This window comes from Aulostomus chinensis, chromosome 2, assembly GCF_037954235.1.
Source record: "Aulostomus chinensis isolate RoL2024-O1b breed Wild chromosome 2, RoL_Achi_v1.0, whole genome shotgun sequence".
Classification (NCBI taxonomy): domain Eukaryota; kingdom Metazoa; phylum Chordata; class Actinopteri; order Syngnathiformes; family Aulostomidae; genus Aulostomus; species Aulostomus chinensis.
In genome coordinates, this window is record NC_141321.1 from 27,572,238 (window position 1) to 27,644,326 (window position 72,089).

The window sequence follows — 72,089 nt, forward strand, 5'->3', positions numbered from 1 at the left end:
CTGCTTTCTTTCAGCGTTTTTTTTTTTTTTTATGTAGCGCAGCTCAGCACTGGTTGATCATAAACAGAAATAAGACCTTGTGCAACTCCTTTTTGAAGCCACAAAAGGTTCTGTAAATGTTTGTATACTGTCTGTCCAACCCAGAGGAATATGCAAACACTGATGAGTAATGTCAGCGGAGTTTGTCTTTAAAATGCCTTTACCTTGTATTGTGATTGGGATTGTCTACTCTAGCCAAGAATCCATTTAACTACTTAACTACTAGGGATAAATTGTTACAGGTCTGGAAAGGACATATGAAACAGTTGTTCATTTAAGTCATTCATTGGATTACAGCTGCATTTCAAAGCTGAGAGAGAGAGCTATGCTGGGATGGTTTTGACATCAGCTACTGACATTGATGGTTAGGGAAAATGAGTTAGATGTAGGTTGCATTCTGAAATGTTAATAAACTAATAAACATGTTCTCAGTTTAAGGAGGAATTTCAGTGTCTTTTTTTAGTTTTTTGAGCAATGAATAGAATCAGGCGTATTGAACACCAAATGAGAGCTAATTAGTGAAGAGGAAAGAGTGATGAATTGCTGGAGGTGGTTTGCTGTGCACTCTTTAAAAGACGGAAGACACATCTACCTGCTGCTAACCGTACCTGCCAATACTTCTGGTTTTCTCCTCCGTTTACCTTTGCCTTGCTATTTCTCTTTTGGAAACTCATCTGCAAATACATCCTGTTTTTAACATATTATAATCTACAGTGTATGAGTAAATGTGTATAATCTTGTTACTGTATAATCTGTATGATATTATTTACCCTCCCCCCCCCCCAACATTTGAAGCCTAAATATTGACAGGTGTAGCTGAAGATGTTACATACATTTTCACAGTGCTAACTTTATGCTCTCATAAAAAAATGCTCCTACTCCTCTATTTTTCATTCCTCAGCGTTGCTAGTCGTCAGGTAGCCAAAATGAAATGTCATGGCAACGTCAAATGCCAATGTTTATTTAACGTGGAATACTGACATCAGCTGACATTTGATATTTTGAGTTTGACGTCAGACCAACACTGGCCTGTAACGTCAACAGTCCAACATTTCTCTGATGTTGAACTGATGGCGAGTGCCAGCTAGGCTTGTTGGATTTCTTCAACATAAGTTTGTCTAAATACTCACCAATATAAAACTTTGTAACCCTAACATGTACCTTCCAAACATCAAATAACAATCCATTCATAAAGATATTTCATTGGTGTAGGATTTCTGAATGAACTATTATGTTAAAACCCTTTAAACCTTAATCTAAAAAAAGCAATCAAATTATCTCTAATGCCCCTGAATTTGATCTCTTCCCGCTTTAAGATAAAATCACAACATGGGATACAGAGCATGATATTTTTTTGTTGTTAAGTTTCTTCCATCATATCAAACAGATGCTACAAATAAGTCGATAGGTTGTTCTGGCTGCCCAATGTCATCAAGTGTGTACATGCTGTGTGAAGACTTAGCTGGTACAGAGCATCTGTGTATTGATTGCTGGCACCCATATCTCTCCACATTATTAAAAAGTAATCCTATGTACATTCTGTATCAGGGGCTGTCAATCCATAAACTGTAGATAAGATAGTAAAAGAGAGCAATAATTTAAAAAAAAAAAAGACCCTTGATCCCTGCTATGTCAAATAAATAGTCGTATGATGGCTTACTTGAAGGTAAACAATACAAATCAAACAAAATCCTCCTGGGCTTTATTCTTACAGCATCAATTTACCAATATGGTCTCCTCTGGATAGGGATGTCTGGCATCATTTTTATTAGTTTTTACTTGATGTGTATTTTTGTGACTTTGTCTATAGTGTATTTAAGCATCATTGCGTTAGAGAGCTTGTGCGCGACTCCCCAAAAAAAAAAAAACAGAAAAAAAAAAACCCCAACATAAAATGCATTCTATAAAATGTCTCCATAAACAGCATGGCACAATAAATCCAAGGTAGAAATATTAAGTGGAACCAATATTTTGCTGGACTCACTCCAGATTCCTAGTAAACTCACGAGTTAGGATGACCTTAGCATTAAAAATATATTTTACTGGGGGAAATAATCCAATTCCCTTCCTATGAAGGCATTACTGACATGGAGCTATCTGTGCTGTGCACCTGGGCCTTTCCACTGGGAGGTCATTTAGTAGTATACACTCTCTTTTAGGGACAGCTCTATTAAATACACCATGGTTATCTAAGCAAAGTATTTTGCAATGTCAAGAGAAAAAGGAAATGATGGTTTAAAACACGTGCTGCAAACTTGTTGCTGTGTTCCAGGAAGTCAGTTGCCAAGAAATCCTGCTCAAGGACAGCTGTCACTGGTATGAGCAGCATCCTGTTTGTGCGACGCTGCAATGGGGGTGTATAAATGCTTGAAAAGGGACATTTTGATGCAGTTGGATAAAGTTCTAAAATGACAGTTATGGATTATGAAGGGGTTTTTTTTGGGACTATCTTTCTCAACTAAAACTTGATCATTTATTTATCAAAGAGAGACAAACAAGAGAATTAGATTTACTGCAAAAATATTCCCTCAATTAACCTTACAGCATCAGCAAAACACTGAGCCTCGGGCAGTTTGGTAGAGTTATCTGCCAAACTCTTAAACTAGCATGCACTGGTTATTATTATGAAATTGCTTTTACATTTTTTCCCCAAAGAAACTATATGTCCTACTATGTTCCCTCTGGTATGATGCAGGGCTGTGTCTGGAAAAAAACTTCCTGAAGACAAGAGCGAGGAAAAAGGCATGCATGGCCCTCCCTTCCCTTTTTCTCTCTTTCAGTCAGATGAGGTCATCAAACACCAACCTGCTTTGTATATTAATGATGTAGCAGCCAGGGATTTTTGGACACCCTGTCCTCTGAGGCTACTTGGCTGGCAGCATAAGAAGACTTCATCTTGATTTAAGAGAGACATCACCCCTGATAAAACTTACACAAAGGCTACATAGGCAGTGTGACAGAAACTAGTGAGGGAGTGTGGATGCCAGCAGTGGAGAAGACAAAAGGGGAGTGAAGTGGAGGAGGGACTGTGCAATACACTGTGCCTTTAAAGCACCAAGCTCCTCCTCCAGAGTGGTACAGAACAGCAGAGTGGGGCTGGCAGGAGCCTGAGCCACATGATAAACTCTGGCATCAGCTTCCCTTCATCCGGCACTCAGTGAGGACACAGTGAGGGTGCAGGGGCAGAGAGACAGGGACGGAGAAAGAGCAAGAGTAAGCGTGACAGAGAGGGGGGGGGTGAGGAATGAAAACAGGCAGACAGACAGAGAGGAGAGGCTGGCGTCACTCAGCTACAGCTCACCCATTCTGTCTGCTGCCTCCTGATGCAGGCAAACGCTGACAGGGATGACGGGTTACTTGTTTTCAGCAGCACAGTTTATCTGAGTGATGCTAGGAGCTGCGGTGTCAGAATCTGAAGCAGGAGCTTTCCTTGCCTCTTTGGCATCCTCAGCTTCCTCTGTCCCTATCAGGGCCATTCATCGTTCCCATCTCATGCCTCCTGCCTCCTCCTCCTCCTCCACAGCTGCAGCCTTCTCTTATATTCCTTCTCTGATGAGCCACAGCCTCAGAGTGAAATAACCCTGCTGATAGAAGCTTCTCTCTCTGTCAAGACAGTAAGTAGGGGAGGGAGGGAACGAGAGAGCAGGCAAGAGAGAGTGTGAGTGTGTGTGTGTGTGTGTGTGTATGTGTGTATGTGCGTGCGCGAGTGTTTGTTTGTGTGTGAGTGAGTGTGCGTGTGTGTATGTGTGAGACAGAGGGAGAAAGAGAGAGGAAGAGAGAACAGAAAGGCGGTGAGAAGATGTTAGTGTGTGCGACAGAAGGACTGAGACAGCTAAAGAACCAGCAGGTTATGTGTAGCTTGAATGATCATGCTAAGCTTGGACAGTGAGGGAGCTTTGGGCATAGCAACAGCAAAGTGATGCACAGAAAAGGTGAGTGGATATTTGTTCTCATGTTTGTGTAGGTGAAGCAAGAAATGCATTTTTAACACCGGCTGAAAATCGTCAACGCAGTTAATCCCTGTATATATCCGTCCCTCCTCGAGTCTCCTTCACTCTATTACTGTTGCATTTAATGCTTCTGGAGAAAGAGCAAGAGCTAGAAAATGAAGCAAGGATGAGACATCAGTGAATAAGTGATTGCTTTCCTTCCCGTCTGTCCAGGTGCCATGTGTGATCGGTCAGCACAACCCATGGCAGTGCCATTGCCTTGGATTTGACGAAAAGCTCTTCCCCTCTGCTTGTTCTCTGGGGCTCCTTTGGGAATCTTTCATGGGATTTATCTCGTCCTGCTGGATGGCACAGAGCTTTCTGCCTTCCTGAGAAGAGTCCTCAGAGAAAACACACACTGCTCGGATAAGAAGTAAAATAATTATCCAATCACAGCACAAGGAGGCAGACCAGGTTCCCTTAGCAACAACTGAAGGAGAGACGAGAATCCTTTTCTCTTTCTGCTCCCTCGGTTTTTGGGCACACCCCTGTGGACTGCTGTGGGTCAGTGTCTGTGTGAAGACTTGGAAAGCTTTTTGTTGCATAAGACAAGCTGCCACCCAAATTCCTGGGGAAGGTGCTCTTTTCCCTTCTAGCTCCTTTATAACTGTGTCTCATTGACACCATGATTTTTTGTTATCCCATGACAAATTCTCATCACAAGTCACGTTCCGCCGGCTTAGAAATCAATTCACTCTGATCCCACGCCACCTGGAATAAGCCGCTGCTCTGGGGGAGATTGGACATTCTCTGAAAAGACCCACACCCGTCCACCTACCTTCTTACTTTTCACAGACAAGAAATGAAGGACATCATGATTAAGTCATCATCTGCAAAGAAAATGGATGTGAAGCAAAGTTTATCTTGATGTGAGTCTGCTAAGAGTCCTTTTTTATTTTTCTTACCGTCCTGTGGGGGAAACGCCACATTGCACAGAGGAATAGCCCGTTTTTCAAACAGGAATTGTTCTTTCTCTCATAAATGATTATAACCTTTTGAGAGGGACTATATTTAGACAACCCTTGTCTCCGCGGGCAGACAATAATGTAGGAGACTATATCATTTTAAAATTTTGCCAATGCTGGGAGTTTTATTTTTCTATCTATACTGGATATTTAATCTGCAGATAGGCTAGTTTGAACCCTTTTTCTTCTTCTCACTTTTGTATATTAGCTTGACACTATGTTACTGTGTTTCACAAGTAAAACTATTGTGCAGCACAAGTGGAAGAGGGAAAAGTTACCTTCCAAATATAGATAGGTGTTTTAAATAGCATCTCCTCTGGAACAATTTCAAATGTACACACTGACACATGAGATGAGTTGGCTGAACATGATTATGTAAGCGTTTCATACCAGCTTTAGAGCGTGCATTTTGCCTCTTTCTTTTCCATGGATTTACCGTGTTTGACTTTTCCTGTGCCCATTTTCACTTTGTTTTTGGACGTGTCAATCAAAAGGCATGGATGTCAGAGTGTGACCCTGTGCCAAGTGTGCGGGCGAGGAAAGGTGTTTTGGCTGCCCGGGTGCTTTTAAGATGTTGAGGTCTCCCTGCGTGGCCGGGGCCCCTGTTCGGATCAGTAGCACTGAGGCTCCTTGTAGCCAAAGACATGGACCCCGACTCGGCTCCCCCACGCCCTCAGCCTGTTGGCCACTGGCCCCACATCGTCTTGTAAAGGATGTCCCTCAGCAGAGCTCCGGCCCGGGACACCTCTGAGACCCCCAGCCCGAGAGAACGCATCCGCAGCCACATGAAGATGGTGATCGACCAGCTGGAAGGCATTCTCAAAGAGCTCAAGGATGTGGCCAAGGAACTCCGGGAGGTGAGGTTGAAAATTAGCTTCAAGGTATTTAGAAAGGAACTGGGGAAAGACAAGACAGAGGCTGGGAGAGAAAGTGGATGCCAAGTGGGTGTGCTTCCTAAGTAGACTTCATTTAATTAACTGTAAAATTCTTTCACAGTATGGAGATTTTGATTAAGATTTGAATGGGATGAGAGCTAATTTTTATGGTTTTGTTGCAGGAGGATATTATTGATCACAAACACAGTGAGTTTGTTTAACTTTTCCAGTCAAACAACTGGCAATTACAGATATTCTCAGTGTGTTCAGTGGCGTCTAGTGGGAGGTACAATGAATGTAAAGTGCTGCTGAAAAGCAGCAAAGCCAGGCTGAAAGGAAACACAGAAGCAGGCTTAGATAAGATTCAAGACTTAGCACTGCAACAGTTATATAACCATTTTGTTAAGGATCAGCTAGATTCCTACTGTATTTTTCAACTGCCATGGTAACTCTGGTAGATTTACGTGTGTGTGTGTGTGTGTGTGTGTGTGTGTGTTTGTGTGTGTGTGTGTGTGCGCCCGCAATATATTTGCACAAGAATTAGGGGGGAAAAAATATTTATTTTGTACCTGAGTTCTAATGTTTAATGATTTTTGGGTGGGGGAAAAATGTGCAATAAGCAATAGTGAGAGGACATTTGTTCATGTGTGAGAGAGAACAAAATGGCCCTCATCATCTCTCAGGGATCTTCCCTTCGCAGTGTCCTCAAAGCTAGGGACTTCTCTTGCTCAGCCTCCTTCAAAGACAGAGATGAAGGCAGATAGAGAGACAAATGAAACTCAAGCAAACTGTTGTGTCTGACCCATCCCGTAATCCTCCGTGTGCATCCAGTGACTCGCCTCCAACCTGCCTCTGATCAGGGATGAAGAGGGAGTGCATGTGTGTTTTAGGTTGAATAAATGAAATGGTGGATGTTGGTGCAGGGTTTTTAACAGATGTGGCGAAGCAGAGCCCCCCCCCCCCCCCCGATTCCCAGCTTTGTGTGACCACGTTCTACTTTATGTACTTGCACAGTTAGAGGCGCAAGGGCACAGCTCAGTGTACCTCCTCTCCAGTGAGACGGAGAAGCCATGATTATGGGACAACAGCAAATGAAATGCTTGCTGGAGACATTTACAAACAAAAACACATCCTCTGCCTGCTCCAACACATATTACAATTCTTATCTCAGGTCCCATTTGGAAAAGGCAATGCACAGTTATTCAAAAGTTGTTGTTTTTTTTATTAATATTGGGAAAGCAATGTCACACAAGCTGAAATGGTTAGGAATCGTATTAGCTGAAGTGGCAGTCATGATGCTGGTATCAATATCCTGCAATTAAGTGACCGTGAGATTGCAGACTGTATGAAAGAGAGATGGAAAAACAGAATTAGTGTAGCACCATCAGATGCATGGAAGCCTAATGTTCCATAAAATCTCTCATTCTTGGCCACATGAAAGGAGCAACATAACAGATAACAACTGTCACATAAATAAATGATGAATTGCTTTATGAATGTTGGGGGAAGAAGAAATAATTGGAGGAGGAGCTGTAATGACTGATTATCACCCACAAAGTCTTTGCGGAACTGGTGAAACTGCTGTGCTCCCAGGAATTAAAGCTGATATTCCGAATCACATAGCTGCTTGGGAAATAAAAGGCCTGTTTGTGTGCTTCACTAATTGTACTACTTTAAAAACTATGAGTGTGTGTGTGTGTGTGTGTGTGTGTGTGTGTGTGGTCTTGTGATCCCGTCTCGGGCAAAAATCTGAATTCCAAAGAAATTGAAACCCCTTATTTCCAGTAATTACGAGTCACACTGTAATAGAATCTACCTGCATTCATTTATGTAACTGTCAAATTAATTACAATGTGCGTAATGCGGTGTTCATTAACTTTACATCAAATAGCTGCAATAGCCGCAAGCATCAACCTTTAAATATTTTTTTTCCCCTTTTCTGTGTTATTAAGCATGCACAGAAGTTTGACTTTATTAATTTTCAAATGAAGCTCCACAAAATCGAAGCCAGCTTTTTTCCATGTTTTCGTCTTCCATTCAAATGTAACACACTGAAAACAGCTGAAACATTTTAAGGTTTGATTTCCCAACAATTGTTTGGCTTTTAAGAGGTCAATGCTGTTAAATAGTGGGATGTCCAGTTAACAACTGTGCACTTGTAAGCATGATCATTTCCAAATGAGTAGGTCTTTCTGCACAATGTGACATTTTATCATTTATATTAACAAACATATTTAGCCTTAGTTAATGGTATAAATGAGAACAGTGAGGTGGCGGCTTTGTCCTTTTACACCGACTTTAACTTCAAGCCCTTCTGCCCCGGTGGATTTCTCTCCTCATAATGGCCCAGAAAGAGGTCACCGTGAGTCTTGCTTTTTTATGTGCCAGAATCCATCATCCTCATTGCAAACAACCCTTTCCTGCAGGATACCTGTCCAACTCTATTTCTAAATTATACCAAAAATATAATTCAACCACAGAGGTTGAATCTCTACATGCGGCACTCAGTGCAGTCTAAGCGGACCCTGTGGTGAACCTACTGAGATGTCTGCCGTTAAACTTTAATCACTGGCGTTCCCCAGTAGCCTGCTGGTTAAGATGTATGCCACATTCCCACAACGTCCTTGGCTTGATTCCAGCAACAGCCCTACTGTATATTAAGTGTCATTCTGTGTGCTGTTGCAACCTAATAAGCACATAAGATACCTGAAAGAAGTGGATATATACTACATATATAAAGTAAAATGTGATGGCAGTGGTATAGAGACAATTTTCTTGAATAATCGGAGTATTCTGTATTCTGCGCATCATAAATACATATACTGTATACATTCCGTATTTCTATATTCTGATTTAATACTGTGGCCCAAGAGCACATTACGACTAGTTTTCTACATTTTACGCCATCCTTCTTCATTCCATAGATGCAGTGTAGCTACCAATTATGTCATGTTGTCGCTGCTTGAATAGAACTAAATAGCCGCTCTCACAAAGATCAATTTGAAACCCAGTGACTTGCAGAGTAATGGAAAGTCTCTGCAGTTTCACCTCTGTGGTTAGCAGTATGTTGATAACTTATAAAATCATTCTTCATGTAAAATTACATTCCAACATCAGCAGACTCTTGGCAAGGGTATCCACTACACTGTGAGAAAATACCAAGTCAAAGAAAAGTTTTTAAAAACTGCTCCATTCAAAAGTTTCAAACAGTCAAATGCAGACACTTGTGAATTCCATCACAGGCCTTGTGACAGGTAAAATGAGAAGGATATAAAGGAGGGACATTGGATGGTAATGCACTGATAAACAACTCCATTTGTAATGATAATACTGACAGGAGTGGCAACTCTAAAGGTAATAATTTATTTTGGTACTATATCAACCTTGGATTTACAAGTCTGATGTCATGTCATGTTAGGCACCTTCTCAAATGTTCCCTTTAAGATTCTACTTACAAGGGAGCAACTAAGTAAGAGAGATACATTCATTAGTTGTTGGGGTTGTAGACAAATGCAGGTAGACAGAGCTGTGGGTATGGAAGGGCTTGGTCATGTGTTCTGCATCTTTATATGAACCCAAGCATAAATGCTGGGCTGCTATGGGGATGTATGCGGAATCCTACCTGGAGCACACAGTGCTGCACATCTGTGCTCAGCTACAGACAAATGAACATGGGAAAGCAATCAGAGTGCTCAAAATAGCACCGTAAATGAGAGATGATATTAAATTGACAAAGAGCAATTATCAATTGCAGAGAAACAGTGCACTGGCCTTTATCGGTGAACTTGAACATGCTCATCATTATACAGGAGACTGACCTACTGTTTCAGGGTGGGAGGCAGCAAGACAGCACTGTTGCCAGGTGCCAACTATGCCCTCCAAATGTCAGCTTTTTTAGCAATGAAGAACCGAGTACTAGCTTTACTAATGAGACTGTCCATGATGCAGTTTTAGGATTATATAATGGATTTTTCAAAGTGTGTCATGAATGCTTTGATCTACACAAACTCATAGTCATCAAGTTGTGAGCAGCAGCGAGAATATTAACCATCACTTTCAGGGTTTTTTCTTTGTGTCTGGTTCAAAAATTCAGCTCCATATCTGACAAGCTTTATAGGCGATATGCAGGAACAATTTAAAGTTACTATCAACCTAAGGCACTATGGCACAAATTGGGTGCAAATACCAGCCGTATGATCTAATTGGCTTTGCTGTTACTGTAAATCAGGACATTTCTGCTAAAATTGAGTTTGTCAAAGAAAACTGCTGTGTAAATGATCTGATCAAAAGGGCTACCAGCGGTGTTCTTTCATGTCTGAGGCATGCTTAATTTCTGCATTGTTAAAAACCCCGTGTGGAGGGTGAGGTATTCAAACAGCTGGCCCAGGATCAGTCAGCCTGTTAGCCAGCCAGCAATCCCAGCCTGCAAGCCAGTGGTGACTCCTGATCGAGACTGAAACCAGTTATGACACATCCATGTCGTGGGGGAACCACAGTCGCTCTGTGCTGAAGATACCACGCTCAGCACTGAACCAAATTTGTTCCAAACCCACAGGCAGCCCAAGGGAGACCAAAATCAAAGGGCCACTTTTTTCTGCAGAGGCCATATCCCCCCATCGCTCTGTGCTCCCCCTGCTGATGTTGCTGCTGAGAGGGGCAGAGAGCAGAAAACAAGAACACTTCAATGTTTAACCGTGAAGGTTTATTCCTTTCACTCAGGGAAAATAACAATGGCAAACTACAAAGAGATGAACACTTCCATGACACAGTTGACCCTAAACTATATAGAATATTCCAGTCAATTATTAACAATACTGTAATTGGAGACTCTAAATCGCCCGTAGGCGAGAATGTGTGTGTGAAAGATTGTCCGTCTCTATGTGTTGCCCTGTGAAGGATTGGTGATCTGTCCAGCGTGCACCCCACCTCTCGCCCCATGACAGATGGGTTTGGTCCAGCCCCCCCCCCCCCCCCTTCATAACCCTTAACAGGATAAGCGCTACAACAGACAATGGATGGATGGATTCCTAATAATGTAGCCAAGCTATTAGCAAGTTATGTGAATCTTTTTGGGGTAAATGGGTCACTGCAGAAAAATGTCAAAAAATAAATACGGGAATATATTTTGAAATACATAAAAACATGTAATTGAGACAAACAATTTTAGATGGACACAGACTTGATAGGTGACAGGTCATCTCTGTCCAAATGAACGCCTACAACCAGTGGAATAGTATCCAAAACTTTGTTTCCTGTGTTATTTTTACCAAATGTTCTGTTGTCTATTTGTTGTGTTTAATGAGGTGTATTTTTTTCTTAAATGTTTTCTAATTAGTTAGATTTATATTATTGTGTTTTGCATCTTAAGGCTGCTGTACTGATGAACTTACACTGCAAACCAACAGCACGTAATGCTTAACAAAGCTCTCCACAGATGAAAGTCTTCAGTCAGACATCAAACTGGGCCAAAGGGTTCCTTCTCATTAAAAGCCATTTGGAGGAAATGACCAGTACCTCTCTGCTGTGTCTGTCAATTTGTTCCTCTTTGCCTGACCTCTTTTGTGTGTGGAAATTACATTCCTGAATCAAACTTGGTGCCGCACCTCCAGCAGAGTTCTCTTTGCTCAGGAAAACAACAAGAATAAGGTTCCTGAGGCCTAATCTATTCTTCGCTGAATACAAAACAGCCTGCCATATCCACACCTGAATGACTGCCCTGAGCTCACATAAATTTGTCACTTCTTAGAATAATTGAGCATTATTAATTCTGAGGACTGATGAAATACTAATTTGGGATTTAAGTTAGACTGTCTGATCAACTCATGATGGTTGATCTCATTTGAAATGGATTCTGACCTGGCCACAGCCATGCTTATATTGTCTAATATAAATCCATCATGGTGACCTGATTTGACAGATAAGCTGATATAAACATAACCCCTAGCTGCTCTACTGAAAAGAAGGGATATTTAGACATCTTGTGCATTTAGCTGATGCTTGTACAGCGATTAGCTTGCAATCATGTTAATATTAGAATAATCTCCGTAGATCCCTATATTAATCACTTTTTAAGAGTGTAAGAGTTTGAGAGAACTAAAAGAAGAGCAGTAAACACAAGGTTAAGACTGTGGGGGCATCTAATCTTGAGAACCGTGGTGAGAATAAAACCGCACCATGCAGAGCATTCCCCAGAGCCGCTTTCACGTCGCTGCGGTGAGGAGCAGCCCTAGAATATTGACGAGCCCATCATGCCTGGGAACCCACTGGATTAGGTGGCTCCTTTGAGCCTTACCTCTAAGAAGCGAACCCTGCACTCAGTATAGACTGTAATGAGTGTTGTAGCCCTCTGCTGAGGTAAACACTAAAAAAAAAAAAAAAAAAAAAAAAAGTGCTCTCCGCGCTTATCGATTTTTATAAACTCAAACGCCTACTGTGGGCTAGTTACGAATAAAACTGTGAATATTTTAGCTTACATGTCCACACTATGATTCAACCATAAAACCCTTTGCTTATCCCTATAGGCAAGGATAGACCTCAATAGGATGAAATAGAGAGTTACAGGCAAAGTACAAGAAAGACACCAGATGTGCAAATGTGTGCAAAAGAGAAAGAGACAGAGAAAGATGAAGAATGGAGTATAATGGTTTCTCCCGCTGCACAGAATTGCACCAGACTGGGTGGAACAGCTTAGATCAATTGTTGCAATTGTGCTCATTCGTGGGCGTGTTTAGGATTGTTTTGGCCTATCTTTGTGCTGTGAATAAAACTGGTAGGCTGTAGTTAATGGTGTGAAAAATGGCACCCATCGAAGTGCACAAGCAGCCTCCGAGAATAGCTACATCATCCCATTGTGTCAAAGCATACTGTACGCAAAGGGGCCGCTTGCTCTCCATTAGGCTGTCAGACTCTTTCACCAGTAGTATACACTTTTCATTGCAGTACAAATACATTAAAGGCACAATTAGAATTTCAAATTAGTGATATGCGATATGATGTTTAAGAGCAGCTATATTTTCTTCTTTCCCATCAAAGTGCAGGGCAAAGCGGGCCAAACCACTCAGCAGTGTAGCAGCTTAATCCAGCTACAATCTTTGGAACTGTGTTATACTGAGGGATCATCAGGGAGCTTTTTTTTGTCCTTTTTTATTTTTAGCCGTAGTCTGTGATGCATCATAAATCAACCCAGTTTCAAATGAGATTGTTCATTTTTACCAGCAGAAATAGCTGAACTGAAATTCTGCACATTCAATGGATCTTATTCTATTAGGCTTTTAAAGAGGTTTCAAGTTTACCTGAGTAGTATCTCCTCTGAGAGGTACCGTCGAGCAGGTGTAAGGCTGGTGGTCTGAGAGCGATGAACATGGAGCAACTATGATGTCTGAGCAAGGTTAAACACAGTACTGCATCTGGTAGTTTGTTCTCCCTGGTGAGAAAAGTTGCTTGAAACAGAATGTGACAATTTTGAACATGATGACTCACTTTGGAGGCTCTAATTCATCCATGGCATCTGAAATGCTCAATAGTGTGTGTGTGTGTGTGTGTGTGTGTGTGTGTGTGTGTGGGGGGGGGGGTTGGTGATGAAATAACCAAGAAGAAGTAGGAAATTGTAATGTCTTCTGTCTCAAATGAATATACAATGGTGTCTTTGAAAGTACAAATATGAACAGCTATGGAACACATTTGTTACAAAGATGTGAAAAGATAATTTGTCAGTTTTTGTTTTTGAATCATTGTTAGATAATTGATTTCCGTGCTGATTTGATCTCCTCTGAGAATAAATGTCTATGCTTCTCAAACTTGCTTTGCCTAAATTTCTAGATGATTTAATGTAGTGTAAAGACATCAATCAATACTTTAAGTTCCATAAAATACTAGAGAAGGTGACATATAGACATATATGTGTATATAGAATAGTAACTGTCCACAGCAAATGTGATGCAACAGAGCACACAGCGGCACTGTATTATTCTGTATTCAAGTCACTAAAAATAGTTTATTTATGTTTAGAGGACAAAGCTTGAAAGATTTCATGGTGTTATGAATTATGAAAACATTGCCTACTGTTGCCTTCAGAGTACCGATCATATATCTCAAACCAGAAATGTCCTCTCAAAGGAAGAGTTGCTTTAGTATAACCTCTGGTAAGTCGTACTAAGCCCATTCCAACAAATACAATTTCTTTGTGTTGTGGTTAAAAAAAAAAAAAAAAAAAAAAATCACACAGAGGACAAAATCAGGACATCCTGCCACGGAAAGCTCATTTTTTAAGGAACAATAAATGTTGGCACATCTGCTAGGTTGTGTTGACTCACTGTTTCAGTTTCATGATCCCAGTGAAGTTCAGGAAGCAAAACTTGTAAATAAAACGGTTTTATATGTAAACTGCCTCGGATGAGTGTTTGTACATGCGGAGAATATTTGGATTATTTAAATGTTAGCATTTTGGGGAATACTTTCAGACTTTGATTTTTAAGTATAAACCCCAGAAATTGCTCGAAATTGCATTTGACCAATCATTGTGACTGCAATTATTATTTTTCTATGTCGGGGGTAATAGGCTAATACTGAGGTGACACGATTTCCCATGACTTGTCAAGACTCAAGAAATGCCAAAACATTATATTCTCTTTCTGGGATTTATTTCTAATCCACCTAATTAATGCCAGCTAGACAAAGATCTATTTAACATTTAAATGTCATTAATTACTTCACCAAGGAGCCTTTCCATCTGAATATGTAAGCAGGGTGTCTGTGTTGGCTCAGGGTGTCACAGCCCAACATCATGGACGTGAGTTGGTCTTTATAAATCAATCAGTTATTGATACAGTTATTACAAAAGTTAACATTTGATTTTTACAGGCGGTTTGGCAAGTGTCCATTACAAATTCAAAAAAAATGTATCCTGAATTGGATTCTTACTCTGAGTGAAGGGGTTTGTATTAACATATAAATTTGTGTCGGCGTTTGAATAGGATGGTTTTCATATGGAATATGCTTGAATTTATTTTTATTTTCCGGTTTAGAAAGGTGAGGTTATGAGAAGATATGGGCCAAAATATTGGTTCCAAAGTTATTTATTGTTCAATGTTATGCATGGTTTCGTCCTGGTTGTCCAATTCTGTGTAACTGTTCAGTGGATAAATTCACAATGCCAAATTTTAGTCATTTTAGTTGTATCTATTTTTTTATCATTGGTATTTGAGTGGGTAACTATATGAACAATGGGGTGCAAGACACAGAGTCTTCGCTGTCTACCGTGCAGCCTCTCCTCCCAGAAGCACAAGCAGAGAGGTAGTAAAGTGGTGAAAGTAAGTAGTGTTGTATAAATGATTGATCTACGGGCCTTAGAAATTATGACCACAAGAATGTGGGCAGTGGAAATCATACGATGTCAATAAATGTGGAGCAGAATCCGTATACAGCGGTGGAGGGAGCACTGTTTGGATTGTCAGAAAAGCAGACTCATGTTCAAGTGGAAAAAGCTGTTTTGATGGGCTTCAACATGGTTTTTCAGCTGGATATCGGGTCCACATGTGAGTGGATACCACGCATTTTTGGCAGAAACCAGTTGTTGACTTTGCCATGCTACCACGTGTAGAGGTCGTAGTAAAAACCATGCTGCATTAAACATCATGAAAAAAGCAGAAGATTGAGATTACAAGGGATTACATCAATCAGTCAGTGAAATTAAAGTTAAATTGCAATGTAGATGTTTGAGAGTCAGAAAACCAAATATGTTAAAGTGAATTTTTCACAGTAAGCAAAAGCCTGCACTGATTAAGCCACCTTAACATTGCAGAACTAGTAACAGTGAATTCTGCAAAATGGTATCATAGATAGCTGCTCTCATCCCATGAATAATGAAAATGTTACATTCAGACTGAAAACACACAGAACAGAGTAACACAGAATGACATCAAGGTACAACACCTGTTCACTCAGGAGCTCCTTTGTCTTTACATATGGGGATTTGGTTGCATAATTTTATCCCCGTTATATTCTTTGGTTTGGTGTGTTTTTGTCCTTCAAGTTTCTTTCTTTTTTTCAGTTGTTTTGTGTCTAGTTGTTGGCTTACAAATCTCCCTGGTACTGACAGATTCTGTTGGGGATGGTATCACAGGGAAGCAACATGGAGAAAGGTTTGTGCAAGCTATGTGTGGCCAGGTGTTGAGGCTGCAGGTGAATACGTTTTGCATGATAATGGCTGTTATCTCTTTGAGACAAAATATGTTTTGCTCCGCTGATTCTAAATGACATTTGTCTTAACTATGTGTTTGTATATCTCCTCACAATCACTGTGAGTCCTTGTAAATGGCAAAACCTTTAAAACCTCTGAGGCAGATGCACTAAGACATTAACACACATTTAAGGTGTCATTTTATTTCCGATGTGCTACTAAAAATATGACATGTTATATACCAACAGACTGCTCAAATTTAAATTACATACTTCCTCCCACTATGGGTCAGAATGGCCAATTGCATACCCTAACTTACGCTTATATATTCATAAGAAGAGATGTGACATTTTTCTTCCTCCTCTAGACTGAGCTTTCAGTTTATAAATAGGTTGAACTTCCATAATCAATTAATGGCAGCAGTGTTTCAAGCACCAGTTTTGCTTTAGATTATGATAAAAACCAGCTTTATGCCTTCTCCACTTCATTCATGCACCTATGAGCTGAACACAATTGGTGAAAGCTTAGTAAACTGAGTTGGTGCGACTCTGTCACACAGTTGTTATATAGACTCAGAATTAGCATGCTAAAACTCAACTCCGTAAAATACTGATGACCAACAAATGAGGAAAAGCCATATTATGTGACACTATTGAGATGTGTAACCCTTCAGAGAGGCTTCAGCTACAGTGTATTTGTTTGTTAAATAACAAATCCCAACCTCAAACAGTAGGTCCATCATTTTTTATTAGGTTTTACGAGGTTAGTACAGCTTATATGACTGAATTGGATTTTTACTAAATCAATTATTTCTTTAAGGTTAATTGGCAGTTAAATGAATCCATTCAGATGTGCCTGTGATTGGATAACTTAATTAAGATGTGGGCACCACAAATAATGGTTAAAAGGTGGCCATGTGTGATGATCAGCTGAGGGGTTTACATTCAGTGAACAATGAAAACACTCAGCCTTCTTTGGACTGGATACCTTTCTGTGCTTCGTGCTACAGCTGACCCTGTGAGTCTTAGTTGTAAATGTATAAAATGCAACACAGTTTAACATGATCTTGAAATTCCTCCTCTCTTTTTCTCTTGTCGCCTTGAACTGTCGGTTTGCACTCTGCCAATGGTGCGAGAGCAGCTCTCACTTCTGATGCTGGCAACATGCACACTAATATGTGAAGAAGAATACCAGAAAGGACGGAGTAATTATTCATGCGCACAGTTTAAAGCAGAAAAGGACCGAACATGTCAACAAACTGTTGGGTGATTAATACTTTTTTGTCATCTGCACAATCAGATGTGCAGATGGCAGTTTATGGCCTGAAGGATTACACCCAAGATCTCTGGATTTTATGCAAAATAGACAACACAGCAAGGTCTATGAGGGTGAAAAATGTAATTAGACTTTTTTTGGTCTGCTGTTATTCTCAAAGATATTAACTCAGGATGGGATGTGGGTTGGGGCAAATTATGTGCTGCAGGTTCTGATTAGAGAAAAATCTCAATGATAATTATGCAAAAAGCAGATTGAAAAAGAAGAATTTACTAATGAATTTACTGATGAGCATGCATTAGCAAATTCCCAAGTTAATAACCTTGTGGACTGCCTTCTTCAATGTGCTCTCATACATATAAATTATTTTAGGACATAAACGACCCTGATGAATCATACATACAGTATTCCTATCTTAATGCATGTCATAGTTCTCTGTGTTCTGTAATCCCTGCTATCATGTGTAGGGGTCTCTTGGTTCCCATTTATTCTGATGTAAAATACTGTCCGTAAATCATTGTGACACATGGGCACCCTGATTAGTGGCTACATGCATATTTTTTAGTTGTAGTGCACACACACACACATTCTCGCACACACTGACAGAAGTGACTGCATGTGGGAGGGCTGCGGGAGCAGGTTCTGTAGTCAGATGGCCGAATGAGTATTAAAAAATGATTTGATCAAGGGCCTGAATCTGCTAACGGCCCAGGAATTACCACTGGCCTCTTAAGCTAGTTTTATGTGTATTTTATTTTATGACCTTGCAGCTGTCTGACAACAGTAACATAAAGATGTGTCAGAGACATCCACAGCAAGAAGATATATTAACACGAAAGCAGATTTCAAGTGATATAGCACGGGCTTTTATGGAAACCAGCAGAGAAGACAATAGATTTGGATGCCTCTGCATTATTCAGGACAATTTTTATGCATTAAATAGGAATAAGATGTATTAAGGATTCCCCAACTTCATTTTTCTGTTTGCTTGACATACAATTTATGCAGGACTGTGAAATAATTAAATGACTTAAGAGTTAATCTAATCTTTGTTCATAGTTAACAGCAGTAATATCAAATTCATCACACTTTTTATCTGTACAAAATCTGCCTTAAAGGGATGTTTTTATGTGTTCAATCCTCTTTATTTATATGGAAGTGGATAAATGTGCTTATTTAATACAAATGATAGTTGATTAAATCAATGATCAAAGGTAAAAAATGACAAATATACAATATATTTTATGTCCAGAAAGGCTAATTTGATTCACATTAAAAATATATGACGAAACCAAGTAGGTTTTAAATAACAAAGGATTCAATACGATATGATTCTGCTGTATACTGATGCAATACAATATAATGAAATGCAATAGTGTGAAATTTTATGTTGTATATGGTTCCATTAAAGCTATGTGATTCAGTCATTTTTTGTGAGGACAAATAATGATAGCTTTATTAAATCTAGTTACTAGACAGAGAGAGAGAGAGAGAGAGAGAGAGAGAGAGAGAGATGGATGACCGTGCGGAGGACATTGGATGTGGGAGGAACATTTTGATGTTTATGGTTGAAGCTGCAGGTGTTGTCACTCGCTCCACGGCGTCTCTGGATGTGGGTCTGGACATAAGTGAATCCATAGCTCACTGATGTTTGCTGCATTTTGCTCAAACATCCCCTATTTGTTTTGTGCAAAACAAAACAAGTGAAACTACCACTTGCATTTATAAACCTTTGATGGTGACTCCTACAGTTTAACCTTTGAGGAAAGGTGGATAAAGTAATTATTTCCCAAGGATTAGAAAACCAACATTATCATAATAATAACAATAATTCTTATAGAACATTGTGCTATGCTGGGTAATGATCTTGGTCGTAGTCTTAAAACATTATGACCTTGTCCCTACATGGACTTTGTCACCATATATTGGCGTCATCTGATTTCCTCCTCTCATTTGCTACAGGTCAGTATGTCAATATACAGCTGGTCATTTTGGGGCACTTATACAACTAATCCCTTTTTCTGGAGAGAACACTGAATGATGACTTAACACTTTTTGGCTCTGATTGAGTGAGCGAGCCACTGGGATTATTCAGTGGAAATGGTTGATATCTGAAAGCAACATCACCAATCGCCACGTGTACAGGATGAGACATGGACTCTTCCTTTAACTTATTTTGCAGAGACTGCTGAATGACTTTCAAGTCAAATTTTAAATCAATTGTATATTTTGGAGACTCTGGACAGTAAATTTAGTGCTGCAAAGCTGAATATGTGAAGATCAATGCTTTGTGTGATCCAGTGTAAAGAAAGCCAAATGTTGCAATTTTGTGTTTGACCAAGAACTTAAGGTTAATCATGGCTGCAGTGACCCACACAGAGTGATATTTTCTAGCTGGACTACATAAATCATAGTGCCTGATGTGCAGCTTGAGGTTTATTACCAATTCTGTGTGCATCTGTGACTTGCCAAAAGGCAAACTACGTGACTAATTACCTAATGTTTAGTGCATGTCCTTGTTTGGCTTTAGATGCACTGACATGGGTGAGATGAGGGAAAGAAGCAGCTGAGAGTAGCCGCAATGATGACCTCTATCAAGGTCATAGCTGGAAGTACATCTCCTTGAATCAGCTGTTCGCGTTGGCAAAGAGGGCATCTTGATGGAGTGATGCTGTCATGACTTCTAGAGTAAGTTGAGGGTGAAGACTCACAGGTCACCCATTGTTGGGTTTGAGTTGGAACACTTTTGTCAGCATAAAAGCAAATAGGAAAAGGGTATGAAACTGTAGGGTAATGTAATGTGCTTCACTGTCTCAGTACAAGTTTAATTTGATCCTATGGAACTTTAATTATTCCACTAAGGCAATCTGTAAAAATATTCGGACACTGATAACTAAGAAAAAGGGTGGAAAAGGGAAAAGAGATGCAGGGTTCAAGAAGAAAGAAGAGACAGTATTGTTATGGTACTTGCCGTTATGAGCCATCTATCTGATACCATTTTGTGGCTGCAGTAATGAGCAGAGGAAAGTAGCAAATCTGATGACATCACTGTAAAGGGAAGGAGTCCATGTAAGCAGACAGGTGGGGTTGGTGGATGAGTAAAACAAACATTGTTTGGTGCAGGAGATTGCTTTTCGATCCCAGTTGCCATCCATGAGTCACAGGAGAACGCTGTTTGAGGCAAATTACACTTTGCATTAAAATGCAGTTCAGTATCCAGATCTGGAAACAATTTAACCTGATTACATACCTGGTATTACCATGTCTCCAGTGGCTGCACCGGGATCTGACTGAGCTCTGATCATCAACATGCTCACTCACTCACTCACTCACTCAGTGTGCTCTGCAACTACAGCACCTCTCTCTCTCTCTCTCTCTCTCTCTCTCTCTCTCTCTCGTTCTCTCGTTCTGAATCGGGACACTACACATATGGTAAATTCTTACTAAATGAGTTTAAATGTTACTCTTACAACACTAGTGATGGGGTCCATTACATATGGAAGCTGTCAACCCTATGAATGCACCAACAAGCTTGACATTGTTAACAGCCAGAGGTGGTATTTTTCTGCCTTAAACTAACTGTCCTGAGCAGCATAGTGGTGCGGTGGTGAGCACTGTCGGCTCACAGCAAGAAGGCTCAGGAACCCCGCTTCTCGCCCAAAGTCAGCCCCTTCGACCCTTAACAGATAAGTGAAAGAGAAAACAGACAGATGGAACTAACTATACCTTTAGTTCATTGTTAAAATGAGCTAAAATTCATTATTTGTCACCACTGATTTGTAATGGGCCACAAAGTTAACATAAAGTTTGTATCAGAATGTCAGAAAAAAACTGCTTGAGCTGTTGAGAAAGAGAGACAGGCAGGGAGAGGGCTCATCTCCTACCTCTTGGCCTACAGACAACAGTTCTTTTCAGATCTGAGGCCACATGCCCAGGGCCCGGGGGAAGTATGCTGCTCTGCAGGGTGTGTGAGCCAGAGGGTCAGCAGTTCATTCCATAATTCTATGGCAGCAAGTCAGTCACAGATGTGTGACAATAAAAAAAAAAAAAAAAACTGTCTAGCTATTTACCACCTGTCATTCCTGCATCTGTAGTGGGAGCTGACAAGCATGGCTGTAAGCCATAACATATTTGCATGGGTTCTAAACAGAGCACCAAGTTTTCTCATCATCCATCTGTGTGCTTGTATTTCTTTAGAAGTTCTTTGCCCAGATGAGGCATCAGATCCGTCTGTCTTGCGTCACCATGGCTTTGCACAAACACTTATAACAAATAAAAAAAAGGGTTGGTCTACATTTAGTCAATGACATCTGCAATGACTTAAATTTGGGCAATAAAGGGGTTGAGCTGCCAAATTTTTGTGGCACACTCAAACTTTTTATGTTTAGATTATGATTAAAGGAAAATCAAGGGCAATTTCTTCATTGAAATACTAAAAATACCTTCAAATACACTCTTGCCTGTTAAGTTGATGAACATTAAAGTGATATAGAGTATTAATTCAAAACAATATGGACGTCACGTTTCAGAAATAAAAATTAATTTAGTATTTTGGGACATGGTCAGCACAGTGGTGCAGTGGTCAGCACTGTTGCCTCACAGCAAGAAGGTTCCGGGTTTGAGCCCTGGCTCCAGCACGGGATCTTTCTGTGTGGAGTCTCCATGTTCTCCCTGTTCCTGCATGGGTTCTCTCTGGTACTTCAGCTTCCTCCCACAGTCCAAAGACATCAAGAGGGGACGAGGCTGATTGATACTCTAAATTGACCGTAGGTGTGACTGTGAGTGTGAATGGTTGTCTGTCATATGTTTTGGTCCTGCAATGTACTAGTGACCTGTCCAGGGTGAACCCCACCTCTCGCCTGAAGGCTGCTGAGATAGGCTCCAGCCCCCCCTTGACCCTGTGTCGAAAATGGATGGATGGATGGATGGATGGATTTTGGAATGTAATGGAGGGAATTCAACTGTTGAGTGCACTGAGCAGTCAGTTTTCCAGAAAGTTCCCACAAATACACATACATATTACAGTATTAATTGTAATCAGATTTTCAATTTAGACTAACATTTAAGTACAGCTTTTAAATGCTGAGAAGTTCACAGCTATATTCATTCAATACATCAGCCTGATGGTGTTCACACAGAGACTTTGGATACTGTGCAAAACATCACCCACCCACAACAACATGAGTTCAACAGACTGCCATGGGAGGTGGAGCATAGCAGCACCTCCAGCAGCTGGAAGCAGGCCCCCTTGCCCTTGATGAGACCTCAAGTGTGATGGGGTTTAGAGAAACCTGGCTACATTAGAACATCCCTGGTTGGGATCGAGGAGACAAGAATATTGTTTTTTGAGTAACGCCTTGTGCAAACAATACACAGTCAGAGAAACAATCTGCTGGCCCGATGTTGAGGTCTTATGTATGAGCTTGAGACTGTTTTACCTCCCCAGGGAGTTTAGTAAGGCTATTGTCTGTACTGTTTATGTCCCTCCCAGCGGGAATGCTGCAAGAGCAACAGCTCGCATTTCAGACTGTGTTCATCTACAGTTACAGCGTACACCAGGTTCCCCTGTTTTTATTCGAGGTGATTCAAGTCTTTGCTTGTATGTATTGTGATGCAGCAGCTTTGTGTCAAAAAGAAATTTCCCTAAGGGATAATAACAGTATACCTTACCTTACCTACCCTTAAAAACGTAACAGCTTTTCAAAATGTATTGTTTCGAGTGTACGTCTATACAGGGACAATTATCCTACAAAATAGCTTGAAATAATGTTACAAAGAACTGCTAGTAACTGTTAGATTCAGAATACCCACAACAGATGATTCTGGATATCAACAGCAAAAGAAATCATATGCACATATTATAGTGCCGCAAACTCCTCAGCAGTCATCAGGGACACGTTGCAATTTTAAACACATGCAAATAAAGTTATCGCACGTCACAAAAGATTTCATAAACTAGGAAATTAAAAATTTTTTTTTTTTTTAACTTATGGTTTTGATAACTTACATGAAAATTGTACTGTTCCCTTGCAGGTAAATGGTGGGACATACATCATATGCTTGTTGCAGGTCACGTCTGTCTCTGTGCTCTTATTTCCTATTTGCCTTGCAATTTTCCAATAAAAGTGAGAATTATTAAAACTAATTAAGATTGGATTTGGGCTGTGAACATGACAACACAATGGGGCATGTGTTTTGAAACTTACAGACATTCTCTGATCAATTAAAGAAAGTCTTAGCAAGCCATCAAAGCCGTATTTCCCCTCGTGTTCTATATCAAAACTTCACTTGGTTGCTTCTTATACAACTTTGCTCAGATCAATATACCCTCTCTTTCTGTCCCACATTTCTTTGCACCACAGCTAAGATGCCGATATGATGGCCCACTTTGATTCTTCCAGAAAAAGGATCTCATCCTCACACAGCTTCATTTCTTAGCCAATTCTGCTCCTAATGATTGTTTTAGAAATTCCCACAAAATGTTGAATAGAGGCTTAACAACAGAGAAAAACCCGCTTTTATCTGTGGTTCTACTTATATCAATGAAGTCCAGAGACACTGTGCTCATCGGGGGTGCAACAGGGTTCTAGATTAATCAAGTGAAATGGTCCGTGGCCCTCTGGTTTTGAAAACTTGCTCCTGGTGCTCCATTTTGACATGAGTAGAGGGCAGCTTGACCTTAACACAGACACAAATGTAGATATCACATAAACCTCTCTACTTTCACTAATAGAAGCCTTTTTGGCACTTTTTCTAAACATCCTCTTCTCTGCTTGAACACACACAGCCCATCCAAACACCTGCAGGGTGACATCATCATCATCTCTTCCCCAGTGTAATTGCCATAACATGGACATAACATCAGCATTTGGAGAACTGTTCTAAAGCCAAAGTTTGCAGGGGAGGTAGTCTGACTGACAGGTTGATAAAGTTTGACTCTCTCTTCGCTACAGGTATAAGTGGGCTGCGTGCTCCACCTCCATCCAGCTCAGCTAAGCTCAGAAAAATATTTAGCGTTGGATCTGAATTTGGCAATGGCTGTTGGTGTTATACAGAATGCATATATACAGTACAAAACATAGCCTCACACTGTTTGCAGCCCACTCCAGCCTTGTCTGCGTCAGAACCATAAATATATGAGCCAAAGCTAAGGAAAGACGAGTAAACCACCCATAAGTCATTGCTATTTTCATTTGAGGTGTCGTGGTGAATAACAATCAGCTGCCCTGACCTGCGTTAAACCAACATACGCTATCATGTCTAATTAATAGTTATTGTTGAAGTTTTACTGGCTGAATAACTTAATCCCTTTTGGTGACAGGTCACTTATTATAGTGTCATGTTATGTGTCCCTTGGTTGTGGTAAACCTGCTTTTGCGTAATGTATTTTGATGAACATCTAGCATATCAAAACAATGTCTGGGGTTTTGCACTCTGAGATCTGAGTATTTGGTTAACCCAAGCCTTACATGTCTAACCAAACACAGTTAATAAAAAATGTTCAAGCACTGCAGTGTCAACAGTTGTGCACTGTACTGAGGTGTGTTGTTATAAATGTTCACAACAACATATTATCTTTGAGTGACTGGCTTCAAATGTACTGAATACTTAAACTGCTGATGCATGAGGATTTCTAAATTTTATTTTGTACTAGTGCACATCTCTCAGTATGCATGACATTTATCTTGGATTGACAAAAGAAAAAAAACAGCAGATAATTTTAGTCTGATCTTTTTAAAAAAAAAAAAAAGAACAAAAAGAAACAAAAACAAAAAGAAAAGTTGCTTCAGGTGTCATTTCTTTGAGGGGCATTGAGCCATTAAAGGCAAAAACAAGCTTCACGGAAGAAAAGGGAAAAAGGAGTGCTGGCACAGCTAACAACATCGTCACTCAGCCCACTCACTAACCCTCCTTTCACACCACATTGTCAACATAACTGTCAGAAGTGCTTCATGCTTCAGAACTGCTGGAGAAATTGTTGGACTTTGTGGGAGTTGCTGTGTTCTCACAATACAGAGGACAATACAGAAAGAAACAATTTGGCATAGCAGTTCAATTTAGATTTCTTTGATGAAAGGTGCTCCAGCAATCTGCCCGGGGCCAAAACACAGCAAGTCACTCTTAACAGTGAGTGTCTATCATGAAGAAGGGGTGAATTTTTGTGATGATGGAACCCACTTTTGTGAGACCAAATGGTTGTAGTCCCCATTTATTTTCCACTGTATTGGACCCTATGTTTATCTGCAATAGTTAGTGGTGTCCTGTGAGCCAAAATAGGCTGTCGGATTCTCTCAATTTACCACTCACACCAGGCCAATGTCATTTCATTAGTAGATGTGAAAAAAGGTGAGTTTTTTTTTAACAGATCATTGCTGGATATCTGGAGGTGATTCATTCAGATGGACTGTAGTGATTGCACGATCATCTGCCTCTCTGCTCTGAGTGCTTAGTGACATGTTCACAGTGGCAACAGAGAGATGATGTACACTCGTCGTGCTCTACATCAGACTCACAACTGCATCTTTTCATCATCGTTCATCACCCTTATTGCACAGAGGCATTTAACATTAACTTTATACATAAGGGTGCATGTTTATTCCTTGTTAATTCATGCCGCTTGAAAGATACACACAACTTGAAACAATATGTACTATTGATGTCACATCCAAGTGTTAGATCCCAGCAAAGTGGTTATGAGATTGTGTTGGTAGAAGTGTGGGCATTAAGTACCTTGCCAGCGGCACTGGGACATGTCATTAGAAGCACCCATTGAGCCCAGACTTTTGCTCAAAATTGTGGCCACAGGCAAAAGAAAAAAACATGAACACTGGTCCCCACGTAGGTAGGACCAGTTTGGTACTGGTCAGCTTTATTCACTCCCGAGTTGAGTCCATGCAGTTCTTTACTTTTGCTGGTTAAATTTAGAGCAGTGTCCTGTGCTGTAAATAGAATACTAATCAGGCCAGTGCAAAGCTAAGGTGGTAGCAGCAAGAGACTGTATTCCTGTATCCCTCCTCCTCCATCTCTACTGCTTTAAAACTGTCAAGCTTTCAGGACAGCGTACACTGAACTTGCCCGAGTCACAAGTTCAGCAGTAGCTCAGAAATGCATTGAATACTCTACATGCTTCTCTCAGGAACGTGACAGGTTTTACATTGAATTTCACGGACAGTCCATGTATCTGGGCCATGTACAGTGTATCGGGGCCGTGACAAAGCATCGCTATTTTACGACCTGGGATGAGAACGGGCTCACACACAATCATGAGTAGCATTTGAAACACTCAAAGCATTTTAGTAACAGACTGAAGTCACTTAAAAGGATGCAGATTGTCACCACTGAGCTAAAGTGTGACCCATTGTATGTATATTGATGCATTTTGAAGGGAACTAGAGAACGCATTGCGTATGATTTAGTGCCCTAATTTCCCTCCCTTTTACATCAGAGAGCAAACACATTTGAGGCTCAGTCAGTCATTTGTTTGACAGTACACTAAATTATTGAGTAGATACAGTATAGTCACATACATAATTGAAGAGTTTGGAATTGTAGATGGAAAATCAGCATTGTATATATCCCATTATATTTCAGGATATTTACATCATAATTTGATGGATAAACACCTTTTAAAACAGACAACAGTTCAGGTTCATAAAGCATTCACATTCTAGATTTTTTTTATCATATCATTTACTATATGAGAATAATTAGTGTTGCCTTAAGTGCATATAAATCTTATATTCCCTCACTACTTGTGAGGGAATATCCCCATGGGACTGTTCTACATTTTTATGACCAATATGGTTATTCAACATTGATAATGAAGAGTACAGGAAAAGCTGCATTAAGATTTGTGGCTGACCGAGCACATCAACCCCCATCCTGCTCTCCCTTTTTCTGGAAATGAGAGCAGATGCCAAATGAAACCAGTTCTGAATTAAGAAATAGCTGTAACCGGGACACACTGGGTGAATATTTAGAGCGATGTACATATTTTAGCATGTCATTACGTGTCATTTCAGGTCAAAGCATATCATGTCTTTGCCTGCACTGATTCATATAAAGAGTATGAAGTACAGTCCGGTGCAGTGCTAGCTAACCCCTGTTGACAATGTGTGTTGGTGTGGGTTATTTTTGTTGTTTTTTTTAAGATATGGCGGATGGGTTATCAAGGGGCATGGTCTGTGGCTTCTGTTGTCTCTCCCTCTCCCTCCTTTTTTCATTTTAACATGCTCTCTTAGTCCTTGAACTCCCCTGAGTCAATAGAGACACTTCACTCTTGGCTCGAAAGTCAGGGGGCCAGGAAGACGCACCCACGAGTCAGTGCGATACTTGTTTTCACCCTGGAGAAAGAGAGGAGGGGTGGGTAAGGTTAGAATAAGGGGGAGATGTGGGAGCTAAAGATGGAGAAGAAGGGAGATTCAAGGTGCTTTATCATCTCTAGTGACAACTGCACACAGAGGGAAGCAAAGTACATGTCCACTTACAATCTGCAACCTTATCCAGCCGGCTGCCAGCTAGCGGTCACCTCACAGACGTCTGGCCAAGCCCATCTATTAACCCGGAACAGCTGGCCACTTTCCAGCCTGAACGACTGCACTTTTAATTGTGTTTGTGTTCTTGGGGGTAAAGGAAGGGGATTTGCTACAATTACATTTTAATCATTACTTGATTGTTGCCTCACAGAATCATTGCTCAAGACACAGGACAACAACAAACCCTGGAGAGCAGGACACATGTGGCTCTTGTTTTTTTTTGTTTTTTTTTACTTTAATAACCTTGACCCATCCAACACACACACCTTAACTGTTGAATCCGTCTATGCTGCAGAAAGCACCCGCATCTACATAATACAACAAAACTAATTTCCCTTTCTCCTGCTACTCTTGAGTCCTAAGAAGATGAAAATATTCATTGCTGTTGTCCCGAACACAGCATAATCTTCCAGGATTTATGTTTCTCGCTTGTATCAAATTAATTGTTCATGGAGTCAGGAGGGTCGATTGAATATCTGATCAAAATGGATCCTTGGGTTCTTTCCTCACAACTGCTGCTTTCACTAGAATACATAGGACAGATGCAGCACGGTATGACATGTTTGCTAATTTCCAGGCTCTTCAAACAGGGGTGATATGCATAACATTTACATTGAATCAGCTGCACCAGCAAACATACGTGATCAGACTGGTGCTTTAGGATTGTTCCATGGCTTTAAAGTTTTCTGTCGGTGTAATGATTATTGAAACTTATGAATCAACATACCTGCTTTCAATAATTGCTAGTGCATTCAAGGAAAGTCCAACATTTAGCGAGGGGTTTTTACTACAGGGGTGTGTACAGTTGAAGTGATCCGTCATATTGCCGGACATATCGCAGGATTATGCATAATGTGTACACAAAATTTGCATAACTTTCCAAGACATCGCACATTTTATCTGATAGTGTCACAGTTCCATGTGCGAACTCTGAATCATCCTCACAATACTGACACGTTATGTGTGACGTTAGGTTTCAGGGGGGCGGTGTTTATTTTTATTTTGCTTTAGCTGATGTCATAATCTATAGCCAGAAAATCCAAATGTGGGCCAAGCCGTTGGGCCTTCGTACTGCTAAGGTTGGTTGAGCTTGTTTGTGGGGTTTTTTTTCCCATTGTTTCCAATGTCATCTAATTTATATTGGAGCAGAGGAATAGAGAAGCTGCATCTCATTGGGTTCAATAGTCAGATAATGGTGCTGGCTGCTTGAGCACCATTATCTGAAACACTACTAAACATTGTTTTGAATTATTACTATCATCATAGATATTCCTTTAACCACACTCGTTGCCATTGCCATATTTGGAAATGTGAGCCAAAAAAACAAAATAAAAACAGCATACTATTGATTTAATAAGCTAGTAAATGTGTAGCCTTGATGATGGCATGAGCGTCACATTGAAGCCACCATGAAGATGTTGTTACCATATTAAATAAATTAGTTCTTTACAGAAGTGACAGAACATACTCTGAATTTGTCAGTGTTTCTTGAATGGGAGGTTATGGTAGATGATTAACTACCCTTCTCAAGCTTACACAAAGAGTTAGCAATTTACCCAAAAGTAAAATGTGTCTTGATTGTATATGGATTTGATGTAAACTGATTACATGAACACATGCAGTTGCATTAGCATGTCTGACAAACTGAATTCTGATTGCTTTTATCGCCTTTATATATACACTCGCCATCTCACTCCACTCCGCTACTCTAACAACACTAGTAATGGGGACCGTGACAAATGAGGACTGGCTGTCAAACCTTGTTGTCAAACTCTGGATTTTACATAAACTGCTACCAGTGTTATCCAGAAGAAATGCACATTTGCACTGGTGCTCAATGTGGTCCCAAAGAGTACCTTACCACCTCCATTGAATTTGCACTGTAGTGAACTAAAACAGTACTACTTGGGCAGAAGTCAAAACTCATTTTAACATCTATGAAAGACTCGCTTTGACAAAGAAAAGCCAGTGCCAGAAGAGTGACCAAGTCATCATGAAGCACAGAGATTTAGATATAGATATGACAAAGTTGAACAAGCACACTCTTCCCTATTCGTGAGTCCAGAAAGAGGGAGGGGTTGACAGTAAACCCTGTAAATCCATTTGTTTTTTCAGACATGGAAAGAGAACAGAACTGACAATAGCTTGAGGGGCCAGTGCTCCATGGAGTAAATACCACAGTGGAGGAGAAGAAAATAAATAAAGAATGTGTCACCTAGTGGGAGGAGGCACCGAGGCAGGATCTGTCAGAACTCTGCTGCTGTCTGCAGATTAGATCTAGGGCTATTTAAAGAGTCGGAGTACACCAAAGCCCCCGATGCTAATGTCCATGCTGCATCTGCCACTACTCGATGGCAGACCATCACGTTGTGACAAAAAACATAAACCACAAATGATCTCTACAAAGGGAGTGGGGGAGAGGGGCCTTTTCATATAATGTGAGTGACCACGTTGGCTGTGCTCTGCATCCACTAATATTGAAGACAAGGACACATGAGTTGGATGTACAAGCTGTCATTAGAATACTACTATTTCCCATCAAGATCAAAGTATCATGAGCCAGCCTGGCAGTCAGACTGCTTTGGCACTTGTTGTATATGTATCCTTTGTGTGTATGACACTAAGGGTTTTTTTATTTTGAGGCAAAAAAAAGAGCTAGTGATTGATGCTTGTGTTTGCGTGGGTGTATGAGTATCTGCCAGAATATTGGCCGTGCGCAGGAGTGTGTGTGTGTGTTTGTAGCTGCTTATTGTGGGTGTGTGTTCTTGTCAGAGTGTATGTTTTTTTTTTGTGCATGTACGTTTTCTGTCCTCCTACAGTAGATTGATTAGATGAGGCCCTGCTGCTGGTTTGTTCACATCACTCTGACTGTTGGCAATGTTTCTTTTCTCAAATAAAGCTATATTAGCCCAGTCATGTTTGACTCCCAAACATGAACCTAGGATGATGAAGCTATGCGCTCTACCAAACTGCAAAGCCTCATTTACTCTGTTATACCCCCCACCTCCTCCCCACTCACTCTTGTGCCCACGTCTTGCTCTCTTCCTCCAGGATGCAGCAGACAGACTCTCTGTTACAGATCGAGTCATCCTCAGCCAGTCAGTTATCTCTCCATCCAGGCCTCAGATTTCAACACTCCTTTTGTCATCAATCAAAAGCAGGATGACCCGAGAGAGAGGTAGAGGTCTCAAAACCGCAGCCAACTAAGGACTTGCAATTATCTGGTTGGCGCCACATTTATGCATGGAAACAGATTCCATGGATTATTAATGCTGCTCCTGTTCAGTTGTTTCCATGAACCTTGTCTGAAAGAAGGGAGCTTGCATCAGAGGGCGACTTGGCAAACACTGGTTATTGCGTCATCCAGATTTGCAAACAGGAACTATAGTACAGTTTGGAGGAGGTGATTTGTTGGCAGGCTGAGCGTATAGGGGAGAGGGTCATAGCGACATGCAGGTGTAGACAAAGAAGCGAGGGAAGCTCAGTTGCAGAAATCCTCACAAACATCCCCAACAGATGGCTGGGCGAAGCATCCATACTATACCTCTACCTACTAATTACATGCTCTGGCTGACTTCACACATTTTCTTCCTTACCAATGCCAGCTTTATTGAAAAGATGACTACGCTTTACATGGAACAATACATCTTCATTCTTCACTCCTTCCAATTTATATCAACAGCCCAGTACAATAGGCCCACTGTTTATGGACTGGCAATTCAAAGCGTGTGAAAAAGAGCTGAAGTAAGAGGAGATAAGGAAGGAAAATTGCTTCTCCTGTCCTTCAAATTCACTGTGCATTGCTGGTTTGTCTGTGGTAATTGGCCCTTTTAGTTTTCCAGCAGAATACAGGTAGAGAGCCCCACTGTGTTTTTCTAACTAGACAGTAGGGCAGAATATGGCAGATGGGTGGAACTTTATGGCTGATGCATGTTGCAGTGAGAAAAAATTCTGGTTCACCACTGGCAAGTTCCCATTTACAATGATTGTATCTGCACCTAACAACACAGATTCAACCACTGTGGAGTGCTTATTTTCTTTTCACTTGGGAGAGATTTGACAGCATCAGATGAAGTGGGCCATTTTGTCATTTTTGACATGAAAGAAGCCCAATAACTAGCGGTTCTCCTTCCCCTGGACAACCCCGCCATCTCCCGCTACTCATTGGAATGAGTAGAGCAAGTTGTAGAAGCATATTAATAGTGCAATAAAATGCTGCCCTAGTTAAATAGTAATTTTTTTTATCCCCTCTCACTTTGGTGAGATTTGTTTACCAGGCTCCTCTTGCCGGAAGGGCTTGTGAGAGTGAGGTAGCGCCTCTCTACGCGCTACCATGTTTCCCTGCCAACTCTGCAACCTAGTGTACTGTAATTATCTGGAGACACATACACAAATCAAGAGAATTGTTTGGAGAAAAATGTTCTATCAATCTTAGAGGGACATGTATGTATTCTCTGTGGATACAAAGCAATCTGCAAGTGATCAATATGTTTATGAACATATGAGTAATATTTCAATATGTAATTAAAAGAGCTGATTCTTGCACATTGACATTGATTGTTCTCTCAATGAGAAAGCTGATTCCATCCATTCAGAGAGGGAGAGAGGGTGTTACAGCTTCTTCTTAATGGGGAGCTGTGCCAGCACATCTGGAATTTGATGACTAATTTTAAAGGCTGTGTTTTTACATTGAAATTTTGTGTAAGTTCAGTCTTGCTTGGAGATGATAAAACCTTGGATTGAGCATACAGTAATGGAAATGCTTTCACACATAATAATTATGGGTAAATTTGTGCTTGGATGGAGACAGCAGTGTTTGATTTTATCAGACTGTTAAATGGCTGTTTTCAATAATTGAGCCAGTATACTTTGGGTATTAGGGCCCTACTGTCTGTAGTTTATACGACTGGATTTCTTGCCATAGAGAAAAAAAAATCTAAAGAAAGTCTGAGCCAGGAGGAAGGTTTAGATAGTTGATGGTCAAACAAAAAGTTCAGTTTATAACAAAAGGTCGGTACCCAATCACTGTTTGTAGCCACATTTCCAAATGTGAGTTTCTCATGATTGTTAACATTTTTGGTGAGCATTTTGTCCTCTCTTGGCGAAAGCTTTGCTGCAACAGCGCAGTTTGTCAGCCTGTCATGTTGGCATCCATGTCGGCATCCTGTCTCATTTTCCCGAGCGTGTTTGTCTTGGAGTTGTAAAACTTAATCGTCCACATAGTCTGTATTGCCCACTTAAAGTCTAAATGGTGGATCTATACAAGGTGTTCTGCTGGTGTTGTATTTATAACCCTGATAACAGATCAGCCCAGAGATTGGCACATACAAACCACCCACCTTTAGCCAAAAAGATCTTCTACAACTGCTGTTTTCTATCTTCTGCTACAAGAAGCCGGCAGTAATCCTCCACCCAGAGATTATATTGAGGAAAAGTGGTGGGCAAGGAGGTGTATGCATCAGATTAGAAGGGCCCTTCAGACCCCCTCATCCGTCATACCGAAAAATGTAACTCCCCTTCAGAGCAAAATGGTCTTACAACACACAAGTCATAGAGGACCTTTAAAAATGCCTCTATCAAAGCAGAGGGCTTTTCAGAGCAATATTACTAATGAAAGTAAACATAAAGACAGGCTGCAGCAGTAATAGGTTGCAGTATATATATATATATATATATATATATATATATATATGTGAACTCAGTGGATATGAAACTGTTCAAGGTCATTTCACAATCTCTAACAAATCACCTTTGCCATCGCTCCTTTTACACAAAGTTTAACAGCCACTATCACCTTCCCCGATCACATGCTCACACACCCACCCATCACAATGGAGGATGTCCAACAGCAGCCGAGCAGATGTAGACCTGGCAAGGCACTTGAACCAGATGGCATGCCGGCTAGGGCACCGGAGAGCTTCCCCCTTCCTCCACTACTTAATTACCTGCATGGGAATCATACAGGACAGCATGGATTCCTGTGCTCACACCTTTGTAATAGTACCAAAGTAACTTTGCTCCTCTAAATCAACTTTGTTCCTCATCACAATAGTGATGAAAAGCCTGGAAAACAAGATCTTGCGCACCATCCTACCAGCTGTCAGATCTTACCTTAGACTCTTACAAGCTTGCATACAGGGTGGTATACCATTACCATTCACTCCATCGGGCAGTTTTGCTTCAGTCCTCCTCATAGACATCAACTCCATCCAATTCCACTGTAATGTCACTGAGATTCAAAGTAAAATCCTCAACTCACAAGGACGATAAATGTCATCCCCAAGATCATCCACTGCTCCACCAACCTCTCAGAAATAAATAACTACAATCAACCCCTCAATCCATATTTTGCATACAGAAGAGCATTTTTTGACAGAAGCTTTTTCCCTTCTGCTATGACCTTTAACCCAAAATAGGCACAGGTAGGTATGTATATGTATATACAGTATGTGCTGGGAAAGTGTTTTAGGTAGAATAGTAGAATACTGTATCTGTCTGATTTATATTTATTCAGTACAGTTGTATTTAATATTGTGAAAATCATATATATATATATATATATATATATATATATATATATATATATATATATATATATATATATATATATATATATATATATATATACACACACACACATACACACATATATATAATGTTAAAGCTACATCATGCAGCATTTGACATCATTCTGAGTGTACTCTGGCACTCTGACTTGTGGGAAGCTCTTTTATTCCTTCACCCTGCTCTGTACATCTATTTCCACATGGCAATTTCCGGTGTGTGTGTGTGTATGTATGTGTGTGTGTGTGTGTGTGTGTGTGTGTGTGTGTGTGTGTGTGTGTGTGTGTGTGTGTGTGTGCATGTGCATGTGTGCGTGTGCAATTGTAAACCAAACCGGCCCTCTATAACTTTTGGTCCACTGGTAGCCGGAGTTTGAAGCAGTGGTAGTGATAATGCAACGAGTGATGGAGAGAACATTGTGTGTTTCCTGCAGTCCTTATATTTCAGCATTGCAGTCAGAGTACAGAGCAGAGTAGTGCACTGCTGCCAAGGGTTCTTATAGCATTCCAAATATAGTCACTGTGGACCTTATCAAAATGTAATAAATTGAAAATTGCAAGTGCTTGTCTGTGTTAGCGCTCTCAATATCATCCCCTCACTGGGGAATGCTTGTTCAATAACATAATACCAATGATCAGAATTCCGCCTGCTCCTCTCTGAGATGAGACACTAATCGCTTTATTGATAACACTGATAGCCCACTGGTGGTTCACAGCTGACATCCCACATCATCACAAATTCTGCTGGTATCCTCGTGGAAAACACAAAGATTAGATCACACCTGGTATCCTCACCATCTGCCACTACCAGCCAATGCAGATAGACTTTTTCTTCCTCATGCTTAGGTGCTTCATTTTGTTTCATTGCTCATCTCGCTACTTACTTGAACACAGCCAAGCCAAAAATAGACAAAGAGCTCAGATAATGACAAAGAAGGTCATTGCCAGCCTCCCTATCTCCACAAGTCCTGGCAAGGGGCCCCTGATTGTTCATTTCTATTGTTAGCGACAGCAGACTGTTAGGAAGATATCCACACATTACAGGAAGATGTGTTGACATCTGTCACCCCCATGATTGATTGCCTGAAGGAGATTATTCAGCTAGTTTTTGGTTGCTGTTTTACAAGATGTTGTGTGTGGGTGGATGGACAGGAGAGCGTCTAAAAATAGAGAAGCCGGTGATCGTGAGGGAGCGATGGAGGGAGGTACGTGTGGCAGCCAGATGGTGCCTTGTGGGGAATGTCTCCCAGTGATTTTGTTTGCAAATAGGTCTCTGTAAAGTCGCCGGCTTCTCTCCTCCGACTTGCCTGCTGTTATAGGCAGAGCTTCAGGAACTGCCATATCTGATAAAGGTGCTGCAGACTCAAAAATGTCCTACCGCTTGCCAGAGAGCAAGAGAGTGAAAGTGACAGGTCTTGTCAGTCACTGAGACAACTGCCCTACAGATTGTCACCGATAGAAATGGCAGAAGCCTGGAAGCAATGAGAAATTGTTTGGAGAAGAAGAAGTAGGAGAGTAAGCCATGCCAATATCAGTGTCCTACTTCACACTGGTGGAGGAGAAGGGAGGGTGATGCTATAGGTGAGGACTTTAGTTTTCGGTTTCCAGGTGTTCGTGGTGTGGCCCTTTAGAATGAGTATAAGTATGTCACTTACACTGCTACTCGATAACTCTCAATAATATATGGAAATTCTCCCCCTGCCTCTCGTGATTTTGTTTTCAAGATAATATTTTTTTCCATAAAATTATCAAAGAGGATGTTTTCTTCCTGATGTAGACCAGGAATATGTATGCACATGCACATATAAAATTCAGTTTGAAACAAAAAGGAATCATCAGAAGAGCAGGCCTTGACCTCAACTGAACAAAATCACTGTGAACAGAATAAGGAAAGTCACCTCAGGTTTGAAAAAATGTTCTCGACTGTGCTTGCCAACATCACACTGCATTTACATGCAAAAGTTCAACAACTATTTTATGACTCCTCAAATTAAATTTTGATTTAAAAGCTTAGGAAAAACAATGGACGTTTATAGTAACAGAATGAGTGTGTCTTTATGAGGTATTATTGTTTTTTGTTTTAATTTATTCCATTTTTTAAAATATTTTTCACTGTTTTCAGTACAACATCCAAGGTCTATAAAGTCTTGAGATGCTGCATCATTGTAAATGGGATCGTATCATACAAAATCTATTACTGTGGTAAGGTGGACTGTCTCTCTTAAAGAGCTCTTTCCTCCAGGTATTGAGTCACTGGCCTGAGGTGAAAATGCTGTGTTGATGAGAGGTCAGAGGAGACCTAAGCTAACAGAGTAGCCACAAGTAAGTGCTTAGTGCAGCAACAATGTAAAAAGAGGCATCGAAGAATAACTGTAGCATCCAGCCTTGGAGCAACAGCAGCAAACCATGCCAGGTTCCCCTCCTGTTACCTCACTACATGATTAGGTCTCTTGAGCTGCATTATCACCGAATCATTAGATATGGGAGTCACAGAATCTCACTGCTGTTATGACACAGATTGCAGGTCAGTATTAGTATCAGTTACAGATGCAGGTGATACGCTGGAATGAAATAATGCCTTGGATCATATTCTATTAGCTACCTTCCCAGCAGCTGAGTTCGAATTTCACAATGCATTATGCAACCTTGCCGCTGACTAGAAGCATCTCTTCATGGCCAATGTCTTTCAGCTAAGTAATGCACCATGTGACTAACTGTGTATCATTTCAAAATTATTCCAGGTGAGCAGGAAGGAATTGAACTGAAATATCTGCCCACATATATCAGCGTCTGGCCAAATAGTCATCCTGCAATGTACAGGCAGCACATCAGCTCCTACTACATGGTTCATGGGGAATAAGTTTCCTGAAAACATGAGATAATCGCCACAAAGAAATGTGTTGAAAGCACAAAGCAAGGAAAAAAGATGGCAGAAATTATATAGCAATAGATATTCCAGGGAAGAGAAGCCTAAAAATATTTTGTTTGGTTTTTGTTTTTCCTCAACCACAATCTCTTCAATTCAGCATGGTAGATCAGGACATGTTTGGTAGGTAATGATAAATGGGTTCACACAATAAAATAAAATGGGAGCACACTCCCATTAAGATAAGCACTGCAGCCCAGGGAAACCCAGAAATGCCAGTGGCATATTGATTGCATTCCCTGTATTAATAGTAAGGTTAGCTGCAGCTCTGCAGCCTGGATGTTTCATCCAAAGCCCAACAACCATGAGCAGCACTGAATATATACACCAGGATTTTTATTTAACTGATATGGTTAGAAAGTGAAATTTGATGATTGGCTATCATTTGATTCACTTGGTGATTTTATGTCTGTTTTACTTTTAGCTTGAATTTTAAGTATCTGATATCGTAGATTGCAAGGATTTTAAAAGGTCAGAGAGATGATTACTTTTGTGTTTATAAGTAATCGCTACCTATACATAAATGTAGAGTATGCTGATAAATGTGTCTGGAAGATATTACAGAAAATGTAATATGGCAAAAAATTGTATATGTATTTTAATGTCTGATGAGAAAGTCCAAAGTCTCAATATTAAAAAGGGTTGCTTTGATACATAGATTCCTTTATTGGCTGTATCATCCTTAAGTATTTATTTAACTAACTGAATTAAAAGTGACAATGTTATGACATGGATTTAATTAATCACTGGAATAATGTGTTGTATAAATAAGATAATAACTCGCAAATATGTCTTTGCATTGACAAAAAAAAATAAAAAATTCAAAACTGCAACAACATCAACACTAATTGAAGTCCTTTTCTTGCTCAAACATGGACATGCATGTTTTTACTGTAAATAACCACGTAAGTAGAGGTGCAGTAATGACTTGTCTAGCATGTTGATAATCAAAATATATCCTGCTTGCCTGGGAAAAGATGAGGACAGGTGCTGTCTTGGTGTCTTTAATGAAGCTTCCCTGCACTGTTGTGATAAGCTATTTCCAATTAGCAGAGCTTACAAAGCAGCCCATCACCAAATCTTCATCATGCACCCACTCTTTAAATGATCGTAGTCGTGGACCCTTATTTCAAAATTATTTTCATATGTTTCAGAGGAAGTACTCAACTCATGATTTCAAAGTCGGCAGCAGACACCTTCAGATCTCCAGGAAAACATCTGGTTTGAAGTCAAATAGATGAGCAGTTGTTGTGACAAGCAGAGAACACGCATGAATTCATTCCTCTTTTCTCGGGACTACTGATCAATAACATATCCCTACATGCCAATTAATCATCATCAGTTCTCACCCAAGGAAGGAGTCTACAACAACAATGGTTTGATGTTTTCGATCAGCTTACATGTAGCAGCGATTGGAAGCACTGCTTAAGCACTTCTACACTACAGAGGTTGCTATGCAGTTAATACAAACAATGGGAGACAACATGTGAAAACAGGACTAATTTGCTGACAGACTGACTACAAAATCTCGAAGAGGGAACCAGAAATTGGTTTGCGTGTAAATGCATTCACGGCCTCATGATTGTAAAATGGAATATGCAGTGCCGTACCTGACTCAGAATATCTGGAGTTGACTTGGATTTTGCAGTTCACTGTGATAGTTTGACTGACATGATGGTTCTACATTCTCGTCTTAAAGATGCACAAAATGTACATATATAGTAGCAGTACAGTGCCAGTGTAACAGTGAAAGAATTCTTTTTGCTCTTTTCCACAAGAGAATACTCTGAACTCAACTTGAAGAATCTCAGTCGACTCTGGGGTTTCCTGACTGATCATTCCAACCATCACGTTTTATAGAGAAACCCTAAAAATATGTTGTTTGTCCATGCACTCCAGACCAATGCATAAAAAAACAACAACACATCTTTATCTTACTCCCATCCGAGCAATGATGCCAGTCGTAGACACACACACTTTACAACCTTTGGGCACATTCATTTTCAGTCATTCCCATCCACTCTCAGCTTGTTATAACGCTGATGTCCTGACCCACGAGAACCCTGTAATCATAGTTAAAAGTTCTCTTGTGCTTATGTTCTATTTCACCATATACATCAATTTGATGTAAAAGATTGCAAGATGGTTTCTTGGTTGTCTTTGGCTTATAAAACTGTTCCTGCTGAAAAATAAATGATGTGATAACACTGTGGCTACAGCAAGGTTAGATTCAATCATCAGTTTGTTTTCGTAGTTTGGGTTCACCTCAGTACGTTGCTGAGGCAAGAGAAACACTGGGGGCTATACTGATGTCTTCCTCAGGGTTAGAAGACCCTTGTTGTTATGGCTACAAAATAATGGTTAAGATTAGGGGACCATCATAGTTTAAATAAACAATATCGACTCAGAGTATGAAAAATAATCTGCTGTATAAAAATCTGTCAGCCAGCCAGCTTGACCTCCTCGCCAACTTAATCATGTGATTTCCCTCTTTGTTCCAGTCATAATTACTGCAGCCGCTGGAGGGCTTTTGTCGCTTGAGCGTAAATATATGTGGTTTTGGGGCACTTGCGATTAACTTCCAGTTCTGTCGTTTTTCTTGTCAAGAGAGTCTTAAAATAACACTCAGAGCTGCCACATGAAAAGTGTCATTTGGCAATATCGTCAGTCCACAGCCCGGGATAGATAGGCGACATAACATGAATCTTGATGGAAAGTAAATCTAGACGTGGATTATTTCTCCCAAAATCATAAATAGAAGTGTCTGTCTTTTTTGTCTGAAAAGGCTGGCTATCGCAAAAATATTCACAGTTTCATCTTCACATTGCTGCCTGTCGCTGTGTGTGACTGTATATGAGTGATAATGTGACAGTATGAGTGAGCTGCAAATCAATTCTGAAGTTGTAAACACACTTGTAGCTGATTTTTTTTCAAAGATAGATAGATAGATAGATATTATTCTGACCTACTTGTGTATATGGCAGCTATGGAGCTGCATGCATTCTCTTTTTTTTTTTAAGACAGTGGACTTGCTGATTATCAGCTTACTGGTCTGGCTTGTTCACAGCCTGGCAGTGTTAAGTGTCAGGATGAAGGATTTACTGCTGGATTTGACTGAGCTGCTTCCTGTAGTGTAATATTCTCCCCTGCCAGAGAGATTCTCCCATTTTTCCCCAGTACAGGTCAAGTACGATTGCCCTCAAACACACCACACATAATCACAAACACATTTCCTGCACTCAAATTGCAATTGCACTGTTTTTCGTTGAAGGGAACTGCACCAACCCATTAAATTTGCTGTGCATACATGCGTACTGATTTCCTTGCATTTGACCTGACAATGTTCAGGTCTAATCCAAAGTTTCTCAGAGAAGCAGACTAGGGAGCCTCATAGCATGGCTTTATGGTTGTTACTGGACCCAGGCTTCTACATATACAGAACAAATAGAGGAGAACCAATAAATGATCAGTCGGCGTGCATGCTGCATCTGCTACTTCCTTGATGGCACCACCTGTAAGTTCCTCATAAAACACTATAAACCTTCCACATTTGCTATAGAGCAGTTATGCCCAGTCTAATGGCTACAGTAGCCCACCTCTTCCTAAACCCCAGAGGGATAAATGAGGCCCATTATGTGGTGAAGTTTGTAATGATGCTTTTGATTAGTGAGTTGTCGGGAGGTATTGGCCCTGCGCTCATCATAGTGTTGTTTAGCAATTTTAGGCCTCCATAAAGATGAGTGTTTTTTGAGAAATGATGAAAAACCAGGAGACATGTGCCTAATGAAGTCTCAGGCTTATAGCCCCTCTCATGACAGGATAATTACAGCAAATGCTTCCAGCCAACACTTCAAAGGACACTTCATCCCCGTGCCAACACCATACAACACATCTCACCAATCAAGATGGCCTGACCTAAATTAGGTCCCCTTGACTTATTTGTAATGTTTCCCACCCACTGAGTCACTGGATTCAACTGCATTAGTACCATAAACACACTCAATGTGATTGACAAAGACACTATGTAGAGGAATGAGATTGTCAACACAGCTGCAGAAATATAATAACTTTCTACCCAAGTATGTCACAGGATGTTTCCAACACAGCAGCGGGATGTACTCAAGAGCTGCGGTTAAATGCAAAGTTGAGGTACCTGTACTTTATTCCAGTCATTTCTTTTCATAACACATTCTACTTCTGTCACTACATCTCAGTGGCAAATATTTAACTGTTTTACTCACAGTCAACATTTGGCTTACAGCTTTAGATCTATTTCTTCACAAATTAAGACTTTTGCACACAACAGACTTTTACATGTATTTTTGCAAATTAAATTGGCCAGCAGCTTATAAGAGTAAAGCCAAAACTATTAATAGATATTTTGATTAGTCGGTGCCAAAATTCTGTTGAGAATCCTTCAGAGCACTTGTGGCATTTTTCAATTTAGGAGTTTTACAAGCAAACAATCAAATTATTAAAGGAGAAAATCCTCATTTCCTTTGTGCACTTTTTTTTTTACACATCGTCTCTTGTTATCGCAGGGCATTTCTTTTTAACATAACAGTTTTATAGTTAGATATTCATACTTTTACTTAAGAAACTGATGAAAATACAGTACTTCCTTCACCACTGCTCAAGCAGCACTAAGGAAGAGAGTGAAAGTCGTGCTCTATGGGAACTTCCAAACACTAAACCTACATAATTCAGGTAGAGTTGTTTCAATTTGCAACCTGAGGCACAGAGTGACTAAAGATAATGGCGATGTGCTATCAGCTGTGCTCTGCTCCAGTGGCTAAACACATTGTACAAGTTATAAATAACAGACTTATTAAGTCAGTTTTTATGATGGTGTTTCATTTGCTGTTGTGTCCAACCATTGCTAACCTCTCATCTATGCACTTTCAATACCATATCAATCATATTAAATAAAGTGAAACCCCTTACAAATTTGATCATGCATGCAGTGCTTAATTCGTAACTCATAAGGTACTGGAACGCAAAGTACATATGACACCCCAGCGGTGAAGAGATGGACACAGGTCCCGGAACGCACAGACAAACAACATGTAAAACCATTGCTTAATTTGTAAATCATAAGGTGCCAGAATGCTAAGTACATATGACGGCTCAGGGGTGAGAGAGGGGCACGGGTCCTGGAAGTATACAAAAAACAACATACAAATGCCCACTTGCCATGATGTGGGACTTACAAGCCTCCATTTCAAATAATATCCATAGTATCAATGTTATGACGATAATTCACAGTTATTTAGCCTCCTCTGCGCAGCACAGGTGAATGCCCACATCACCACAGGTGGGACTTCAGAGTCTACAGTCAGCAATTGTTTCTCAACAGGTCCAACTTGTAAAACAAACAAAAAAGAGCTCACAATAAATCACACAAATCTTCCATTATTATGATTACGGTATTTAAAGATTGGCACGGCGGCCAATTATTAGAGGGTATGCTCACCATTTAGTTGTCCAAGACACCCCACATTACGTTAGACCCGGCTTGGCCAGCTGGAGGTGAGCCTGGCTAGCTGTGGCGGCGCTAGCCTCCTGCTGCAGCCGGTTTTGATCGTCAACATGACCGCTGCAGCTGCCCTCGTCGCCGCTTGTGGAGGCTGTTCTGACTCGTTTTAAGCGTCATGCGACTCTTCCTTCTTTTTGAAAAACAGCAGCAGATTTAACTGTCTTTTTGACATGTTGGCGTTGAAATAGTAACTGTTTATTTCCTCTCTGCTTGCTCCTCAGAGGCGGCGAATTTCGAAAGGTCATTTGTTTGTGTCAGGGGCGTGGTTTGTTGGCGTCGGTGCATCACCAGATCTCCGACTCTTTCGAATGACATTGAATCTTAATAAACAACATGAAATTCTAAGGATTTGGTCTGTAAATTTATCTATGCACATTATTGTTGTATTTTAAACATTTTTTAAAACGTTTTCATATTTTCTTTTAATACAAGAGGTACCGGATCTGCCCAAATAATTACCGAGGTACCGGATCTGCCCAATAAGTACCGGAACACAGGGAGGCCAAAATTCAGAGGTGCCGGATCTTGTTCCGGCAGGATCCGGCTCAAATTAACCCCTGCATGCATGTACAAAATACTCCATTGTACAGCGTTGACGTGGGGCTATGAGATCGTGTGAGGTGTGGTTTAGATGTTGCAGCATTGAGATGATGAGGTTAGCGTAGGTGCTGCTATCGCGTCATTTATATCAGATGTTCCGAGCGTGTACTCTTTAAAAGAAGAGATATGAAGACCACTGATGGATTCTCTCAATAGAAAAGATGTTCGTACTTATCAAAGAACTGACTTGTGTCAGGTTGCTTATCTGATTGGTTGAAGTTCGCCCGTGATTGTCAGTTTCCAGATGGTTCTGTGAAACCCTAAACCATCTGACACATCAGGTTACCAATCTTCTGTCTGATGTCAAGGTTTTAATTACTGATATAATAACTGAGTTCAATGGTATATTTTCACAGAACCACAAAATAAAATAAATAGAATTCTGCTGCATTCTCTTTTTTGCTGTCCATCAATGATCTCAGTAGAAAATGCCCAAAAAATGCTGTTTCATCCAATAATGAGGAAAAGTCTGGAAAAGATTGGAACATGTTTAGTTAGTTCAGTAATGTTCTTTCATAGTAAGTCGAGGATGATGAATTAGCCCCTGGCGGATAAGATAAACCGTATCATTGCAATGTGAGAGGTTTGGATGCAACTCTCCTCACATCTTGAGGAGAATTAAATTGAGCCGCAGAGTGAGGAGGAACTGTAAACCTCCAGGAGAAAACTACATTAAAACAATATTTGCAAACAATTTATATCTCTAGCCAGCGTGTGAGGCCATTTTGATAATTGCAGATACTTTCTAGCCCACAGAAGCTGTTTCCAGTGTTGGCAGACCTGCACAGGCAGTCTGGAAATCTATCGGGACATGTTGTGAAAGAAATAACACTTAGATCTGTTTGAATGGCTCCAGTGAACACATTTCAGTTTTTCCCATAAACAAAGCAAACCCATGCTAGATGCTGCATAATTAACAAACAAACAGTGCAGACGTCTACACTGAAAATGACTCCTGAAAGAATGTGTGGCACAGGAACAGATGGAGAGAGGACACTTGAACACAGTGTAATGAAGCAATCTGCAGAAAGTTCACTCAGGGAGTGTGCATTCCAAATGAACCCACCGACACTGTTATGTCACTTTTATTTTGGTAACTTACCTGATGTGTGTTTTTTATGATCTAAATATAGAAACTGCTTAACTGCAGATTCCATATTTTTCACTCATCTGGCTTAAAATAGTCAGTCTTTGGAAATGTAATATCCTGTCCAGTAGGCTCATCAAAACACATTAAAAAGTCCCTTTTACATTATTATCATGTGCAAAACTTGCGAAGGAGGGCGACCACTATGTGTTCACTAGACAGCTAACGTACAAAAAGCTAAAAATCCTGTTAAACATCTATTTAAAGATCAAACTGCATTTAAACATGAACTCAACCTCTCCTTGTCAGAAGCATTTTTACACCCAAATCTCAACCTGTATTTTTCACATTACTGGCAAAATATACCAGACATCGGCCAAGTTACTCCACTACGAATGTTCCAGCACATTTTCTAGTAGCGTTAACACAGGACAGGAGCTCACTTGAGAGAAAAGAAACAGGTTCCCACTCATGATAAATAAATCATGATACCAGGTGGAGCTGCATATCACAGAGGAGAACTCTTGTAATGATAGTGGACTGTACTGAATCTATTTCTCAAATCACCTCTCCATCTGAGGAGAGACTCTTCCGAGAGTTTTTACATTACTGACCGTCACTCTATGTTAGACGATCCTTGTCTGTCTTTTCCATCACCGTGCCTTTCTGTCACAAAAAAAAGGCTCTAAGTGCCCTCTTTCACTCTGACCCTCAATTACCCAGCCCAATCATCTCAGACAGGTGTTGAAGTACAGTAATAAACCCTTGGCTGATGCTGCCAAGGCAGCCTCTCTTTTAAAGCACCTTTGAGAGCTTTGAAATGACTGAACTCTGTGTTGATCAGTTGCTGTGACCACAGTTGACTCATGGCTGGTGGCTGTTAGTGTGCAATGTAAATGGAAAAATAAATTACAAAAATAAATGGACCATATAAACAACATCGGATGCGCTATTGGTTTGGGAATCCTGCTAATTTAGACCATACATAAAACATACTCGCTAACAAATTGAAAGAAACTGGTATTTTTTTGCTGCCAGTATTTTTTTTTCATCTTTCACACATGGAGAATCATGGATACGGTCATAATCAAGATCATCGTTCTTAACTTCCACAAGATACAATTTACAGTAAAAGAAAGCAATGAAGTAAATATCAAATTAAATTGCAATCCCCAGCTCAAATCGTATATCCATTCTTATACTGTACATTACTGCTTAAGTGTGTTCCAAATGGAGTATTTTCAGTCACAAAGATATGGCACTTCTGCATCATAAACTTTGTAGAGTGATAGCGCCATAAAGTCCATGGTGTATACACAGCAGCAGTTTATCACAGCCCTAAGCTTCATATCCAGAAATTAAAATTGTAGGGAAACAACACAAATGAGAAGTCAAGTCTGCTGTGTTATAATAACTAAGCAGCAGGCTTACATTTAGACACCCCTTGATTTCACCTGGGAGGGCTGCGTCAAAATCTGGCTGTGAATGCTTGTCAGAAGTGTCCCAGAGGCAGTCTCTCCTCTCCGCTACACCGAATGTACATGCCTTCTACATTTTTGATGGAAGTCCCGTCAAGTTGAACGGAGCAGGTCGAGCCAGGCTGGAACGGCACGGAGCGTTCAGACAATTTTTTAAAGTGAAACACCTTGTGTAATGTTATCCCGCTCACAACTGAGGTGAATACACTTTTAAAAACTAAAGCACAGCCACACATATTTAATCTTTGTCATTCACAGGGTGCAGCAACAGAGAAGGAGATAGAGTAACAACAATTAAGAGACTTATTTCACTAAGAAGCACATAAATCAATGAACAGAATCATTTGTTCTATGTGATTACTTTTGTTCTATTAAACTACTTATGCTTTTGTTGCTTCACAATGCAGGATCATCAAAGAAAGACACTTGTCTCCATCACTGTAAAGTAAACAACTGCTGTAACCCACGGGCAGATAGAGTGTTACTAGCAGGGATTTTGAGGCGCAATAACCATAAAGGCATCAATGGGACCAAAGTGACATTTTCAGGTGTACCATGTTTACCTGCTGATAAATGTGCTACAACTCAGCAGCTGGTTAGCTACCAAGCCTATGATTGAATGCCCATTCAATGTTTTGCTGGCTTGTTCAAGAAAGGTAAAGATGTGTGTTTCTAAGTTAAACAAGGATGCTTAGGTGGGACCAAAAATAATAATGTGGGTTTTTCAGGCTCTTATGGAGCAGCTGCTGTCTGTGTCAGTGTGACTTCCGCTCTGGCGCCTGTGATAGAGAACCACCTTTTTCCTTTATGCAACATTTGGTTTGCTCTATGGATCTGAATAAAAAGGATGTTTTTCTCTGAATTGATGCCAAACAAGGGAACAGCATCATTTAACTAAGGACAGATTTCCAAATAGATTCCCCTTTAGGGTTGATATTTTTTATTGAACAAATGATTCACAGGGTAGATATCAGACAAAAAGAAGCTTTTTAGGCCTTAATGACTTTTTCCCGATGCGTTGATTTCATCCATTGTTCTACAGCAAACTGCTTCTTCGCTCTGACTAGCAGAAAACGCACTGACTAGAGTTGACACCGACTCTGTTGCTGCACTGAGCGTGTGCTCCACTCTGACCTGCAGCAGGAGACAGTTATCAACTACATTTGAAGGCATGCACCCAGGTTGGGAGCACTGCCTCTGGAAGGATTAGGTAGAACCCCCTGCCGCTATAAAGACAGGTATGAGCAATTAGTGCCTCCTATTTTCTAAGCCCTCATAAGGGAGATTTGGGGTGAAACATTGGTTCTATTTTTTGGAGTCAAACTGGCTCTCTTGCATTTAGAGTTGCAGTGCAGCTCTCTGGATTGATCCAAATTCGTGTAAGGTCTGTAGCTCCATGCTGAAGCGTCAGGCTGCCCATAAATCTGGTCTTTGGCACTACATTATTTGAGTAATGTGTCTGATCCATCTCTCCTGTTTGAGCCACAGTAGTGAGCTTTTCATACTTGCACCCACCCGACACGCAAAAATATGAAGAGAGATGCTGACCACTTGAGTGGAAAAGGCTTGGCCAGAGTTATCGGAGCTGAAGCAGCGCATCAGGACCATTATTGGAGAGACAGCACTCTGTGTGCCATCAGCTGAGTGTTTGGTCACAGACCTGAGACCCGTGTCAGCACAATTAATGTGAACTGAAGGGCTCGACTAGTATTTATTTAAAAAGCCCACAGGCCTAATTCTTTTTGAAATGAAAATAATGATTAAAAACAATAGAAACACATAAAATAGGACATAATAGTAGAACTGAAGAAAAGACGATAACCATTTATTTTGCACAAACATGCCAGCACTTAAATGGGTGTAAATTTGTTCTTGTGTGTCGATTACATTAGAACAAATCTCAAAAGCAAAACCACTGAACCCCACTGACCTTTGCAATGATTCCCTTTCCATGATTTAGTGCCAGACTGCTGTTTGGCCTGATCAGATTCACCATCACTGTCCGTTATTTGGACCTAAACTTGGACTTGATGTACTTAAAGTAGTTTACATTGCTGCTTTAAAGTCAGACTTTCTCCTCTTATATCCAGTAAGGTGTAAAGCTCTACAAATCAGAACCTGCTGAATCTTTCATGACTTATCTGATTTTGTCTTTCCATTACACAGTGGAAAGATCTGCAGGACATATCAGGGATATGCACTCCTACTTGCATGTGATGCGGAAGATATGACGGGTGCTGATCATCTTAATTATCTTGTAAATTCACCCTTTTTTGGATCCCAGTGTGCACATGAGGTGGTTTCAGGATCTGAGACAGAATCTCCCCTCTACTCTGCCTGTAATTACTACTTCCCTTCATATTGTCCTCACCTGGTACTTCAACCATGGAGTTGCTTTGACCTCAGATCTTCAGTTTTTAAACTGCAAAAATCATTCCATTCATCTTACTGTATAGATTCAGACCTCAAATTCTATGTTCATTTGAGTTGGCCCCTAGAGACACGGTGTGTGAGATAGCTTTCCCGCCGCATACCTGTGGTCCTCTCCTCGTTCGGGGGACCTATTTTTGTTAGACGATCCCCAACAGCTTCCATTATAAACTGCATGAGTACTATCAGCAAAACAAACAGCAAACAGGATGAGTAATTCAAGAATTAGAGGGTTCATCCAGCCATTTTCTGTGGGGTGCCAGTGGAGAAAAACTCAGTCCAGGTAGTCATGAGGCGTACGATGCCAGAGCTGGCACATCAGCAGAGGAACTCATTGACAGCCAGTGCCACACATGCAGGTGAATAATGCCAGAGTAGAAGCATCTAGTCATCCTTTATTCTTCTTTTCTCTAATTTACTCATTTGTAAATCCAATGTATTTCATTAAGAATTAAAAAAAATTTACTGTTCCGTTCAAATCATCCGGACTTGTTTACACATCAGACATTAGCAAGATCAAACTGTAGCTGTCAGTGTCTATGTTTGCGATGAGTACCTGAGCTTTTAGTGTGTAAATGAGCAGAGCAGCACTCATGCAGCAGTCTGAGAATCATAATTATCTATTAAAGGTAAACTACATCAGAGTTACAATACACTTTTTCTGCCATTCACCTGCAATTTTACAGCAAACCTATATATGCACTTTCTACAAAATGTCTTGGTTTAAAATGCAACACCTTGAATGTACCTGCTAATTGGTTGGGGAAAATTGAAAATGTATAATTTCCACTCTATGTGAATGAAGTGTTTTCATTTTATGTTAGATTGTTTTGAGAGTAGAACATTTTGATTGAAGGTGCTTAAATGTCAAGTATAGAAGGGCTTGGATTGTAGCAAACCGGGGTGATTTGGGCTGAAGTGCTCTATAGTCATCAAACATTCAACAGCGCTGATGACAGAGGCATCAAGGTTAATTTAGAGGTAACATGAAATGCTTTTTAGTTAATACATTTGCAGGCAGTAGGTGAACATAAGGGTTTTATACAATAGCACTGGAATTAAAATAAATCAGTGTAGAAAGATCAAAAGCAGTGGGTTTTTGTTCCATAAAGCCTTCTCTCTGTGTGGGTTCATCTCATTCATTCACTGCAGGACAACATCAAGACTAAGAGAATCATCCACTGGGCTGAGGGTGTACAGTTGATGCAGTTCCACCACATCGAAGAGGCGTCCTCACTTTTCCCATAACGGCGGAATAATCCTCTTTGATGACTTGCAACACACAACCTCATTCCACTGGATATCAAATTTTGTCTGGAAGTAGCATAAAGTTAATTTACAACACCTGTCCACAGGAGGCCATGGCGGGAATGAAAACAATTTTAACACCATGAGCAAACAATTAAGTACTTATCAATTAAAAGCAATATAATGGCATATAATAAAGGCAAACAAAGCAGTTGTTATTAGCAGCTGTGGATCATAAATCTTTTGTTAATCCTGCCCGGGGTGGAATGTGGATGGAAGCAGCTGGAAATTGTGCGCAATGTAATATGAGAGATTTATCAAAATCAAATCCCCAATTGCTACTTCCACAGTATTATTTCTGTGATAATTTCACACTACCAATTCTAGTCATTAAAGGCAATGTGTCTGGTGGAAATTAGGATTTGTATGATTTCTTAAATTTCTCATAATTGATTCATTTTGTAGTGTTACTACTTTAGTCAAAATTTTGATCTATCTGCATGTACGAAGGAGTATACTTTGGAAAACACATGAGAGGTTTTCAGAATATGTGAAAAAAAGGTGTCTTGTTGCTGCCTGTACTCCTTTTATTGTCTACTGAGAAGAGAGGAACAATTCAACAATATTAAAGAGAAATACTCTTTCAACTTTGCCTTTATTGCACTACACCGTCTCATGAGCTCCTCTTTCTTGTGCTCTCTCTTTTCCAGGTGGTGGGTCAGATCGATAAACTAACGTCAGACTTTGACTTTGACCTGGAGCCGGATGACTGGACGGTGGCCACAGCCAGCAGCACATCCAGCAGTGAGCGGGGCTTAGGAGAAGCCTTCAGACTAGACTTCCTCAATGCTGATGTGCTTTCTGATAGCTGGGAGTTCTGCAGCTATCTGGAAGCTGCTGGTGCGGCTGCCCGCATATCTGGTGAGAATCCAGGAGATCCACGACCAGAGCTGGGTCGTGGGACAATACCTACCCAGACACAGACCCCAACCACGCCCCCCACCACTGCCTCGGTCTATTCCCAGATGAATGGTGGGCTGCCTATTCCCAATGGGCCCCGCATTATTACTCCAGATTCATCCAGCGAGGAAGCTAGCAGCTCCACGCACAGCCACAAGACTTCCCGTACATCAGGCACAAGAGAGAGGGTCCGATTCAGTGACAAAATTCTGTATCATGCACTGTGCTGTGACGATGATGAAGAGGAAGAAGAGCAAGAGGAGTTACAAGAGGACAAGAGCGGTAGTGATAGTGAGCCCAACCTCCTGGCCAGCTCGGTTACCCCCAAACGTTCTTCCTCCGAGCACTCACTCCTCCATAACTGTCTCGACCCTTCTTACGTCTCTTCACCAATAAAGGGGACAACAGGAGCTCACACACTACCCAGGAAAGGTCTCTTGAACCCCGGCTGCCGCAAAAAACTGTTACGAAATAGCAGCACACAAACTGTCTCAGACAAGAGCACCCAAACTGTACTGCCCTATATTCCAACCAAACAGAAAACAAAGGATCACTGAGAAAGTCCTACGTTTATCATAAATCTCATGAAAAGGACTGTGCATTATTTAATATTAAATACAAAGCTCATAGATTAATACACAAATAAATTAATTACTAAATAAATAAATGATATATGGGAAATCACTCGACTACCTAAAGTCATTCCAAGGCTCAGGGAAAACACAATGAAAAGAAGCAAAGCTGATTATTATATCGGTGAAGGATGAAAGTTATTGGTGGACCAAAAGGTTAGTGCCTGTTCTAATGTTAAAAGATACACTGAATGGATTCCCTTTGTGTTATCATTTGAGACATTTGAGATTACAACAGCAATCATTTTTGGTAGAACATTTTAGGTGATCAAAATGTATGAAGAGGTCCTTTTTCTTCCTTCTATGAGAGTATAAGTCAGAAAAAAAGAAAGAAAAAAAGCTTGTTCCTATAATGTGGATACAAAACGCTGCACATTCTGTACTCTGAATCTGTATAAACATTATCTTTTCTTCATGTTCCAGTTATTTCAAATGTCAAGGGGATTGTTGCTTTCAGCTGGGAAATGTATCTAGATACACATGTCAAGCCTCTCTCTCTCTTTGATGTCAACAAACAACTTTGAGCAAAGAGCTAGAAAACAACACTCTTTACCTGCCCTTGATCTTACAAATTATCCCAATGTGATCTCCTTTTTGTCTGCTGCACAAGTTGAAGCATAGGGGGTGGCAGGCAGAAAAACAGGAACACAAAGTAATGATAGCAGAATGTGTGACATTTTCTAGTTTTCTCTTCCTCTGTGACTGCAGGGAGGGGGGGTGACGTCATCGGGCAGGAGCTAAATAACATATAAAAGTGCCAGGCATTTTGTCTCTCTATTCAGTTGCTCAGTGGGGAATTGGACGCGGTAGAGCAGCGTTTTATTCAAGGGGCTAATGCCAATAACCATTCCTGATCAATATGTTAGAGGGAGGGTGCAGTGAGGGGTCTCTCTGCTGAGAGTGCATGGTTGTCTCCTGGGATCTGTGAACAAAAACACAGTCAGAGCTATTTACTTACACTGCATGGGGAAAAAAAATTGAACTGTAGCCCAAAAGAAAGTGACATTTCAACGAAAAAAAAATGTCTACAAGAGTGAGATTTGATGGTAGAAAGAGAATGTTCTTGTTTAAAGATTGTTTTTACTGAGCAATAATCTCCCCCAGGGAATGGCTTTGTGAGCCTGCACCCTTGGTCCACTCAGCCATTATTCAGTGTTGCGTTTTTCAGTTTGAAAGTAAAAAGTAAAATGTTGTCCTCTTAGAGGAAACACCTCGCTGACCTTTGTGCCTCTGATCACCACGTGTGGATTTGACCTTCTGCAGAAAGTGGACATGGTACTACAGTACAAGTAACATTTTATTTTTTCATAGATTCTTTGTCCCCCGGGATAAATCTTCCAGTTTTATTGGAGAATGTTTTAAACATCTGGAACATTTGTCAACAACAAAAAACACATTGCTGACGTAATAATGTATCGTTGATGTAGACCCGTAGTCTTTAGAGTCAGTAGCAGAATAATTTGAAACTCAGTGAAAGGATACAGTGTTCCTGAGTGCGTAACACACTACAACTTAAAAAAACAGTTGCAAAAGACCAGGAACATATCGTCATTTTGGGGTTTCGGTGCCTTCGGTAAGTGAATGAGAATTTGTTTTTTTTCCAGGGGTGTAACGATGGTGTGACTGCCATTTGTTGTCATTTGCACCTCTTCTCTGTAAACTGATACTTCGCCCAAAACTGTATTTTGCCTTTCAAGTACTCACTATGAGGTATCCTGAGCTGTCAGACACTTTTTTTCCTGATGCATCACTTGTTTGCGACCCCAGAATGCAGAAAGAGCCAGCCACATAAATTTAGGTACACGCTAATGACGACTGACTGCTAATAACATCAAATCTGCCCAAGAATGCCCATTTACGAACTCTCAACCATAAGTCCGAGCTGTGAATTCAGTAATCGAAAAACGCTTGTATTTGAGCTTAAAACGAACAAACTGTAACACTTCTAGTTTGGAGCTCAGTCAGCTGACTGCGGCAGCTGCTTATCCTCAGTGCTATGATGAATGAGCACTGAACTGAGATTCGATGTCAGTTTTTAGGGTGAAAATTTTTTTTTTTCCCCCTCCTCCATTACTTCTTTATGAAGATTACAGAATGAAGGCTGGATAAAGAATACATGGATTATACCAGACAATCCACTTGAAAGTTTGTCAACCAACTTTTTTGGACACTTTTGTTGTTGTTAGCTGTCAGTCACCATGTAGCTTTAAGCTAAATATATGTGGCTGGCATTTTCTGCATTATGGATTCACAAAGAAGTGATGCAGGAGGGGAAAACAAAAACATCTCAAGACATCTTATTGGGAGTAGGCTACTTAAATTCAAAATACACTTTTTGGGTGCTGTAATGTAGCAGCAAAACAAAACTGTGACCCCAAAACTGTAATACAACCCAAACTGCGGGCTTGCTGAACCATTACACCCTTACAACAAAGTGACATGTTACAGAAAGACTGCAGACAACACATTACAGACAACGGTGACGATCTGATGAGCCCAGCCTTCTGCTACTGTGCAGACAGCTGCACACACATTCATTACAGCTCACCTATTTGCTTCTGTTTGTGTGTTTGTGTATAATAGTTATTGCATAGTACACTGCTTAGGGGAGTTACAGCTGTGCTGTTGAGGCAGCACTAAGCCTCGGGAGCCTGATATAATGGAAGCAAAGTGAACACTTTTATACCAGGCAGCTTGATAGAAACTACACAAGAAGCAATTAGCCTGAAGATGATGTGCTATAGATGCATATATCAGGAGTTATTTGGGGAAATTATCTTCATTATTTATGTGTTTATTGCTTTTTTATAAGATTTTCTTTTGTCCTGCTCTTGCACAGTTAATCCCAAGTACCTGCGAAGAAAGAGGTTCTGAAGTGAAATCAATGGCTCACTCCCCACAGCATTGGCTGCCATTTTCTTGCTAGATTGGGGACCGACCAGGTCATCATAGTCATTAGCATAAACAAACAAAGCTATGCCGCCACACAGGCAAAGCATCAATTACAGGAAAACAAACTAAGCCCTCATTGTGATGCCTATACACCCGCCAGACGTTACAATGTGAGATGGATTTTTTTTCCCCCTTTATTTTCCAGTATAAAGATTTTATAAGCTGCTATGAATCACCTCTTCAAATCGAAAGGACAGATTTAAAAAAAAAAAAAACTGGACAAAAAAAAAAATTGGTAATAATCATTTATTTTTCATCTCTGTTGTGGCAGTGCTCTGTCCTCGGTTCTCTTTAGGGAAAAGATGGGAGGCATCCGAAGGTTATGGAGACCCGAGCACAGTCAAGCCAAAACATGTGTGTTTTGCCTGCATATTGACTGCTCTTGTTAGTGTGTAAGGATATAAGTGGAATATATATATATATATATATAGATAGATAGATAGATAGATAGATAGATAGATATAGATAGATATACAGTGCTTCATGTATAATTTCATATTTCACTGTCACTGCAAATAATGGAGATCGATAGATAAATAGAAGCAGCACATCCCCCTGGAAGTCATTTGGTTCGACTTGCTCATGAGACAAGATTGTTTTTAATCAATTTTTAAAGGGTACAAAATGAGTCATGCTACCTGTGTTTTGACATCACCATGTATTCGTTCAAATCTCAGATTAATCTCCCCGATCGCATCGCCTGTGGAGTTACCATAACGCAGAGAAAGGCTTGTTTAAAAAGGTGAGAATGACACGGAGACACTGAAACATACGCCCCCAGCCTTACCCACCCTTCATATGTAATTACCACACTTCACTCTCACTGCCCCTTGCCTCCATCAGTGAGCAGGGAAAAACAGATGACAGATCTCTGTTTTCTCTGCTGATTGGTAAGGGTCCATGAAGCGGAGAGCTCAATGCAGTCTCACTGATTACTATGGATTTGCTAACGGCCCGGGCTACCTAAGGTTGATTTGTTTCATCTTTGGGTCATTTATATCCTGCCGGTACTAGAACAAACTATTTGTATTCCATTTTCTTCCCCAACCTCAAACCTCTTTTTTAACGATACACCTTTCCATTCATGAACACTTCAGTGTTTTAGGTCAAACAAGTTTTGTGTCATTGAGAAGAAATGTAACCATATGCCTTGTCAGCAGCAGTGGAGCAACGTGTTGAACTTCACGCTGGATGTTTGGCACAGGGTTACGTGGCACATGATGTGCCCCGTGTAGAGGACACTGGTAGCAATCAGCTACGAGGATCTATACCACATTTTCTCCCGGCCTAACAGAGTGAGGCTCTCAGCACCTGAGGGATGGCTGGACAAGGCTATGTCAACCATCAGTCACCATTTGATTGGGCGCGGGGAGTGATTAATGAAGAGGCATGCAACAGCCACAGATAAGATTAGACCTTCACAGGTGATGAAGGACAGGATCTGTGGCTGGATATGGGGGGCTGGGCAGTCCCTGGGACAAAACACTGTCTTCATATGACTTGGCACATGGTAATTAAAGTTAATGAAAAACCCTGCCACTTTCCCATTCACCATGGTATTGTAATAGAATGGCATGTCAAGCAAAACAAAGAAAGGTAATAACAGGTGATAATATGATAGATCAAGAGAAGGCGTCTTGCTCAGATAAGACTTCCAAATGGTTTTTGTGTGTTTGTACTAAACCTGCCTTAAGGCATACTGAATTAGTGCAGAAGCCATTGACATTTTATGACTTTGCATCATTGCAGTGCGAGTAAATGAAGTCTGCCACATGACCAGCTTCTTTCACCAACATGTTAGAACTACAGATGACACTTCCACATATCTGCCTCCCTTAACGGACACTTGGATCACATTGCTGCTCCAAATATATAGAAAAAAATACCTCTTCCCTGTGCAAGGAAAAATAAATGTACAAGTGTTTTGTCACTAACATGGCAATGGCCTTGGGAAGACAATGAGACCAGGGCATTCTGGTCATTGTGGGCTTTCTACTTTTTCAAGCAAAATGTTTCTACCGCAGATCAATTTCTCTGCTAATGTATCACCCACTTAAAAATATCAGTGCCTTTCTACTGCTTAAACAGCCGTTTCTCCAGTGGTGAAATATTTCTTTAAATGTAGGATGACAAGCAATGCAGAGGATGACAGAATCTTTGCCAAAATAAATTCAGAGACCCAAGAAAACAAGAGAGACAGAAATATGTGCAGCTGAAATGTTGTGAGGCCTCGCACTGAAGCGCCACAGAAATCTTAACTTGTTGCATACCACATGAAACTGCATTCAGATTGTGTGTGTAATGACACGCTCAGCAGAGCGAGGAATACACGGAGCGACAATTAAATTGTTCCTGAAAAATACAAAATTACAGGAAAAATCACTTTCGCAGACTGCAGGGATGGATGAAGAATGCTAGCATGATGAGAAAATGTATTGTACAAAAACCCCAATGAGTTTTAAAAGGGAAATTAGAGTCAATTAGATGAAAGTGCTGATGCATTTTAAAACTGACTATAGAATATAAACGTGGAGCTATATGGACGTGCGGCTCATTCTAAAATTCTGATCGAAGCCAAGGAACAGCAAGCTGCAGTCCTTTCTAAACAGCTCTGGTTTGGCAGCCTGTCAGCATTTCCATGGCATTTTACAGGTAAAGGCCAAGAAGGCAAGGAATTGCTGACAGTTTAGTAAGACCAACAAATAAGAGTTAAATGATAATAAGACAGGTGCAATGTACATGGCAAGTCCCCAAGTGCCCCTTATTTTACCTTACAAACAGCTTTCCTCATCACTCATATTTACTACTTTCTCTACAGTCTAGATCCAATCTCTCCCTCTTTCTCACTCACTCACTCACTCACACACACACCCCCCCCTCTCTCTCTCTCACACACACACACACACACACACACACACACACACACACACACACTCACACACACACACGCACACCTCCATTCATTCTTTCCTGTACACTGGCTGTAATGAACTCTCCATTCCAGCCCAGGAGAGGTCTTCATTAAACACACAGAAATTTGCAAGGTTTCATGAACAGGTAAGAGTCAGGGCTTCATCATGAAGCTTAGTTAGGAGTTTGGTTATGCTGCTGCAGCACCAAATGACTGATTGAACTATAGATTGGTTCTTTAACGATTCTCGCAAAGCAGAATGGATCTATGCAGTAATTGCGATTGTACTTACCTTGCCCCAGTTAGTAGTGTTTTTCCACACATTCTTCCTTACTTTGAATGTTACCCGACAGAGAGAAGTGCCCTAGTGTTGTGTCATGCTGCTGTGCATTTCCAATACATTATTGCAGTGATCATTCTCAAATGACTGCAATTAGTCAAATGTCAGGTTTGGTTTGTGCTCTCACAGTGGCTTGCTGACAAAGTAGCTCAGAGGTATGTCAAAAGATAAATAGCTGTGGGATTTCATTAAGTCAGGTACTTGAAAGAAACAGGAGGGATAAACACACATTAATTTAAACTAAAGGAAAGAACTGTTGTTTTCTGTTCCCTAAGTTTAGTTTATAATTGAGCGCAGTGAAAAAGCTCTGACATCGACCGAGAACGGGTCTATATATCATCATTTTCAGTCAGACCTGACCGCAGCTTTTGAAAACTCAAATAAAGTTGTCGTCATTGTTCTATTTATTGAACAATATCAACAACAGATAAATGTGCTATTTGAGCTGCCACAGGTTTTACGGCTACCAGTACTTGTAGTACGAGTACAGATATTGAACAATGAGAGAAAACATAACTTAAGATATACGTGTTTCCATACCCACAGTCAAATAAGGAGCTTTTTTCATTATTCTAGCCTTCAAAGTGCTCTTTTCCTTCATGACAATTTAAGCAAATTCACAAGTGACCCATGGAGAACCTACCTGAGCCGGGTCGCTAAAAATACTTTTCCTAAGAAAGGGAGACCTGATGTGAAAGGGAGACCTTTCACAATCACACCCCGGCAGTCAGACCCGATTTGAATAGACTCAAGAATAATTAGACCCCATCCAAAATGCATCCAACCTGAACAGACCTTAATAGAGAGAGAATATCAACACAGGCAGCTGCTTGAACAGCCTCAGTGGAAAAGAGCAGCAATATGACATGAAGTCGCGAGGAACAAATGTGAAATAATCGAAACACCTTTTTCAGCATTTATTGACATGATTACACATTACACTGAACAAAAAAATACTAGCTAACACTTTGAGGATTCATACTTCACATAGTTGTGGTTTAATATGCTGCAAAATGCAAACACTTGCAGTTCATCTCCTCCTCATAGAATGGATGAAATTATTGATGATGGGCTTTTGTCCCAGTCCTCCGCAAGAGCATGAATGTTCAAATCCTGAACCAGTGTTGTAACAAGTCCTTTGAAGGCATGCAGCCAGTTGGGTGTCATCCCAAACTGCTGGATTTGATTCATAAAGCAGCTTATTCAAAAAAAAAACAAAAAAAAAACATTTGCATCAGTAGCAATTTGATGAACTGATATGAAAGCTTGCAACATGCAAATTGGCCTCTCCCTGTTGCCTTGTGACATCTGTTGCATTGTGATGTGTGACAAATCTGAGGGATTAGGGGTGACCTTTTATTGACCCCGTCATAAGGAACACCTGCGTAGTGATTACGGTTTTTAATCAGCAACTTGATATTCTGCACCTGTGCAAGAGTTGGATTATCTTGGCTCACTAACAGCCATATAAACACATTTGTAAACACATTTGTAGGCAAAATTTCACAGAAGTAAGTTGTTAGAGCACGCAGAATCAATCTTTGAGGTATTACTCGAACATTGAAAATGACTGAAATAACACTGCTGTTATATTTTCATTCAGCTATTTTTACCCATTGCAAAAACAGCAGGGGTAAAATAGGGAGAGGTTAATAATTGTCTAATCTTCCTTCTTATCTTTTAACACCATAACAGAATCTCTTTCTTTTTTTAACCAATGGATTCCCATAAAAATGTTCTCCTGCTGTGACTTTGATTCACCACATGATCAGAACGAGCACTGATTAAACTGGAATCAATTCATCTCCATTCAGGTAAGATAAAGTGGAAACCTACTGTACCTGATCAGATCAGACTTAAGGACAATAATCCAGTGTCTGTTTCTCATAATTGCTCTTTATTTAAATGCATAAAACCTGCTTTTAATTTGCATTAGTTTTAAGTATGTCATATCTTGACTTAAAATATATATATGTACTTATATGATAGGAACATACAGTTCCTTTCAAGAGATTATTTGGATTTTTGAGGTCCAGGTTTTTATATATAAATGCACAGTACATGGGACATAAGAACATATGGCAGTGCACCTGTAAATTCCCTAATACTGTAGTTCACTGTTTGTCTTTACTAAAAATAGAACCCTAATGTTTTTGTGCTAAGGAAAGTTTACGTCTACAGTCGAACTAAACTTTATCTAAAATGATGGCTTGTATTACGAAGTTAATAAACAGAAGCAGCCTGTCTATGAGTTTCCCTGTAGCAGATGTTTTAGTTTCACTGCAGTTGCAGTTCATCATAAAAGGTCGATAAAGACATAACGATATTAAGATAAATAATATCTGTATCTAAAAGGTTTTGTTAAACCTAAAGGAGAACTAAAATGATCATTTTATGAACTCAGAATGAGCCAGTTTAGTCCTATGCTGTGTTGAACTCGCACTAGTATTCTAGTAATTTATACATAAAAGTATACCTGGGAAAACTTCAGTTTACTCAAGGTCTGAGGAGCAAATTGTACTCTTTTCATAGAAATGTTAAAATAAAAAAAATTGTTATTTTGCAGTGGCATGAGACGACAAAAACGCTGCAGTATCAGGAAACACTTTTAGCAGTCGGAGAAGGATTCATGAAAATTATTCAAACAAACTGAAACCACAATAAGAAAAAGGTCAATTGCAAAGTGAACCTAACATTTCAAAGAGCATTTCAGAGCACACAACAGCTTTAGTGAGTTATCTTATCCAAGTTGCTGTTGTTATGTTCTGTTGTCTTTTCTAAAATGTGTTTTAGCTTTTATTCTTTGTTTTTCCAGTGTTGCTGTGTTTTGCACCCCGGGGCCACTTTAAATATTTATCTCCCTTTAATGGATATAATTGTAACACGTAATATATCGCATTAGCCCCCTAACAGAGCTATTAGGCGGGGGGGTTGGTATGGGATATATTATGGTTGGTGGAGTGCCAAGTTATGTCACAAACAAACATCACTACTTTTCAATTAAGATTGATCCTACGGCAGCAGAAAGCCTGGAATGTAACTGGGATAAAAAGCAATCAAGCCATAGTTTTAACTTATGGCATCTCAGCCTTGTCCAAGTGGTCAATCAATGTTCTCTTTTGCTTGTGTCCTCACTGCATCAGCATGGGCTATAAAGCCCTGAAAGCCGTTAAATGGCTGTGTGGGCCTTTTGCTGGCCTGCTGTCTGGCAATCTGGCAGGGGTTTTTGGCAGCATTGGTGTCAGGCTAGTACTTTAAGAGCATGTAAAGCGTAAATCTCCTAGCTGACAGACTAATCTCCACTATCTCCAAACCACATTTACCACCTTGTGTAGAGTCAAATAAGGCCAGCTGCGAAAACATATTATTTCCACAAGAAAATAAGACAATTTGGGTAACTTTTCTGATTAAAAAAAACATCAAAATATAACAATGTGCCACATAACTCAACATTAACTGCATCTGTAGTTTGAACAAACAACGACGACTGGCCTAAATGTTTCAGATTATTGCTCCAGTTCTGCTTATAAAAAGTACTCACACCGGGAATAAAATTTGGTTAAAATCTTCTATGAGGCTTTTTTCATTGTCCTGCACCAGATTAGAATTTTTTTGGGCCACAATGGTAGAAGGAAATATGTTGTCGGAGGTGTGTTTACCAAGTCCACTGCACTCCCGGTGTGAAGAACGCCTTTGAAAGATGTTTAGTGCTATTATCATAACTGCAGCATTTAGAGCGTCACACAGATGGACTCATTTAATGTATGCCATTATTCACAGTGTATACATAAAGTAGTCTGATTTCTATCAGCGTTTACCATCATTCAGCTTTTATATTCCAAGCAGTGATGAAAGGTAATTATTGCACTTTTATGTTTTAATTCTTAGCCTCACATATGAGAGAATGCCTATGAAATCTTCACGGTTCTGCAGTGCAATTAGCCCAACCGACACAACGTTCATGATTTAAATGAAGTACGTATCACTGTAGCAACACAAACTTCCGCGCTCCGGTGCAATTACTCTACAAATGGAAAACATTTTAAAGGTGGAAGAAAAAAAAATGGCTTTATTTCACAAGATGAAGTGATTGTAAAAAAAAAGTGACAACTCCCTGTAATTACTGTCTGTGCGTGACATTAGATGACAGCTGATTTATTGTGATGGTTCCCTTGCTACACAGCCACAGCCACGGGCCTTATTGTATTGCAATTAAAAATACAATGCTACAGGCACTGATGGGGAAACAGATAACAAGTGTGGCCATTGCGAAGGTCTCACTCGCTTTAATGAAGGGCACACACACAAATATTATCCCTGCAGAACAGTTTCCATCTTGATCCGATTCCCCGACCGTACTGATGGGCCTCAGAGTTACCACAGTTGCCAACTACACATCTCAGAAAACAACAATCCCCTGATAGAACTCTGTTGGAGAAAAAGCATCTATACGTCAAACTACTACATATATTTTCACATGTGCAATCTTACTACAACTTGACACGGTGGGTGACACAGCCAACAGCTGGCTGACTGAATATGTGTGACACAGGAAATGATGGGATCAAGGGTGGACACTGACGTCGTCAACCACACACATTTCCTCCATGAGCTGTACTGCATGAAACTTCCCAGCGTGGATTGATTTCACATTCAAACTGTTCTAAATCAAACTAAACTAAATGATCAGAAATGTTCGCTGAATAACCCTCAAAGTAGAGTAAGCTGTTATTCTGCTGTTAAATCTGATCATTTGGTCATTCGATTATATTTTATGGAATATGACCATGGTCCTACACCAAAAAGATCATATCTTTAATGACCGAACACACTGTTTTGCTACTGCTGGGAATCAACTACATCACAATAACATCATGTTATTAAATGGGAAAACAAATTCCTCCTCTTCTGCGACAAGAGGCTTATTAAACTTTCGGTTCCACTGTGCTTTTAGGACTGTGTTTGAAATATCTGACCTTTTTACAGCACTTGGCTGAAGTGCCATCAAACAAGGAAGTAGCGTTCAAATATCCCTTCCAGTAGGATTAATATTTGTTAACCTACTGTGTTGCGGCTTCCAGATTAATCAAAGGTATTAGGAAGAAAACACAATACTGACTTCTCCTTGAAAAGTTATTTGATCGACATTTATCATTTAAACACACAATTTTTTTTTATTGTATGTCCAGTGTCCAGTATCTATCCAGTGTCTAGAGCAGGAACCTTTTCCAGTACAAGTCACTGATGATGTGTGATGCTTTGTGGTTGTAGTTTCTGCTTTTTAATCATGATTTCCAACATGTAGTCGTAGTTTTGTGGTGACGGCTCTGTCTGGATTGTTTGCATTTTTAGTTTATGCACATATTATCTTGACCTTCGGAGTTTTGAACTTTCAGTTTGTATTATCATGAACTCCTTAGTTTCGATCTTTGTATTATGTTTTAATGTTTTAGTTCTAAGTCTTTGTCAGTTTCTGTTGTCTTATGAAGTGTGCGTACTTCGCATGTGTTACTTCCTGTCTTTGATTCGTGCCTCTTTTAAATCATTCACCTGTGTGTTGTCGGTTCATCCGTCCTCATCAGTCTCAGCTCCGTTCCCAGTGTTTCTCACCCTATCAGCTCCTTCCCTGCCCTCCTGTTCTTCCAAATGTTTCTTGTTCTGTCATTAGACGAGTTTGTATTTAAATTCAGTTTCTCATCTCAGGCTTTGTCAGCTCATCTGTTCTGTTTGCTGCCACATATTGAGCATTCCGAGTATCTAGTTTATTTAGTTTGCCTCTAAAACCTTTGGTTTATTTTTGTTTGATAAATTATGGGTTACATCAAAGTGACTGCTTCCAACAACCGCCACTTGACAGTTACCCTATTTTGGCCAATGGGATTTTCAATTCCTCTCTGGGACAGCTTGTTTTGATGAAAAAATGTATTTTTGCACATCGTCTACCTTACGATGAGTTATTGATTGCTCAAAATAGAATTTGTCAATACATTCCTAATTTTTCCATACTCTTTAAAGCCAAGGCTGAAGATAAGATCCCGAGACGATATAGTTATATCGCCTTCAGCTGGCTATGATTTCAGCAAACCAAGAAAGGTCATCATACAGTCAGTCTTACTGGAATTCCATTGTTCCTAAATATGAGACCCTCCAGCCCCCCAAATGTCAAAAAGCAGCAATTTGCCAATGTGCAAAGATGCCAAGCATGTTTGGATATATCCCTTTTGTTGGGGGGGGGGGGGGGTGAAATGCCAGATCATTTTTGTTGTTACTGTCTTGGGGCACCACTAGAAAAATGTGTCACTGAAGACAGAACAACAACAGCTCTAAATATTCCCTGGCAAATGTCAAGGCCTTTTTCACAGTGTTGGTATTTACGTAAATAATCAGTTTTGTGCTACTGGCAAATCAACAATTAAGATCAAAAATGATTGAAAGCTATGATTAAGATTTTGGGCAGCGTCCTTTTCATAAAAGGGGAGATATAACATACAAACTCCAGTTGATGGACATGGATTATCCTGGACTATGTGCTCAAGAGTTTGCAAACAAACTTTTGATTTCTAGAGTCACAAAGAAGTCAAACAGCAAGGAAAATGTCTTTGAAAGCTTGGGACACCTACTTGAAAGGCAAAATACACTTTTTGGGTGATGTATTGCTGGAAGTTATGACTTTGTCTTGCTTTTGCTTTCCACCAGAATCAGGAAAGTATGGCTTTTGATAATACTAGGAAACTGAGATCCTAAGTCAAGGAAGTTCCATCAATTTACAACATAACTTAGAATGTCTATCTTGTATATTAAGTCCATGTTTTCAAACAGGTAGTTCTTTCCACCAGATCTGACACTGTAAGATTTCACAATTCGTTCTGCAGCAAAAATGATGGAGTCTCACTTTGTGTTGTGCATTTGTTTTACCTCTCTGAGCTGCTGGTATGCCGTGGAAATGTCACTGACTGATGGAGATGTCTACTGTGATGAAAATAAACAGCATTGCTATGAAGCAACAAAACAATCAAAATCAACATTTCCCAGCAGCAGATGGAAACTGTCACCAAGCGCAGTCCATGCATCAGTTGAAGTCCGTCACTTTTACTTACCATGATACATTAAAAACATTATGTGTACCTTTAAAAGTCTTGCTTTTGCAGGGAGCCATTATGCAGGCACGAATCGTTAGATGTCTAGACTTTCTCCTTGCCTTTTTTTCTGTTTTATAGACACAACTGCTCTTATACTCATTCATTCGGTCATTCACCGAAAACGAAAGAGTGAGTTAAGAAAAGGAGATTCCTTTCTCAGGTCATTACCAACTATTTCCCTGGGGTCCGAACCCCATCACACAGTGTTTTTACAGACTGAGAGAAAGAGACTTGGCAGAGTAGAGGAATACATTTCTGTTTAATTAATCCCATTCCTTACTTTAGGTATTAAAAGGCAATGGTCTGTTTAACAACTTTCAGCGACACTAAACGGGTAATTAGTCACAGCCTAATCATTTTTCATACATTTTATGGCTAAGTCCACGGTGGGGTACGCTCCCTAGAGGGTCATCCCACTTACGCCATCTTACTTATTCTCTTTCCTTTCCTTACAGGATTAAGTCATTTCCTTTCTTCTCAACCAGTTGGTCATTAAACATGTCTCGCTTTGTGATCAGATACCCACACCTCAGTGGTCCTTTCCTCCAGGTCCAACCACCTGTTTCTTATGGTGTTGGAAACAAATGTCCATTTGCTAAAAATGGGGCAGCTAGAGCTAGAACCAGTGTGTGTGTGTGTGTGTGTGTGTGTGTGTGTGTAGAAACAATTTTACTTGGATTTTGAAAAAAAAGAGAATGACAGACACAATCTGTGCACAATCAACTATGGCACTGACAAGCAGCTTGTGCCAGCTGTTTGACAGCTCATCCTAAATCTGAAGAGTGTTTGTGACATTTATTTAAATGGTAGGGAAATTATAATCATTTCAATGGTGAGAGCCACCCACTGCCCAGGTATAAATATGAATTCAATAAAAGTCTGTTCTCTAAATAAGCACAGATGTTCAGAAACAGAGATTCCTCATTCAAAGCAAGTCACGGGGGGAACGCAGTCGGAAATAGTTGCACACACAAGTGACAGGCACAATCTTGCCATACTTACAAGCTTTAATGCACAAAAGCAGGCGGTACCTCTGCACTATACATTTACATCTATGATTCGTACGAACGAGTATGAATTCAGACCACCTTTTCAGGTCCAAGCTCCAATTCAAATGGACGTTTTGTTTTGGTCGGATAGTCCAGTAAGTTTTGGCCAGTGGGAAAGCTCACGCACTCCAGTGCGGACCAAACAAGTGGACTCGCCAAAATGGGAGCCTCAGTTCCAATTCCAAGCGAACTCTGGTGTGGTTCATCATCTGCGGTGAAGATGGGGAGAGAGGACAAGGCACAAATGAACTGGACACTTTAGGAAATCGAGAATCCCATCATGCAGTTGTGGTTGTCATTACTCTCAATTAAACTTTAGGTCAACAGAGGATCGTTGTGTTTGGTCACTGTTTTCACCATCAGGGTCACTGGTCAGTGCTAAACCAAACTGAACTGGCCAGTTTCCTCTTTCTCAACACAGTAACTGTTGTGGTTTGCCTTTCAGATTGTAACACAATTTAAAGTCAGAGAAACTGAGGGGAAATTACAGAAAAAAAAGTTATTTTTTTTTAAACAAATCTAAGACATTCAGGGCTTCTAATAACATCCAGACCCCAACCCCCCTCCTCCAACGTTGCTTTTACCGCCAGCAACCATACGGCCAAAGATCACTTCACCTTGGCCATTTCATTATGCTAACTAATGCAAAATCAATCTTAACATATCAATCATCTTTGAACAAGATGAAGCTTCAACCTAGATTCTGGGCTATTAACCCCACAAATGCTGAGGTCACCTGTGAGCCAAGTATGCGACAGTCTCATGCATCAGGCAATCTAAACCCCCTAAGCACATGTCACTGGCGCTATTGCTAATGTCACATTGCTACGTGCCATCTAGAGTGACTGCAGCAGTTACACTAATGTTATTCATTCCTCAATCTCTGTCTATTTCACACTATCCATTTTCCTGCTGTTAGCATTTCAATTTGTCGGTTGCTCTCCATGGAATTTAGCTGCGACTCTCTATGGACTACAAAAGCATCTACTGTGCTGTGCTCATTAATGTTTAAAACACCCAATTAACCATTTCTAATGGCAGACATTTTGACCTGCAGGAAATGTACAGGTTCATATGCCCATGTCATATTAAGAGGAACCATGTCCTTGGCACATCCAAACAGGCAGTGGGTAATATTAAGTGTTACTAATTGATTGAAGTTTTTTAACATGTTTTAAAGAAGATGCCTTTCAGTTAGACTGAACTATTGGTGTGGACAAATTTGCATACCTGGCAGGGGGGAGCTATTGAAGCCATGGGATTAATCACACATAGGACACTCAATCAAATGCACTTATTTGGACTCAATTCACAACCAAGGATGCAGCTTAGATATGTGGAAGAAATGGGAGCGAAAGTACAAGATTTCACCTCAGAATAAATTCTGACTGCATCACACTGGGACTTCCACTCATGCAGGGAAATACAAACAGTTTCTCAATACAGTACATGCACTACCTTTGTAACCTGCACAATGCTTTGTTCATGAAGTCAAAAAGCTGTTTGCCATGGTCCCAAACTTTGTGCTGCGTACTATGTGTGTGTGTGTGTGTGTGTGTGTGTGTGTGTGTGTGAGAGTTGCAGCTCATTGGCTGGCAGGACCTGAGCTACCATCACACTTCCTGGCCAGTGGTCCTGAACCACTTAAGCCTGCCTGTCCTGACGCCAACACGATTGAACATTCATTCCTTGCCAAGCACCACTCAATCCTATCCTCCTGTGCACCTTACTTTAATCATTGATTATGTGCACTTTCGAACACCACCAATCCTGACTTTCCTTTCTTATTGACATAATTGAAGTTTGTTTCCTATTTTAAAAGATACCATATGAACACCAGTTGGGTTTTTTTTTGTCCCGCAATACCAATTCGTACCTCAAGAAGTGATAGTGAGTCTGTGTAGTGTGAAGTGGCGGTGACTCCTCACTCAGGCCCTCAGGCTACGCCACTTCCCTATGAGAGGAAAATCATTTTGGTCGCTTACAACCACAATCACATTCTCATATGCGAGGGTTGGAAATTAAATAAAAATAAATTGAAAATAAGTTTTGCCTTCTGGCTCAGCAGTGCTTGCTGCTGACGCCACACTAATAGGCCTCAAATCATCCTCAGTAAGCACAATGTACAGTCTTATAGGTGAACAGTGCAAATTTCTGATGCTGCCTTTGTTGGTTTGGAGTGTGACGAAGGAGAAACTAGCCAGTTAGCAAACTTTTATGTGTATCTGCCATTTATGTTGAATCCTGCAAGATTGTCACATTGTTGCCAATATCAAAACTACATTTCCCTCTTTTTCTTTTTTCATTGAACATTCACAAGTTTAATGAGCACTAACGAAGAGTTACTCAAATTAGCTAGCTAGTACAAAATGTAGACTTGGAATCTGAGGTCATGTGGTCAAATCAAACTGAAGTACTTCTACACTTGGCACCTACATAGAAAACGTACAGCCTGAGTTGTTGTTTAAAGGGGATGTAGATTCAGGGTTTAGCAACTGATTTGTTCCACTCAATGTCCAATCTCAACACTCTGTTTTCAAGGCAGCAATGTAAGAGCTGCTAGCAGCTAGCATGTGACTCATCGAGGGAGCTCAGTCACTAGCTCATTCATCTTCTAAAAGAAGTCCCCAGCTATGCCCTACTCAATTTTAAAGACTCCGTCTTGAATTCCAATTCAAAGACCCTCTAAAGTAAAATAAGAATGGAAAGTGTTTTTTTTTTCCCCCTAACCATATGATTTGTTTGATTGCAGCAGGGATCAAATTCATTTATTATTAATGGTTTTGGAAAAATGTCAGAACCCCTGTCTGTTTATTGCTTTACAAGGCTTCTGTGTTGTTGTTAATCCTCTTGCCTTTAATTAACATAACAAAATTATTAATGTCTTATGTTTATCTTTATTATCGTGTCTTAAATCCCTTTAGCAGCTGAGAAGCATGTCTAATCGCAAGGAAATGGGTTGTGATATGTGCTATTTAAGCTTATTTTCTGACTTCCAGCTGCAGTTGAATAAACTGAACCAGGGCTGATATTTTTATGACGTCCCTGAGTAGGAAATTAGTCCCGATTGCCCCCAAATTCTTATTATAAACAGTTTGCATAATTAACCTTACTTTTAGACATGAAAGTGAAAATAAATGTATCTTTTTTCTAAATAGCTCCATTTAGGTCAGCTACACGTCTGTTACGGTTCGTAATGCTAATGTTTAGAAAAACATGCATACACCTTCATCCTCACTGTTTGGGAAACAGGGGCATTTGATTTTAAATTTTAAAGATTTTTCTGTTATGTATTGAAATAGAAACCAATGAATGCAGATTTACTTTATTTTCAAATACAAATAAATGAGTCCTTGCTGCCCTGTGCTTGGGAACTGCTTGGCTATGAGAATGTAGCTGCAAAGGGAAGTGGGGTAAAAGCAGATGGGATGATAGGAAAGTAAACAGAGCAGGGAGTGGATGTCTCATGGGTATGGGGCCAAGAAGAGAAGCAGAACTTGTCGAGGCTCCACCACAGGAGGATATCACTGTAGCGGAGGAGGTCAGGACACCGGAGTGGGAGTTTGTTGAGATGCAACAGAAGTTACCAGGATCACTAAGCATCCGAGGAAACCGAGGTGCAACACCAGTTAAAAATGTCTCTTCATCCTTTCTGCTTCAATACACTGGAGAAGTGGTCAAAATAACCCAGCAGGCAAACAATTGGACCATCCAGCGGCTCCTGTCTGATCTTAGGAGGAGGTGGAGCAATGTGAAGCCAGATGTTGCTGTGTTATTTTCTAAAGCCACTGCTGACACTGAGTTTAGAGCCAAGACGCCTGCTCTGATGGCTGTAGTTCACTCTGGGGGCAATTTTGTTTTGAGCTGCCACCACAATTGCACGAGCTGTGATGCAATTACACGCCTGTTCCTGTGGCGACTGCTGTTTCTGCTATAAGATATTGTTCAAGATGAAGGGTTAGGGGCTGTGCACACCACCTCCAAATAAGGCGAAAAGTACAGCGAGTAAGACGAAAACATTTTTCTAAATTTTGAAATGGCAAGAGGAAGACAAGCCATGATCTGGGATATCTCACCACTCCAACCCATCTACTGATAGACGAGCATGGAAGTAGAGTGAGCAGTGCTAAGGCAAGACATGAAAAAGGGGAAATCAGACTGCTTAATGTACAACAGCTGGCACACAGGTGGACACCACATACCTTCATCTTCCCTTTTCTTCACTTCTTGAATGTTTGGCATGGAAGACAGACTGGGTGCAGAGCTCAGGTCACACAGTGGTTATATGCAGCACATGCAAACCTGATTAAGGGTCCCTGCAGGGCACAAGGGTGGGAAAGAAATTCTTCATGACAGTGAACCCAAGAGCGACAGCTCTAAGAGGGAGAAGCAGATATGAAATATCCCAAGCTCTTTTTCATCTGAACCTCTCATCACATAAACCGTCATACAACACCTCAAAGTTAGATGAATACAATATACATCTAATAAAATATCGATGTTAAATGACACTGTGAGGTTCCCTCCAACATCAAAGTGTGCCGAGATCTTTGATGCTTTGGGACTCAAACATCACAGACCTGCTTGCTGCAGATGCGATTTTTGCAATAGAGGTTGATTAAATGTAGACCCGCTGAAACTGTCAGTGCAATAGCAATGCCCATATTTTTTTTTCATCTTCATAGACAAAAGTACATATGTAATAAACATTAAGAAATATGTGTTACAGAGACACTTAGTGATGGTAAGAGTATTCTTATACGGCAGGGCTCATTAGCTTTATTTAACATTTACTTATGCACTGTTGAGTGAAATAAGGGTTTTTTTAGGCCTTATAAGGCAGTCAGTTCACTGTGAGAGCTGCTTTCCAATAAGTCAGTAACATGTATCGTATTACATGCTTGGCAATGATGGGGAGAACAGTGTGAGGGGATCATACAGACTGAAATGCTGCATACCTTAGAGGATTGCAATGGAATCTGCAGTAAATATGGCAAGCAGAAAAATAACAGCCCCAATAAGTGGAGTGGAACGGAAGGATTCAGAGATCAAACAGATAAGCTACTTCAGACCTTTCCATTTCAGAGCATGATAGCACTCACATCCCTGCTTGGCAACACCATCCCTTTCCTGTTCGGTGCTTGAGTGCAAGGTTTAGCTGTGTCAGAAGATTGTGATCCGATCTGAAGCTTAATTAAATTCTTAATTATTCAATTGACCCAGCAGCTGGTGATCAGTGGAAATGAAGCATGAAGAGGGTGTTTTATTAAAATCTGTTTTCTTAAATTATATGAGCAATGTCAACTGAAACGCGAATTTGCAGGCTTCTGCATGATGCTAATTAGAACAGCAACTAAGTACACATCTTATTAAAAAATCACAGTTAGTAGCGATGTCTTCAGCATGCACAGTGAGTAAAGTGCACCGATGTCACTAAACAAGTAGACGTACTAAAAAGTGGTAATGAAATTACAAATGAGAATATTTCTGGCTGCGATCCAGGAAAAACTGAGAAAAACGAATCCATCAACCTTTCATAGCAGCTCGCCCACACATCAGCCTTTGTTCAGGGCATCACTTTCAGCTCGAAGCACCTGAGCCACACTGCCACCGAGTAAGCATATAAGGAAGGAAATAAGGAGCTAGATGTTTACTTTTCTTCAGGGTCTTCACCGTGCATCATCTCTCCTCCCAGTGTAGTGGCCTACTTCTGTTTGTCAACATAGATTTTGCAGAGTATTGGGACCTCGAGAGAAAAAAAAGCTGCTTGCAGAATCCCAAGTCATGCTTTCACAGTAAAGGCACTGTTATGATTTCTCTGTATCATTTTACAGCAGCGCTAACAGAGAGAATGGCATGAGAAGCCAAGAGCATTCTTCTGCTGTCAAACAAAAACTTTTATCTCTTAATTCTTCCAGGACTTAAACCTTTAGACTCTAAATGCAGTAGTAACAGTCTACCCACTCCCAGCTTAGTGTATTTTATGATTTCTCTACAGTTTGCAGGATTTACAAGTTCCCACTTTTGTACTGAGCTTTTGAGAGCTTTTGATCCAACAACTAACTTGTGTAAACAAAGCTAAAATACTGCTCTTCTGCATTTTCTTGATACATTTTTTATAGTATAAAATGGATTTTGAGAGGACATTTATGTCTGCAGCAATATTCCTCTCGCTTAGTGGAATGACTCAGTGCAAAGTGACAGTCTCACAGGGGGCCTGAGCATTGCTAAATGCCACATTTCCTTCAGACAAACATAGGTGGCAGCATGGAAGGATCCCGCTGGAATCTAGCTGCTCATTATCCACTACTCTAACACATGTGCCACTCCATCAAGTGGCACATTTTGCTTTGTCTTCCCTCTTGACAATAATGTGAACAGAC

The 72,089-nt window shown here is 40.3% G+C and overlaps 1 protein-coding gene across 2 annotated transcripts; it reads left to right on the plus strand.

The window, feature by feature from the left end:
* The first annotated feature begins 3,209 nt into the window (after positions 1 to 3,209).
* insyn1 (inhibitory synaptic factor 1) lies at positions 3,210 to 57,737 on the plus strand. 2 transcript variants are annotated; one of them, XM_086188340.1, is made up of 3 exons: positions 3,210 to 3,971; positions 4,203 to 5,850; positions 50,434 to 57,737. In XM_086188340.1, the coding sequence occupies exons 2-3, from the start codon at positions 5,707 to 5,709 to the stop codon at positions 51,238 to 51,240; spliced, it is 951 nt and encodes a 316-aa protein (XP_086044466.1). In that variant the 5' UTR covers positions 3,210 to 3,971; positions 4,203 to 5,706; the 3' UTR covers positions 51,241 to 57,737. The 2 variants fall into 2 exon arrangements, with proteins under 2 accessions (XP_086044466.1, XP_086044474.1); XM_086188348.1 differs by having other exon boundaries at positions 3,210 to 3,653.
* The last annotated feature ends 14,352 nt before the right edge of the window (positions 57,738 to 72,089 follow it).

What these genes read in the sequence shown, in the direction of transcription:
- insyn1 (XM_086188340.1), top strand. Translation starts at nt 5,707, where the DNA reads ATGTCCCTCAGCAGAGCTCCGGCCCGGGACACCTCTGAGACCCCCAGC. An exon ending in TGGCCAAGGAACTCCGGGAG is followed by an intron (nt 5,851 to 50,433) that starts GTGAGGTTGAAA and finishes TCTCTTTTCCAG; the next exon opens with GTGGTGGGTCAGATCGATAA.